Source organism: Cupressus sempervirens, chromosome 5, assembly GCF_028749045.1.
Source record: "Cupressus sempervirens isolate cs-2001-9-10 chromosome 5, ASM2874904v1, whole genome shotgun sequence".
Classification (NCBI taxonomy): Eukaryota; Viridiplantae; Streptophyta; class Pinopsida; order Cupressales; family Cupressaceae; genus Cupressus; species Cupressus sempervirens.
Genome location: NC_143122.1, coordinates 55,896,897 through 55,968,985, shown reverse-complemented (window position 1 = coordinate 55,968,985; position 72,089 = coordinate 55,896,897). Strand labels below are relative to the sequence as shown.

The following is a 72,089-nucleotide window of genomic DNA, read 5'->3' as shown; positions in this document are numbered from 1 at the left end:
GGCGGGCCCGGTGAATCAATGGGAACGGAGGGTTACGGGAGGCCAAGTTCGTGATCATCAGATGAGAAAAGATCAACGGTAGGCGCCATGTCGCCTTAGCGAAGCTGCAAGATTTTTACCATGGCGACATCGCGCCCGATTGACACATGTCGATGGGGTCAGGTCTCGCCGGATGCATCATTGAGGTGGCGCCGATTCGGATGGGGCCCAGTCACAGGAAGGAGAGTCCACGGTGAATCAAAAACAACCAAGTGTGCCGAGTCAGAACACAGATGCATTGAGGGGCCAATTTTCTTGATGCAATCAGTGCATTGAGGGGTCGATTCTCCACCATCAGATCTGCAGGAATCTAGGGTCGGCGATATCTCGCCATGGAGGAACTGCGCGGATTTTACAATAGCGAGTTAGCGCTCGGAAGACACGTGTCCTCGCGTTTCGGTTTTCAATGTGGCAATTAGCTGACGGCCAGCGGTTAGGTGATAAGGTGGCGCGGTTAGTTCGACGAAGGCGGTCAACTGTAGAAGGACTCTCTAGGTGGCAAGACAAAGGATTACGATTGGCCCGCGTGGCCTAGTCGGCTTATAAGGAATCGGGTCGACTGATAAGCTTGGATGATTCATGAACCAAATGCAGGGGCGATCGACGTATCTTGCGATCTGATCTTCGCAATCATTTTTGACCTACCAGGAATGAATGCAGGACATAAGGACACTCCACCCATCCGGTCGATCCATCTACCATGTCAGGGAATGTTGTGGCGCCGTTTTTTATCTTCTCCAGGCTCTTCTCAGAAGAAATGAGATTTCTCGGTATGCAGGCCAGGATTTCAATCCAGATCCCCGATTGGATTCTCAAGACAGGAAGTTAATGCCAGTAGGTAAGAAGTGAATGTAACGCGGAAATATTCAATTGTGCCTGATCTATAAAGGCAGTTTTGTGATCTGTTCTGAAGGTCGATTCTTCCTAATTTTCTCTGCTACTGCTTGCAGACTTGCAGTGTAAAACCCCTTTATCTCTGAGCCATGTAATAGCCTGTATCATCTCTTTCAGCCATCAGTGTGAATGTGCATCACTTTGCCTCCCATTGGTGTATTGTTGAGATCAACGATCTGCATACTGTATCTATCTTTGGCCTATCGAATAATACATAAGTGAAATCTCCTTTTCCTAGTGTCATTCGGTTGGTTTCTCCTGATCTGTATGTGATTACTGATCGATATAAGTCTGGATGTGTATGAATTTTGTGTGTTATTCTGGTTTTGTAGCATATATATGGGCAAGAATGAGTCCGAACACTCTGTTTTGGTGCATCACCGCCTTAGATTAGACTAGGTAGATTTGCTTTGACGCTCTCTTCCTCCCTTTCCCTTCTGAGAATAGATAGGTGCACCCTGACAGTAAGAGGAAGCCGGCCTTCTCCGGAGACTCAACCTCGTAGTTCAAGTCCCACAGCTTGGAGGTTGTTTCCATGTTTCACTAGGTTGTCCTCGCGCATAGGCCTTGGACAAGGGTGCAAACCTAAGTGACAACAATAGCCACCCAGGACCAGGTGTAGGTTTTTTTAATTAGAATAGTTTTAATTCATAGATAATGATTGTCAGATTCCAATAATAGGTAGTAGGCAGTTTCGGATTCTTATCCTTTTCTTGGATAGAAGATGAAAAAAATGTTTTAGATTCTTTTATTAGAAAAAGGAGAATCAATTTTAAAAAGCCAGTCGGCTATGTAAGACAGCATTCGAATTTGAGTAAATTAGAAAGTTTCAGTTTTCGTGATTTGGAGAAATGATTTTGTCTTGTTCTTCTATCCTGTTGCAAATCGATATCTAAAAAAAGAGCAATCGAATGGGAAAAGCTATGAAATAATTTTTTTTATGCAAGTTTCGGTTCATGGTGTTTTTTTGATGTTTCAGCAGTGATATACGATTTTGAGATTGTTGTTTCCTGGACGTTTCACGCATGGCGTTCTGTTAAGAACCATTTTTTTCATTTGTACGATTCAGTTGCACCCGATTGCCATCCATGCGGAGACTGCATGTAAGTTTTAGAGGTGAGCAGCTCGTGTGATATCGAAAATTGGATGGTTCGGCCTTGAGGAATCATCGAATTTGGAGAGAGAGGGAGATCCACGCTATGAAAATCTGCAGATGCACAAAAGATTTGGAGAGGAGTGTCTAGTTTAAAAAAATCCGATACCCATCGATATTTTGTTGAAGTTGTATTTGTTACCATTTTGTTCAGCTCTGTCACGAAGTCCGCAACTGGTTTTGAATGGGAATGGTAACCGGTCTATTTGATATAAGAGGATGCATGATTGAAGTTCAACATTCATTAAAAAAAAATGGCTTTTCATTTGAAGAGAATTAAATATTGATTGTTCCAGTTTTGCTAAAGCTTAATAATTTTATTGAGTCAAGTTGATAGAAAATGAAGCAGAATAGTAAATCTACGAATGAGTCTCAATTCTATTTAGAGGAACCCATGAGCCATTCATTGCAGAGGAGATAGGGAACAGATTCATGAAAATATGTAATGGTTGGCATCATGAAATCAGATTTGTTTGGCAATCATAAAGTTTGGTGTTCTGAGTGATGATGTTCAAGGCTCGGCTCTCTCTCTGAGAAACTTGGCCTCGCCTAACAATTGCAAATATATTTTCTTTAAGGTAATTGGTTTTCTTAATAGATTTTGGGTTATTGTATAAAGGAGTGTGAGAGCCTTTTCAAAAGAATGATTATGGAAGACATGGATTGGCAGCGCTATTCAGTAGAATTTGAAGAGATGAAAAGTTTATAAAAACTAAGTTGAACGTATATTTTGATTTTGAGTTTGGTTCGAGTTCGATCTTGGGTGATGTACGTGCCCCTTGAAGTAACTCAATTGAGTGAGTATTCCTCCTGAGCTTTCCAAGGTGTGGCTCTGCATCATTTTTTGGTATCAGAGCCTAAGAGTTGCAGGTTGTGTAGTTATATGTTGAACGCCCCTGATCAAGATTCCTCAATAGGGTCAAGCAAGATGGTGACCAATGCAGAGTTAGTGAAGAAAGTCAAGGAGCAAGAAGAACTTATCTAGAAAGAGAATAGAGAGTTGAAGGGGATAGTGGCAGAACTAGCCAGTAAATTGGAATATATGCAGAATGTAGTTGAGAAGAAAGAAATGAAAGAAGAAATGGAAGAAGAGGAATACGTACCCGACAGTGAAGAAGATAGGATATTTGAGAACGAGAAGACATTTTTTAAAGCTTTAAAGGCTTTGGGAGTAAAACCTGTGGAGTTACCTATGTTTACAGGAAAGATGGACGCTGAATTAGTGTTGGAATGGATTGAAGCCTTAGAGAATCATTTTGAATGTGAAAAGTTTCAGAATCACAACAAGTTAAGTTGGCTAAGTCCAGAATGAAGGGAGCAGCCCTTACATGGTGGAATTTTGTGCAAGAAGAAAGGGTAAAAGAGGATAAAAGGAAGATTTGGTCGTGGAAGAAGATGGTGTCAATGATAAGAGAGACGTATCTCCCTGAAGACTATGAGGTACAGTTGCATCAGAAAAGGCAGAATCTCAAACAAAGGGATATGGATGTCTGTACTTATACAGAAGAATTTCAGAAGTTAAGTCTAAGGTCAAAATTTGCAGAACCTAAGAGTATCAAGGTAGCAAGATACCTAAATGGTTTGAGGATGAACATACAAGAAGAGTTGCAGTTGCTAAGTCCTAACACCGTAGCTAAGTGCTATCAGCTGGCTTTGAAGGTGGAAGAGAAAATCAAAAGGAGACAAGAAAATAATAACAGAGGTAGAGGAAGACAACCATTCAGAGGAAGAGGTACATTTAGTGGAAGGAGTCCAAATTTTCAACCACAAACGGAGATGCATAATGAAGATAATAAGTTTGATAATTTCAGAGGAAGTTTCACAGGTAGAAGGCCAAATTTCAGAGGAAGATCACCAGGAAGGACAAATGGACCAATAAGATGCTACAACTGTAATCAGGAAGGTCATATGGCACACAAATGTCCAGCAAAAGCAAGCTCTAGTACTCATGGTGAAAGGAGAATACACCTGGCACAAGAAGCAGATTTACAAGAAGATTCAGACAGTTATGGTTATCCAGAAAAGGGAGAAGCACTTATGATGAGAAGAATGCTGTTAAAAATGCCTGTCAAAGAAGAACCACTACAAAGGAAGTCCATTTTCAGAACTACCTGTAAATTTGGGGGAAAAGTTTGTAAGGTACTAGTAGACTCTGGTTCTACGAAAAATTTTGTGTCTCTTGAAATGGTGGAAAAGTTAAAGCTACCAAGAATACAACACCCGTATCCTTACAAAATATCTTGGTTAAATAAAGGGTAGCATACTATAGTGGAAGAGCAAGCTTGGGTGGAATTTCAGATTGGAGCCTATAAGGATAGATTATTGTTTGATATTGTTAATATGGATGCATGCCATTTACTTTTCGACAGACCCTGGCAATATGATCTCAAGGCACATCATGATGGAGTAAAGAATACGTATACCATTACAAAGAATGGAAAGGTCATTGAATTGATACCTCTAGTTGAGCCAAGTCAAGAAGAATCCAAAACCGCAGAAGCCAAAGTTATGGTGATGGGTAAGAAAGAATTCTTGAAAGAGGTGAAAGGAAAGAAGAGCCCACTCTTTGCATTGGTTCCTGTTGTAGACACCTAAATTTGATTACACTATTTTAGTAATCCTATTGAGTTATCTAAAAAGGCATTATTAATTAAATTTCTATTTAATTAATCCTTTGTCATCCCCTAGTTGATTAATTTAATTAATCATCTATAATCCTAATTGATAAATCAAATAATCTATTAATTATCAATTAAATCTTATTCTTCTATCTAATTCCAAAAATCCCCATTTATTAAATAAATCTATTTGATAAATGAAATCCTCAAATTCAAAAACCCCTAACCTATCTCTAATCCTCCATTTAGCCTAATCCACCCCATCCACCCATACTAACCAAGCTTAGCCACTAACTCACCCACCCTCATTAATGCCATCCACTTGCACATCTCTAACATCTCTAATCTAATCCTAAACCCAAGCCTAATCCACCCCCTAATGTTGTCACATTCCTTAAACAAGTTTAAGACTTTCCTAATCCAAACCAAAGTCTCCCCTCAAAAAACCCAACCACTAAGTCATGAGTGCTCTTACAAAACATAAAAGACTCTTACAAGCCCACTCATGACTCTTACACCCATCTTCCACACTCTTCCCTCTTCCACACTCATTCCTCTTACATCCCTCTTACATACTCAACCCCACTCATCATGCCTTTAACCAACCCTTTACCTTACCCTCTCACACTCATCCTCCTTGTGACAAGTGTCACCTTCCCATTGGTGCTAAACAAGCACAATCCATGTGCTCTCTTTTGAGTGCATCCTAGCCCTCCTTAAGCCTTCATCCATCCTTGCATCTAAGCCCTCCATCCCTCTACCCCTTAGCCTATAAATTGAATCCCATTCCAAGCCATTTCATCAACAATCTTTGAGCTAAAGTTACCATTCTATTTTGAGAACCAAAGCCATCAACCACACCCTTATAATGCCAAATTGAGAGCTCACAAAGCTACCAATTTTCCATTACCCATCTCCATTGAAGCAGCTTTTGAGCATCTTGAGCATACATCCACAGAAAAAGGACACATCTACAGAATCAAGAAAGCCTGGAGTGTTTTCTCTTGTAAGGTTTGCACTTCTTGTTTTCTTTCTTAGTCTAAGCATATATGTGAATTTAGTTTTTGGTTTTTGAATGTTTACTTTATTTGTTAATGTTCTTTGCATACTAATTCTTGTTCTACATTTTGGCACGCCTGTTGGGACCCCACTATGGGTCATTTAATCATCTATTTTCATCTATATGTCATTTTTCTAACCATCTAATGTTTGTTGTTGTTTGAGTGTGTTGTGAGGGTGTTTTGCTTGTTTTTGTAGGTTAAAGAACGCACTTAGGAAGAAGAAATACCATCTAAAAAAAAAAATTCGTGTTTTTCAGCTTTTTTGGCGCAGTTTTGGCGTCTACAACCTGTTCTGTTTGCGAAAATCCGCGTCTGCGAAAATCGACGTCTGCGAAAATCTGCGTCTATGCAAATCGACATTTGCGAAAATCCACGTCTGCAAAAATCGACGTCTGCAAAAATCCGCGTCTGCGCAAATCGACATCTGCGAAAATCCGCGTTTGCGAAAATCGTCATCTGCGAAAATCCGCATCTGCGCAAATCGGCGTCTCTACTTGTCACCTGTTTTCTGTGCCGCAAATTTGTTCTGTCGTCTTCGAATACTAGCGTCTCTGTATTTCAGCGTCTTCGTATTGTGGCATCTCCGCTTGATAGACTATCGTGTCTGCTTGCTTATGTTGCATTTTAAGCATTTTTACGCGTAGAAAAAACAACAAAAAAAGTTTAAAAAAATTTTCCCATAGTTAAGCTCTCATTTTTGAAGATTTTGGCTAACTAACTAAATTGCTTTTTTTTTTGTCTCATTGCAGGTTGGAGCACATATGGAACCACTAACCATGTTTCTTGCAGGTTTTCATGTTGCTAAAAAAATGAACTTGAATGTTTAACCATTTGTCTTTGAATGCATGTTGCTAAAAAAATGAACTTGAATGGTTAAACACATTTTCCATTGAATGAATATTGCTCAAAACACACTCTTGAATGTCATGGATTAAAATCAACTTTCCTTGGAATGCATGCTTAAAACAAAAAATCCAATCTTGAATGCCAAGGATCAATTAACCATTACAATATCAAACACTTCATTTGGAGCTTCTAAAATTGAACAAAACAAATCTCTTTTTCACATGCAATCTAGGTAAAGTTTGATTTTTGGACATTTAAGAAACTTTGTTAAGTTAAAATACAAATTTACAAAAATCAATTTGAGTAGTTCCTTGGACTCACCTCTTTTCTAATCACCCATCAAATATTAACCATTGGTTGCAATCTCAGCGCCATTTATGGGGATGGGTCTACTTGAAAAAGGTGTTAAATGTTCCACAATCTAACTCACTCACTTGGTCTTTGAACGTTTGCTTTAACTTTATCAAAATTCTTAAATGGCCAAAACTCTAGATTAAATCGATCACACTTCAAGTTTGGGCACTAAAATTGAACAACAACTTACGTGGAGAGCCTCCGAGCGCGCGCTTGAAATCGAATCTCACACACTTTTGTTTTGGGCTTAAAACAAACTCACACTCAATCTTGAATGCCTTAAAGAAAATTAATCGATACTTGACGTGGAGGGCCTCCGGGCACGCAAGTTTTCTTTTGTTGAACCTAACTCTTCTTATTGTTTGCATTCTTCGATCGATTTACTTTTGTTGGCGCTTCAAGTTGGAATTGAACATTGTCTCTTAAACATGAGTGCTTGCAAAGTCTAGATTAGCACACATAAGAGTCAGTTGGTAAAAGAACAAGTGTGTTTTTTAGCCCAAGGTCATCCGAGTCTTCTCTCCCCTTGTCATCTTTCGAGGCCATCTTGGGTGCATAAGATTAGGATCCAAAACCTTGTTTCTTTTTAGGAGGCCTGCTTGGGGATTTCATCACCCCTTGGACGACCTCAACTCTAGCGCTCCGGCGGAGTATAAGAATCAGGAGGTGAATCGAAAGACACCTCTCTTGGGATCAAGATTTTGTCATTTGGGCTAAGCCTCAAGGAACTTTATATCCTTGAGAAGTGAAAGAGGAGAAGTGGGTTACCGCTCCTCTCGGCTGTGTGACATCCTTTTGGTCTCATCTACGAATTTGGGCCTCACATACCTTGCGTATATCGAGGACTCCCTAGCTAAACCAATTGTCTGCCTTGCAGAAAACCATCAGGGAGGTTAATGTGTTTGGAGTGACTGATTGAAACATTTGTAGAACATACACACTCCCTCACGCAAGTATCACATTCTGAGAACCACAAACTTCTATCTGGGTGTTCCTATCTATTGCTTGTTTTTATTTTACTTGTTGAATGAATGTTTGCCAAACTTGGTCAATCCTAACTTAGGGCACACTTAGCGTAGTCACTGCCTATTTTAGAAGATTGAACAAGTTGAAGCAAAACAACTGAGATTTTTCCCAAAGTCAAGAAAATTCAGGAATTTATGTCGGAACAACCCAAACCCAAACAGAAGTTTCACAAGGTCAAACTCAAGCCATCTCTAGCATACCAAAAACTTTCAGCCAAGAGAAAAGAAATAACACCAAGCCCACGAATTGCCAAACTCTACAAAGCAGAGGACAAAGCTACCGATGAAGCACTTCAAGAGGCCTAGTTAGAGCGCACCATCAAATTTAGCCAACATCTAGGAGTTAATCCTGCTTATGCCTTACCAACTAGGCATGATTTCTATGATTAGACACCCTTGTTTCTCCACATCTTCTTGGATAAGCTTCACTTTAGAGTCATCTTTGTAGAAAAGCCAGCCATCTTAGGTTATCCCCTTAAGCATTATTAGCTCATCCATCTCATTTAGAATCAAACCATCTAGCCAGCAATCGAAAATCTGCACATCTAAGCTTTCAAAATTGTTGTCACCTTGCTAAAAGTTTTCCATTCCTAAAATCTTCCAAATCCACCAATCTCACCAAGGTTATCCCTTTGACAAAGCTTTGTCTAGGGTAATCTAGCTTTGTCACTTGTTATCCCTCATCACCTTGAGCTAAAGGTTGGGATCCACAAGTGGTCAATCTCGTGTTCTTCCTAAAGGATCATCAGTCTATCCTTAAGTTGACACAATCACCACCAAGCTTGCACATAGGAAAGCAGACCTTTTGTGCTTTGACAACATATCTTTGAAGTTAGAATCCCCAACCCAATCCCCCTTAGGTTTTGTCATATAGCTTTTCCTCAAACTAGGAAATCATTTGCATAGAAAAGCCTTCCCCCTTTTGCATCCATCAACATTATTGCATCTCATCCCTAGGAGCATTTTTCATGCCACCCGTCACTCGCTTAGCCAAGAAGAAAGAAATAATGGAGCCCTATCATTTGGATCGAACAGCCTCACCCCCCTTGAGCACTCAGCCATCCTTCAGCCCAGAGCCAGCTATGCCATCACCTACTGACATTGAAGCTTTTATGAACCAACTAGGAAATGCAGTATTGGTAAATGCCATTATAGACAAAAACAAAGAGACAATCATGGATAATTTTTGAAGGGACAATTTAGGAACCTTTGACTTTGGAAGACCCCCTCCATTATCAGATCCATCTCACCCGTTGTTTGGGTAGCTGCCACCACCCATAGGCTCTTATGATCCAAATTATCCTCAATTTATTCCAAAAGAAGAGCCTCCAGCCAATCCATATGACCCAACAGACCCAAACATACCATCATCCACCCAAGTTGAAATCTCCATGCCGCAAGCCAACCCAGCCACCACCACTCCATCCTTGGTTCATACCTCTCGGCTCCAAACCCCCTTTACCCAAAACATCTCACCGTTCATCCCCTTCACTATTGCTGCTGCTCCCCAACCCAGACTTCCAAATCCACCCATCTCCCAAATCAGTGCTAGCATCTTTGGCCAACCTCAACAATATACAACAGGGATGTCACCCATGGGGCCAAGTAATCAACCTTTCATCACCCCCAGCTTGTTCACTGCAGCCCAGAACACAATCCCATCATTTCCATTAGGTCTTGGGAGCTCAATACCATTAGCCACAAATCTACAAGCTACTACCCTCACTCCACAAAGCTATCAAATCCCACAAGCTACTACCAATTTTCTACCAAGCTCCCAAATGGCCCCAGCTCCCACCACCACTCTACCAAGCTTCCAAATCCAGCCACAAAGCTATCAAACCCCATCAGTTCCATTCCCAAATTTTCAATTCCCACCACCTCCACCACCAACTAATCCATTACCTCCAATTACCAACTACTTTTCAATGCCACTTCTAGGAGGTAATCCACCACCCCAACCAACCACCAATTATTTGCAGATACCATCCCAAATGGGGGCACAACCCACGTATATTGGTCAAACCCCACAAGCCCTCCGATCCTTTCCCCAAGCCTCACAACCATCTTATACCTTACCTCCACAAAGCAATCCATTTATCCCACAGCCAGCTTATGTTCCTCAATCCCAACCTCAAATCCCATATCAACAACAAGCCTCGCAGCACATGCAGCAATATGCGCCACCTCCCCCTCAACAACCCGTGATCCACCATGCAACTGCCTAAACAATGTACAATCCCTATCAGCAAATCCCTCACAACCATCTATATTCAGTGGCCCCATCCAGCACATACCTACCTCAAGGCACTCCTACATTGGGGGCACCCCAACCATCACCTATCAATTCAGAGTGGGAGCAAATGAAGACAACTCTGAAAGCCATCCAAGAAGGGAATGATCCAAAGACATTCAAGTTTGAGAATGTGTGTCCTTACCCATTTGACAGAACCATTACCACGACACCATTTCCCAAACACTTTGAGGTACCTAAATTTGACAAATTTAGAGGAAAAGGAAACCCTGTCACACATATCAAAGAATTTTACATGCATTGCCAGGACATGGCATACAATGATGTCTTCCTCTTGCGCCTTTTTCTCAAAAGCTTGGCTGGACCAGCTCTTGAATGGTTTTATAGAATCCCCTATGGCACAATTAAAAACTTTGCTGAATTATCTGAGGCATTTGTAGCCCAATATGCCCATCTTGTTGAAACAGAGCTATCAATAGTTGATCTTGTCCACACCAAGAAAAAAGGTGGAGAAAGCCTTGCCGAATACCTGCAAAGATGGAAAACCCTTACCACCCGCATATCCTGCACCTTGCTAGAACGACATGTGGTGAAAATGTTTATTGATAATGCACATCCCAGCTTGGCTCACCACATGACCATGAACTGTTTGCAGACCTATAAGGATATCAAAGAGAAAGGAATGATTCTTGAGCAAGGACTCATCAAAGATGGTGTGGTAAAGATTTACAAAGAGGCCAATCAAAATCAATCACATTCCAATGACAAGTCTAGGTATTGGAGCAAAAACAAGCATGTTGCAATAGATGGGGTTACTGACACCAGACATGTGAATATTGTTGGTCCTTCTCAAAACCAGTCTAACCCACCATATCAAACAAAAAACCAACAAGCTATCAATTACCAACAACGAAATAACCAAAGCTATCAAAACCACAATACAAGACCCAACTTTGAAGGGTCTAACAATCAAGCTAATGCCATCAATGTAGCTGCAGGGCAAAAGCCCATATTCCAACCTACACCTAGAAACTATACACCCCTTGGTAAGCCATTGGATGTTATTTTTGAAAAATTGGCTAAGGAAAACCTCATCAAATTTCCTCCTACCCAACAAATTGATCCAAGCCAATCCAAAGCTGCATGGTACAAGGACAATGAATATTGCAAGTTCCATAGGGTAAACAGTCACACCACCCTCAGATGCATGAAACTGAAAGACTATGTGCAAGACCTCATTGATCAGAAGGAAATCACTGTTGGTGCCCAAACCTCTCCCAATGCAGGCTTATAGATTTATCAAAATGCTTTTCCTCCACACAACAACCAAAATCCTGGAAAAGCACCTATCCAAAACAACACCAACAATCGCCAGCCAAACCAACAACATGGGAAGAACAATGACCACACTTCATCCTATATAGACTATGGTAGCCTTATAGGTTGTATATCTGAGAAAGAGCCTTCTGTCAATGTTATCAATATCCGAGGACCAGACAATGAGTGTGCGGTCACCACTCGAAGAGTGCGATTTAACATCGCAGGCCCACCAGTTTCGTCAGCACCATCAGCTCCATCAAAAAGCCGGTACAATATCTTGGAACACCTTGGGAACATGCCAGCCCAAATCTCCATTTTAGACCTTCTCTGCACTAGTCCTGTGTACAAAGAAATCCTTGACAGTGCTCTCATAGAATCCTGTGTCCCTTCTGATATCAATGCTACTGATTTTCGTAATCTTGTTGGACACCTTTCATCCTCATGTGCCCTATCTTTCAAACCCACCGACATACCCGCGGTTGAGCCAGATCACACCCTTCCGCTTCGCATAGCCATCATGGTATCCAATTTTGCCATGAAAAGAGTAATGATAGATAATGGATCAGCCTTAAACATTTACACCCTAAAATTCATAAAACAAGCTGGGTATACTGAGGCAGATATGATCAGTGAGGTTATCACCATCAAAGCTTATGACAACTTGGAAAGGACCACAGAAAGGACTATTTTGCTACCAATCAAGGTTGGGCCGGTCATCCAAGAGACAATTTGCCATGTTGTTGATCTAAACCTACCATTTAACATCCTCCTCGGTCACCCATGGATTCATGCTATGAAGGCCGTTCCATCCACCTACCATCAGTACATCAAATTTTTGCATCAAGGCACTGAGGTAACCATCCATGCCGATCCAGAACCCTTTGCTTACTGCAATGCGGTTGAAGCTTCATATACAAACCATTGCCCTGGAATAGACATCGGCACAGCCATCGCCAGCTCATCCCACACTTGTAATGACGCAGAAACCATCCTTGCCTCCACCCTATCTACTATAAAGATCAACAACAAAGGTTGTGGAGAATATAGTCTATCAGATGCATTTGCTGTCGGAGCAATCCCACTTGATCCACATACCCATGGACGACCAACATATCACAAAGCTAAGGAGATTCCACCTCCTCGATACAAACAGTTTGGCCCAACCACCTTTGTGTCCTAAAAAACCCCTCTTCATGAGGAGCTCACTCCAGATATCAACAATTGGTTACATAAGGATGCACCTCCAAGAAATCAAGCACGCCTTGATCACTTCAGCCAGAAGTATCCCCAACAACATAAGCTCATCACTGAAAAATGGAACTATCAAGGAGGTGGACTAGGACCAGAAGAAAGGGGCATGCAATGTCCCATTGAAGCACAAAATTGTGAAATAAAGTCAGGTCTTGGCTTTGGCATACCCACAACTGGGGGCACCAACGAGAACGGTCACGCTTTTTCGAACATCCACCGTGACCTTTTCAAAATCGAAGACATTCCTGAGGAAGTTGAAAAGAGAGCCTACGACGATATCTGAGAACTATCCATCCATCTCATTGACCTACCACTTGCTCATCCACAACTCATAGATTGGGACCAACCAAGTGTCATACATATTGATGAGTTCGCATCAGAGGAAGCGCTTCTAAGATTCATGGGAGCTAAAACTCCTCATAAGAAGACAAAGCCAGATTCTGCCTACATCTACAAGCTAGATCCCAAGGGGTATTTTGGAGAAAATCCCCAACCTAGTTTCGATACACCCAAAACTGGAACTAAGGTAAATCTGGGACTAGCTAAGGCAGCGAAGAGAACCCCTCAGCAAGAAAATCCAGAGCCACAACAGAACATGAGGATTTAGTATTGCCTCCTCAAGATAATCGACCAGAGGTGTCTTCTATTCTAATAGAGGATACTAGAGAAGTCAACATTGGTTCTTCAGAGATCCCTAGAATTGTTCACATTGCTGCATCCCTATCACAAGACCAAGCTGACCTCCTCTTTGAGGTTTTACGAGAGAACATTGGCCGATTTGCATGGTCATATCAGGACATGCCAGGACTTGATCCAAAGCTTGTAGTTCATCATCTTGCAGTTGATCCAAAGATCAAGCCCGTCAGACAAAAGCTTAGAAAAATGCACCCCAAGGTGGCATTACTAGTCAAAGCTGAACTAGAAAGAATGTTAGCTGCTAAGGTTATCCAACCTATCGACTACTCAGAATGGATCTCCAACATGGTCCCTGTCACTAAGTCTTCCGGTGACATCAGAATCTATACTAATTTTAGAGATCTTAACAAAGCTTGTCCAAATGATGATTTTTCCTTGCCCAACATAGATATGATTGTAGATCTTACAGCTGGACATGAAATTTTGTCCCTTATGGATGGATTTTCTGGGTATAATCAGATCAAGATTGCAGAAGAGGACCAGCATAAGACAGCATTCACTACCCCTTGGGGAACCTTTTGCTACACCATGATGCCTTTTGGCCTAAAGAATGCTGGGGCTACCTATCAAAGAGCTATGACAGCCATTTTCCATGATCTTATCCATAGCATTTTGGAGGATTATGTGGACGATATCCTAGTCAAATCTCACACCTTCATGGATCATCTTGCTGACCTAGAGAAAGTCTTTGATAGGTTGGCCCAATATCATCTCATGCTAAATCCCAAGAAGTGTGTCTTTGGGGTCACATCTGGCAAGCTTCTAGGCTTCATAGTTTCTAAACGAGGTATAGAGATCGACCCCAAAAAGGTCAAGGCTATCTTAAACATGCCTCTTCCCTAGACACTGCGACAGCTTCGCTCTCTTCAGGGAAAACTTCAATCTGTCCGGCGCTTCATCTCCCAACTTGCAGATAAGTGTACACCGTTTTCACACTTGCTAAAGAAAAATGAGAACTTCAAGTGGGATCTTTTATGTCAGCGCAGCTTCGATCAGCTCAAGCAGTACCTCACCAATCCCCCTATCTTGGTTCCACCAGTTCCTGGTCATCCCTTGATCTTGTATATATCAGCAACACCTACTGCTCTAGGGGCACTTCTAGCACAACATGATGATTATAGCAGAGAGAGAGCCATCTACTATATCAGTAGAACCCTAGTTGGTTATGAACTCAATTACACTCCTATAGAAAAAGCTTGTTTGGCAATTGTTTTCTCAACTCAAAAGCTTCGCCACTACATGCTAAGTCATACCATCCAACTAGTCTCCAAGATTGACCCTCTCAAGTATATGCTCTCCAGAACAGCACTTACAGGCCGTTTGGCCAAATGGGTTATGCTACTAAGTGAGTTTGACATCCAGTATGTGGACAAAAAGGAAATCAAAGGGCAAGCTATAGCATATCACCTAGCTGATGCACCTCTAATAGATGCATATCCTTTGCTCACAGAATTTCTAGATGAGCATATCTGCCTAATTGAAGAACAACCCCCATGGAAGCTTTATTTTGATGGCTCATACACCTCTCATGGATCAGGGGCAGGAATATTATTAGTTACACCTCAAGGAGATTACATTCCAAAAGCCTTCAAGCTACAATTCCCTAGCACCAACAATATAGTAGAATATGAAGCTCTTGTAGCAGGATTAAAGATAGCTGCAGAATGGAATATCACTGAGTTACAAGTCTTTGGTGATTCCCAACTCATCATCAAACAAGTCTTAAATGAATATCAAACCAAAGATGAAAAGCTATTACCCTACAAAGAGCTAGTTGATCAGCTGACCCAACATTTTACAAAGCTTCAGTTTACACAAGTGCCTCGAATGCAGAACAAGGCAGCAGATGCCATGGCCACTATCGGCTCGCTCTTGGAAATTCCCCAAGAAGCTACGCAGTATGAGTTTTTAGTGGAGCAGCTCCTCACACCCGCTTATGCGAATGAGGATTCAAACCGTGTTTGTATCTTGGTTGGTCCCCAATCCCCTTGGTACCATGAAATTCACGCTTACCTTAACGATGGTATCATATCCCCTCACCTCACACGCACCCAACGCCAGAACCTTATTCGAAAATCATCTCGCTATGTTATCATAGCCAATACCCTATATCGTCGGGGTTATCACGATACTCTCTCTCGATGTTTAGATGAAAATGAGGCCGCGATGGCATTAAAAGAAGTACATTTCAGACTTTGCGGTGCCCACACGAGTGGTATTGTCCTAGCACGACAAATCCTTAGAGAAGGCTACTATTGGCCTACCATTGAAGAAGACTCTTGTGACTTTGTCAAAAAGTGTCTCCCATGTCAGCAGCATGCAAATCTTGTGCACGCTCCAGCACAGGATCTACAACCTATTGCACCACCTTGGCCTTTTTCTTGTTGGGGCCTTGATCTAGTTGGAACTATCACACCTCTCTCATCTGATGGACATAAATGGATAATAACAGCTAGGTGGAAGCAGTCCCCCTAGTCTCAGCTACAGGAGTTCAAGTCTCCAAGTTCATCTTGTACCACATTGTTTGCCGCTTCGGCATCCTATCCACCATCTTCATTGACCACAGAGGTAAGTTTGAAAATCTCAACATGGAAGAATTATGCACTTGCCTCCGCATCCATCACCACTTTTCTAGCCCATATTTCCCACAAGGTAACGGCCAGGCAGAGGTGACTAATAAAACCCTCCTCAAAATCCTAAAGAAAGTTGTCAATGATTTCGGTTGTGATTGGCACCTTCAAATAAATCCGGCTCTATGGGCCTATCGAACTTCCTTTCGTACATCCACAGGCACAACTCCATACTCCCTAGTCTATGGTGCCAAAGCGGTATTACCTATAGAAGTTGAACTTCCCTCACTACGCATATCTTTGCGAGGGCAAATCTCAGATGAAGAATACAGAGTAGCTCGACTCACCCAGCTAGATCTCTTAGACGAGAAGAGACAACAAGCCTATGACCATCTCACAGTCTATCAAACTCATCTCAAAAGGAATTTCAACAAGAAGGTGCTCCCACGACACTTTCAGCCAGGTGACATGGTCCTCAAAGAAAATATGAAAGTCTAAGCAGATCGAGAAAAGAAAGGCAAGTTTGAACCTACATGGCTTGGTCCCTATGTGGTTACTGCCTCCTTTGGCTCCGGAGCCTATCAATTATCTACACCAGAAGGAGAACTCTTGAATGATCCCACTAACATCATTCATCTCAAGAAGTTCTATGCTTGAAGAATACCCAGCTTTTGAAAAATACAAAAAAAAAAAATAGTAAAGAGAAATAAGTGTCCAGTGGTGAAAACTTGGCAATTCAAGCGCTTTGGATAGGTACCTTGGTGAAAACCTGGTAATTCAGGCGCCTTGTGTGCTAAAGACTAATCCATTATCTATCACTATCCTATCCCTCATCCATCCACCCACCATCCCATAAAACACCTGCTTGTTCCCTTGGTGTTCCAATCAAATATCCAAAATCTGATGGAGCTTGTCAATAGCTCCTGTACAGCTTGTAAATCTTGTACCAAAGCTTGTATTATACCTTGTAAATCTTGTACCATACCTTGTATATATCTGAATCTTGTCCAAAGCTTGTACCATATTCCAGCTTGTAAATAATCTTGTATCCTATCACATGCACACACAGAATCCCATTTTCCTTAAGCTTTTCACAAACCATCTATCTATCCACCTATCAACTATTATTGACATCACATCCTTCACAAACATTTCCATCTCACAAAAAACCAAAACATGAACAAACTTGTACATTTGTAACATATCTTGGTCTATCATCTTGTACATCCTCTTTAGCTTAGTATCATTATATCTATCCGGCTTTCGTGTTAGTTCATCCTTGGTCAACATCTTGCACACATCGCACACCTTGGTTAGATATTCCAATGCATCCTTTAGCTAGATCTCTTGTCACCAAAGTGTTATCCTTCTTAGTTCAGCTTGCTAGACACATCATTCATCCAGATCCATCAGCTTAGGTTCTCTCTGATAGATCCTTGTAGGATATAGCTTTCCTCGTGTCTGATCTTGGTCCGTTAGTACCTCGTCCTACCCATCTCATTGGCAAACAGTTCTCTTTTGGATTTTCGCTTTTTTTTGATTTGGGATCTTCCCTTTTGGGTCTTGAAATATCTTTTCCAAGCAATCTCCTTGTTCCCTCCTCAAGGTTGCCATGATCTTCCATATCATGGTATGCTGCGAATGGGGCAATTAGAGCGTAAGGTCTTGATTAGGTCTTTTGCTTGTTTTCTTTTTCTGCTTGTGGGTTACCTAGTGTCGTTTCCACGCTGCTTCCTGTGGGATTCATGTGTGATACTGGGGCAATCCTTGCGTGTTTGTTTCGAGTCAGTTCGTCAGTCCTCTGGACGGTTGGTGAAAAGGCCTAGATGTTCTTGGTAACCTTGGCAATTAACCAACAGTCCTATAGCAAATCTAGTGCTCAACTAAATGGTGGTACTTCTCTTTGAAGTATCCCCCCGCTCAAAAAGCTTCAATGGATTCCCTTCATCTCCATTATCCCCCATCCATATCCTACATCTGTCGCTCCTACCCCAGCTTATCCATCAGTATCTCTTTGAATCACTCCTCACGCTTAGCTTTAGGGATCCACAATCCTAGTCTTAGGGATCCACAAATCCAAATCAATCCACCAAGCCTCATCTTTCGAGATCCATAATCCTAGTCCTAGGGATCTCCGAAACCCATCTTCCGCCAATCTGACTCTTTGAAATCCTATTGCATCAGCTTTATCATCCCATCATCCCTCCCCTCTTCCACAGATTCCTTTTATAGCACTCTGCTCCTCCATCTCCCCCCCCCCCCCCCCCCCAATCTTGGAAAGTCTTAAGCTTGCTTTACTTTTGTGCCTCTGATTTCCCTTTATCATTCTCCCATAGTGAGATTTTGAGCTAATTCAGCCCCTTCTCTTTGCCAACCTGTGTCTTAGCTCATCTCAATTTCTTGTACTTTTCAAGAAGTCGTCGAGCCTCATTTCTCTCCCCGTCGCCTTCTCTAGGGGGCATCATCTAAGTCTAGTCTCTCCTCTTCTTATCCGAGACTGGGGCAACCTTGTTGCTAAAACATCTTCCTCGTGTCATCTTCATTCAAACTTCTTTGAAATAGTGTTGTCTCAACACTATGTCAAAGAGGGGCAAAATGTAGACACCTAAATTTGATTACACTATTTTAGTAATCCTATTTAGTTATCTAAAAAGGCATTATTAATTAAATTTCTATTTAATTAATCCTTTGTCATCCCCTAGTTGATTAATTTAATTAATCATCTATAGTTCTAATTGATAAATCAGATAATCTATTATTTATCAATTAAATCCTATTCTTCTATCTAATTCCAAAAATCCCCATTTATTAAATAAATCTATTTGATAAATGAAATCCTCAAATTCAAAAACCCCTAACCTATCTCTAATCCTCCATTTAGCCTAATCCACCCCATCCACCCATACTAACCAAGCTTAGCCACTAACTCACCCACCCTCATTAATGCCATCCACTTGCACATCTCTAACATCCCTAATCTAATCCTAAACCCAAGCTTAATCCACCCCCTAATGTTGTCACATTCCTTAAACAAGTTTAAGACTTTCCTAATCCAAACCAAAGTCTCCCCTCAAAAAACCCAACCACTAAGTCATGAGTGCTCTTACAAAACATAAAAGACTCTTACAAGCCCACTCATGACTCTTACACCCATCTTCCACACTCTTCCCTCTTCCACACTCATTCCTCTTACATCCCTCTTACATACTCAACCCCACTCATCATGCCTTTAACCAACCCTTTACCCTACCCTCTCACACTCATCCTCCTTGTGACAAGTGTCACCTTCCCATTGGTGCTAAACAAGCACAATCCATGTGCTCTCCTTTGAGTGCATCCTAGCCCTCCTTAAGCCTTCATCCATCCTTGCATCTAAGCCCTCCATCCCTCTACCCCTTAGCCTATAAATTGAATCCCATCCCAAGCCATTTCATCAACAATCTTTGAGCTAAAGTTACCATGCTATTTTGAGAACCAAAGCCATCAACCATACCCTTATAATGCCAAATTGAGAGCTCACAAAGCTACCAATTTGCCATTACCCATCTCCATTGAAGCAGCTTTTGAGCATCTTGAGCATACATCCACAGCAAAAGGACACATCTACAGAATTAAGAAAGCATGGAGTGTTTTCTCTTGTGAGGTTTGCACTTCTTGTTTTCTTTCTTAGTCTAAGCATATATGTGAATTTATTTTTTGGTTTGTGAATGTTTACTTTATTTGTTAATGTTCTTTGCATATTAATTCTTGTTCTACACTTGTACTCAAAGACAAATTATAGAATGATGCTGAAAATCAGACTAAGGAAGAAAATTCAGAGATGGAGTCTTCAAACTTGAAGGTGGAAGTGATAGAAAAGAAGAAAAGAGAGGAAGAAGAAATGAGAAAACAAAAAGAAGAGGTAAGCAAGATAGAAGAGGAAATAAAAAGTTTGAGAAGGAAACGTGAAGAGAATGAAGCTAAGTTGAGAGAAAATAAAATGCAGAAAGAAGGAGTGCAGCAAGTAAATGTTGATGAAAAGAATAAAGAGGAAAGCCCTATGGGATTTGAGTGTGATAAAGTTATGGTTGGAACAATAATGTGTCCTTTGAAAACAGAGAAGAGTACAATGCTAGAAAGTACTCATATGAAAGAAAGTTTGGAGGCAAATGATGAAGCCCTAAAATCACATAGTGTGGTGAAATGTCAAGAGGAATGGCATGAAGATAAAGCTAAAGAATGTGTAACAACAAGTTCTAAAGAAGAATCTGATTTATGGGAAGATTTTGCAGCCATCATGGGAGAATGGAAAAGGAATGGTGGTAGTATGGAGACTCAGAATGACGAAGTTTTTAAAGAGGAGATATCTAATGATGTTATGGAAATAGAAGCTGAGATTGAATGGGTTTATGAGAAGGTAACAAATTCTGATTATGTTTATGACAAGGTTGAAGAAACTCAGATTGAGAAATCTAATTTGGTTCCAAAAGAAGAGACTTTAGAAAAGCTAGTTATGGGTTACGAACGGGATCAATTTTTTGCATATTCTCTATGTACGGAGATGTGGTGTGTTTGTGAGGACAACAAAGAGCAATTTAATTGGAAAGTGTATTTGGTGGAATCACAAATGTATGTAGTAGTAAAAATCTTACATGGGATAAAGTTGTTACTGGAAATGAATGATCAATAGCAAATAGTTTTATGTTACGAAATAGAGACAAACCAAAGATTAAGATGAAGGAAAGACAAATCCAAGGGAGTCAAAGACAAGAAAATGCAGGATTGCAACTGGAAGATGAATATAAGCTTAAACTAAAGATGAAGAAAGGTTTTTCTTTTCTAACATTTATTTTTGCAGGTAGTTCTAAAAAGACTCCAAGGAGACAATATATTCAGTATCCAGTAATATGGAAGAACATCCCTGCAACAAAAGATATTCAGATGGACGAGTAACAAAGCAACAAGAATGGTTTATCACTACACCACCTCATCTCAAGTAGACTTGAGATTCTTTCTACAGGGGAGTATGCTGCAGTAGCAGAGCGAGAAATAGAATAAGAAATGTTTTATGGTTTCAATATTTAAATTTAATTTTTTCAATAAACGTCCTACATGTGGTGGCATACCTAGAGTAGCAGTTCGATGAGCTCTCCAGATATAGCCACCTAGGACCAAGTGTAGGTTTTTTAAATTAGAATAGTTTTAATTTGTAGATAATGATTGTCAGATTCCAATAATAGGTAGTAGGTAGTTTCAGATTCTTATCCTTTTCTTGGATAGAAGATGAAAAAAACGTTTCAGATTCTTTTATTAGAAAAAGGAGAATCAGTTTTAAAAAGCCAGTCGGCAATGTAAGACAGCATTCGAATTTGAGTAAATTAGAAAGTTTCAGTTTTCGTGATTTGGAGAAATGATTTTGTCTTGTTCTTCTATCCTCTTGCAAATCGATATCTAAAAAAAGAGCAATCGAATGGGAAAAGCTATGAATTTTTTTTTTTTCTGCAAGTTTCGGTTCATGGTGTTTTTTTGATGTGTCAGCAGTGATATATGGTTTTGAGATTGTTGTTTCTTAGACGTTTCACGCATGGCATTCTGTTAAGAACCATTTTTTTTATTTGTACGATTCAGTTGCACCCGATTGCCATCCATGCGGAGACTGCATGTAAGTTTTAGAGGTGAGCAGCTCGTGTGATATCGAAAACTGGATGGTTTGGCCTTGAGGAATCATCAAATTTGGAGAGAGAGGGAGATCCACGCTATGAAAATTTGCAGATGCACAAAAGATTTGGAGAGGAGTGTCTAGTTTAAAAAAATCCGATACCCATCGATATTTTGCTGAAGTTGTATTTGTTACCATTTTTTTCAGCTCTGTCATGAAGTCCGCAACTGGTTTTGAATGGGAATGGTAACCGGTCTGTTTGATATAAGAGGATGCATGATTGAAGTTCAACATTCATTAAAAAAAAATGGCTTTTCATTTGAAGAGAATTAAATATTGATTGTTCCAGTTTTGCTGAAGCTTGATAATTTTATTGAGTCAAGTTGATAGAAAATGAAGCGAAATAGTAAATCTGCGAATGAGTCTCAATTCTGTTTAGAGTAACTCGTGAGCCAGTCATTGCAGAGGAGATAGGGAACGGATTCATGAAAATATGTAATGGTTGGCATCATGAAATCAGATTTGTTTGGCAATCATAAAGTTTGGTGTTCTGAGTGATGATGTTCAAGGCTCGACTCTCTCTCTGAGTAACTTGGCCTCGCCTGACAATTGCAAATATATTTTCTTTAAGGTAATTGGTTTTCTTAATAGATTTTAGGTTATTGTATAAAGGAGGGTGAGAGCCTTTTCAAAAGAATGATTATGGAAGACATGGATTGGCAGCGCTATTCAGTAGAATTTGAAGAGATGAAAAGTTTATAAAAACTAAGTTGAACGTATATTTTGATTTTGAGTTTGGTTCGAGTTCGATCTTGGGTGATGTATGTGCCCCTTGAAGTAACTCAGTTGAGTGAGTATTCCTCCTGAGCTTTCCAAGGTGTGGCTCTGCATCAATAAGAAGTTAGACTTCTCCCATTGGAAATATAAAAATCAGTTGACGGGTAAAGTCATCATAAGAGGTTTGCACTCTTAAAAATTTATGACATGTATTATAACACATCATAGACTCCCAAAGCTAGTCATAGATTATGACAAATATATATTAGATGGAAGGAATAAGTATCTTTGACTTTTGAAATCATCTTAGCATTTGGGTGTTGGAGTTTAACTAAGTATATGGGCACCATGTTTTTGGGTGGTTTCACCAAATAGTTCTTGGCAATCATTTGATGGTTTCATGCATTTCTTCTTTTATTTGATAAGTGTTTGAGATGAAGGTTTTGACAAGAAGTGTTGTAGGCATTATTATGTCAAAAATTTTGAAAGTATCATAATGTCTAATTACATAATAATAAATTAAATTTATTTATTCAAAAAAATTACGAATTTGAATAATAATACCTAGCAAGGTGTTGGTGGTATTGTCAACAACAATTAATGTATAAAGTTTCAATATTCAATATATTTTAAATACATACAAATTTGGGAAAACTCCCAAGAGAGATGCATGCCTTTAAATCTATGGAAAGAAATCATAGGAAAGATGTCTAAGGATATAATGAATAGAATGTTCTCGGTCTTTCTATGAACATAATTTGAACATTACTTACAATTTTAAAATATGTATATGATTTAAACTCTTTTAATATTTTATTTACCTTCTAATAAAAAATTATATTATATTATATTATTTTAATTTTAAAATTATTAAATTGTTAATTTCAACTAGGTATTTATTAATCAATCCAAATAAATTATACACATTATATTTGTCGCTATATAAAGAACCTCCTTATTTTGTCAAAAATTAAAATTAGACATGTCCATAATGATAGTTATTGATGTTTTATACATTTTTTTTAATAATTTGAAATGTATTTATTTAATTATTAAAAATAAAACTTAATTTAAGAACTAAATTGATTTTTCTTTGGAAATTAGACTCATGTACTCAATGTATACATACAACTTATAATATGATTAATGTCTCCCCACTATGAAATATTGAGAGATACTCGATGTGTATATTCATTTCCACAACTCTGTCCTGTAAACAATTACATCCGAAAAGACCACTTCCAATTCGTAATTTTATATTTGTCTCTCCTAACAGTAACACCTACTAATGACCTTGGGAAAGAAGATTCAAAGCTTCTCTACGATTTCCTTGTGGAGGATTGGGCCAAAGTTATGCTAGCTATGAAAGGCAAGAAGGATGCCAGTAAGTGGCATTTCCCGTGCTTGTTGTTTTTTTGGTGCTCTGTCAGTTGCTTCTTTTCGTCTAATTTAAATAATTTTGGTTTTTTTGTGGAACTTGGGTTTGGGTTGTGGGTGGTACGATGCACTCACGACCTATATATCTTTTGTTAATTTGTTAAACTATGTTAGTTTTAAGAGCATGAACTCTAGTACTTTTATTTAATGTTATGATGCTACTTCTTTTTTATATAAACCGTTAAGGGATCTATTTGGTTGTCTATTGGTTTTCTGTTGATTTTTTGTTGGTAGCTTTACCACTATTGTATAGGGCCAACCCCCTTGTTTTGGTTGCTTTTATATCAAAAACACCTCCTAACGAATTCCAAGATTTACTGATCATATATATATATATATATATATATATATATATATATATATATATATATATATCCACTTTGGTCATTCTTTCAGAAAGATCTATGTTCAAATTCAACCACATTTTTAATATTATAGAGGTTGTCAAGGCAGTTTCAATTGAAGTGTTCTAAAGGTAATAATAACTATAAAATATAGTATTTTTTTTATAAAAAAAAAATTGTTGGTGTACATTTGTAAATTTAAAATATAAAAAATATAAAATTGAAGCATCATGAATTATATCTTTCATTATGCCAAGAGGCATATACAATGGTAGACAACATTCCCAGCATGGGAATATATTGATGGAATCTTCCGTGTAAACAAAAAAGATTATGTTGCAGTTACAACTCAATTAGAAAAAATAAAAATGTTAGCTACCATTTGTTTCATCCAACTAAAATGGCTATTGGTTTCATGAATCTTTTTCCTTTACACGTGTCATGAATCCTTTGAATCAAATAGAATTTTGAGGCAAATTTTTAGGTGTTACATGTTTCAGACTTTGAAACATAAATCAATAAGAGGAAAATATAACGTAAAAGAGACAAATATCTGCACAACATACAAGTAAGACATGTGTTTTTAGTTTTTTGAAGTTGAACCATCACATCCACATTATATAAGGCAAGAGCTGATTTTGTTTTCTATTGAACATTGGATTGAGCAATAGGATCGACCAATATTAGGGAAAAGTGTGTATGTGTATATATTTTGATTTCTTCCATTGTTTACTTTTAAATATGTTTTTGTTTATGTATTTCTCTCACTATTCCTTCACAGACTCTGCTTCATCTCCATTTTTTAACTATTATTTTTGTTTATACAACTATAATTAACTTTCTAATCATGAGGTTGTTTTGTGCCTTTATATGGATTGGTTTTTTTTTTTTTGTTCTATGTATGATATTAATTGATAACATATTCATTTCATTGTGTAGTTCTTCCTCAAGTTTTCTTTCATTTCATTATGATTCCCTTGTCTCCAACAAATTGGGAAGAGACATTTGATTAATTGTTAATTGTTTCAAACATCTATCTACGTAAGGGAACCATTGAACCGATCAATTTGACAAAATCTGAAGTTTCACCAGATGGTAGTTTTAGAAAAATAAAAAACAAATTGACAAGATACAATGGTAGCAATAATGATTCTGCATGCATGCATGCATATCCTATGAGGGGGAAGCACAAGCAGTTCAAAATGATCATTAGTTCAAAATGATGCAATGGTTTTACTCCCTAGTGAAACCTAGTGTTGGTAGCGCAGGTAGAGGAAGATTAATCTGCACAACCAAGAGCTAGGTCAACAACCATCATTAGATGACCCAACATCAATAGCTTCAACGAAGCAAACATCTTTCTTATGGAAATGCAGGTGAATAAATAAAAGCATATATAGAACAATCATCTTACTCTTATTTTATAAACGATGTTATCATTTGCGATAATCTTTCTTTGAAGGGAAAATGGCTATAATGTAGTGACATAGGTTTTCTTTGTTGACATCTTAACCTTTATAGTAGACAAATGTAGTAGCAACATGCATTGGCAATGAATCCATCTCAAAAGAGATGTGGTAGTGGTATAATGCAAATAAGGGAAACATAAAAAGAATTCTAAATTGGTCCTCCTTTGTGAGAATATTAAAGGCGCGACTCATGGATATCAGTAGATACATTATCATTAATTTTATATTTGAATGTTTAAGATATTTTTGTAAGATGACTTTGTGAATTTAGTTTTTCTGAGACTAAATTCTTAATGCTCGATGAGATGGAATACCATAGGTGTAATTCTTATATAAAAATATCTGATACAATTTTATTAACTTCAAAGAGGATGTCATTGCTGGCATGCCCAAACTATAATTTTTGTTTTGTTCTTATCTTATGTTGTTTCTCAACAAAATGTGATAGTTAGGGCTTATAAAATGCATATATATGTTTTTAGTTTGAATATTTAAGTGCATTTTCTTAAGTTTTAGTGTTGGGTTCGATCTTCACAAAAAGTACTTGTCAAATCCAAAGGATTTCAATCAATTGCTAGGCATAAATCAGATGTGCAAACTGGGAGCAATGAGAAGAAATTTGGTGCTAAGATGTGCTCTGCTTGAAGCATTAGGACACAATTTTTCACACCTAATTTTTCATGTATCTAGTTCAACATAGATGTAGATATCTAAACTTGCATGTAGCTCTACAACAATCTGTACTAAAATTTGAATACATGTTCACCATTTCTTTGAACTCTCTTATGCCAAATGTAAAATCTAGGCAAAAGAAAAAAATAAAAAATATTATACTTGCCCAAAATTATCTTTTTTAAAAAAAATTTAATAGAATTTAGACATGATGTTGATGAAATTATTTTTTCCATCAATACTTTTTTATTAACATATTGATTTTTTTTTAAATTAATAAATTTTAGTTTTTATCATTAATAAAATTTAGTAACTTCTAAGTTAAAAAATCAAATATAATTTATAAACTTATTAAAATATACATGTAGTACTGGAGAAAATAAAAAGATGGACCACAATTGCTTATCTTCTTAGTTTTTAATTTTATTATTTAAGTTTTAAATATAAAGAATAATCTTACAATAAGAGATAGGATCCACAAACAACATATTGATAATTTAATTTTTAATACATGAGGTATCAGTATGAGAGATATATTTTGTAACTAAATCAAATATAAGAGTTGTTTATTTTATTAACTATATATAAGATCACTTAATATTACATAATAGAAGGTTGTTATTTTCATTTCCCAAATGATAGGTATAATCTACCACTAAAATCAAAGATACTATACATTTATTTTGATTTGAATTTTCTTTCACTATATATGATTATATAATATTTTAAAAATGTAATAAATGATCAAATTTTCTTTCATTTTATAACATATTTTTCAAAAAATTATACTAAATCAAATATAAGAGTTTCTAATTTTATTAATGACATATAAGATAATACTTAATATTGCATAATAGAAGGTTGTTATTTTCATTTCCCAAATGATAGGTACAATCTACCTCTAAAATCAAAGATATTATACATTTATTTTTATTTGATTTTTCTTTCACTATATATGCTTATATTATAAGATCACTTAATATTACATAATAAAAGGTTGTTATTTTCATTTCCCAAATGATAGGTACAATCTACCACTAAAATCAAAGATATTATACATTTATCTTGATTTGAATTTGCTTTCACTAACCCTTATCCAAAAAATACATCTTAACTCAACTACAAACCCTAACCCTAACACAACCACTTTGATCTTTATCTCAATACAAAATAGAGAGAGAGAGGGAGGGAGGGAGAGGGAGAGAGGGAGAGTAGTGATCAAAGGCAATCTCTAGAGAGAGTGGGAAGGGATGGGAGAAGGAGCGAGTACATATAAAAATGTATAATAATATGTGTCACAATAGCACTAATCATGGACATTTTAATAGAACTAACCCACATAAAATTAACCTAATAGTTACCATAACACTAACTCACAAACCCTAACTTTGATTCTAATCCTAACCCTAACTCTAACTCAAATTGTAATCCTAACCCTAATGCTACCCCTAACCCTAACCCTAACCCTAACCCTAACTCTAATCCTAATTCTAATTCTATCCCTAACCCTAACCCTATACATAACCCTAACTATAATCCTAATCCTTACCCTAATTCTAACCCTAACCCTAACTCTAATTCTAACCCTAACTCTAACCGTAATTTAACTTTGACTCCAACTCTAACTCTAACTCTAACCCTAACTCTAACTCTAATTCAAATTCTAACCCTATCCCTAATACTAATTATAAGCCTAACTCTAATCCTAACCCTAACCCTAACCCTAATCCTAACACTAATTCTCAACCTAATTCTATCTCTAACTCCAACTCTAACTCTATCTCTAATTCTAACCCTATCCCTAACCCTAACTCTAAATCTAACTCTAACTCTGACTCTAATTGTAACCTTGGCCCTAACCTTAACTCTAACCCTAATTCCACCCCTAACCCTAACCCTATTTCTAACCCTAACTCTAACTATAACTTTAGCTCTAACTCTAACTCTAATTGTAACCCTCACCCTAATGCTAATCCAAACTTTAACCATAGCCCTAATGCATTAACCCTAACTATAACCCTAACCTTGATTGTAATCCTAACTCTGACCCTAACTCCAATTCTTACTCCAACCCTAACTCTAATTCTAAACCTAACTCTAGCACTAATTCTAACTCTAACTCTAACTCTAACCCTAACTCTATCCCTAATAATAACTCTAACCCCAATTTCAACCCTAACTCTAACTCTAACTCTAATTTTAACTCTAATCATAATCCTAACCCAAATCCTAACTATATCTCTAATTCTAACCCTAACCGTAACCTTGACCTTGACTCCAACTTTAACTCTAACTCTAACTCTAACCCTAATCTTAGCCCTAACCCTACTCCTAACTTTAACTATAATCCTAACCCTAACCCTAAAAATAAACAAATAATTCAATACTAACTTTATCAAAAATAGAAAAATAGAAAAATACTTATATATATATATATATATATAGAGAGAGAGAGAGAGAGAGAGAGAGAGAGAGAGAGAGAGAGAGAGATCAAAATTTTAAATAAAGAAAATTATCATCCAAATTTCTTCAAAGTGAAAATAATTTAAAATTAAAATACTATATTGATTGCTCCTAACTATAACCATCTAGATTTCTTATAAAATGTCTTCTATGTGTGCGACGACTATTACTAGCTTATATATAGTGTTATATATATAATATGTTGAGAGTCATCCTTCTCAAGGGACCTATTTTAATTCAAATCCTATGGCTTTTTTGTGTAGGTTGGGATTTAAATAAAATAGGTGCCTCAAGAAGGATGACTCTCAGCATATTATATATATAAAACTATATATAAGCTAGTGGTATTATCAATTTATATGGTAGGTGAGTGTATCTATTGATCTTAGTTAGTACATTGTTTTTTATGATTTTTACATGCAAAGATGAAAAGTAGTTATTTCAAAATGTTCCCAATATCTATTTAAAATAGTAGGTGCATTACATTCCTCTCAGAATTTGACAACTATTAGTTTTCAATTGTATAGCTTTTTAGTTAAACTTATTGACCCATATTATGTGAGTGGGTTCACAAAATCCATCTCTAGTATTACCTTTTATATTCATTAGGCATTTATCAATACTTATATACACGTGTTCAAATATTAGTTCAAAAAATTCTAACATAATATATTTATTATTAATGTATAAAAAAATTGTTAGTAACTAGAGAGTTGGCTATGATGTTTCTTATGGGAAGAGCACCAATAACCAAGTAGTACTAATAGAATCCCCCAATTACTAATTTTAAAAGAATTAGATTAATGATAACTAAAATATCATTAATAAGTTTCACATGCACTTAGAGTCCATTTGGTTGCAAGAATTGTCGAATGCGGCATTGATCTATGTTGGAATAAGCTCTTTCTAGTATTCGTGCATTCTTAAAATAAGTTCTGAAAAATCATTCGAACCTATTTGGTTAACTCGAAGAGGAGTCGAAAGATGTATATTCTATGTTTGGTTGCAACAATTGAAATAGGAAGTCGAATAAGTTTTATTTTAAAATTTTAATAATTAAATTATTATTTTTGGTTTAATAATATTTTAAATAAACAAGACTTTTTATTTAGAAAAATCAACTTTTTTATTAATTTTTTAAAAGCCAAATTATTTAATTAACCTTTATTTTATTTTTTAAATTGACTTTATAAGTGAAATATATACGACAACCTTTCAAATTCATGGAAATTCAAAGAACATATAATATTGTATATTATAAATTTAATCAAATAATTTCAATAATTTTAAGATAAAAGCTAAAATCATTTTATTTTTAAATAAATTTAAGAAAATAAAAAAGAGAAATAAGTTGAGATCATTAATATGATATTTCAATGATCTTTCAACATAGTTTTAATTATAAGACTAAACATAAGATTTATTTGTAAAGATAATTTTATGAAAATTTAGAAAATATATCAAATTTGATATTAGTATTTTTTGTCATTTAAAAAAACACATATTAAATGTTAAATAATGTTGACCTAGTCTATATCTTATGATGAATAGAGAAAATAGTCCAAAAATGTGTTTGAATGGCAAAATACAATCAAACATCAAAGTCACGGGCCCGACAATCCATCAAATTGGGTTTATTAAAAATTGGAATAAGAATAAGCTATTTTTATTCTGCATTTTTTTTGAATTCCGCTATGCTCATTTTGGGATCAAATTAGGATAGGCAAATTCTAATTCCAATTTTGTATTTTGCAAACAAACATCTAATTGACGAATGTCAGTATTTAAATTTTCTTATTCCCACCCAATTCATGCAACCAAACAGAATCTTATGATCATCATTTTATAGCTTTTTTTTATTCATAAGAGAGACATTAAACATTTGTCCAAAAATATAACACTTAAAACACTAAGTATAACACTTAAAACACTTTGAAATTACTTTGTGAATACCTAGAAACCAAAAAAATATTCTATACTTTTAGATATATAATCCGATTGTAGATTTTTAATGTGGTGTTTAGGAATCTTCAGCATGTGCAAATAGCAAAGGCGTGGAATTCCGGATTATTTCATCTAAAAAAGTAAGGAAAAGGAATTCCGTGCTCTGTCCCGCCCACAACAATTTCTGACAGATACTCAATGTGTATATTCATTTCCAATTCCATCGAATCTCTTGGTAACCACTTCCCGATATAAATTTAAAAAGTTGGTGATGTATTCCAAACTAAAATATAATACAAAATCCCCAAACGATTCATTCAGACATACAAGTTACTTCCCTGACTGCGTATACTCACAAGTCAAAGCTGGCGTACTTCCCCAAGTCCACGACTGTATATACCCCATTGCTAACATATACTCACTGTATATATCAATCTGCCCCATTCTTCAATCAACGTTCCGAGTTGCAGTTTCCATTTCTCATCCAACTTGAATGTCTGAAAGTCGTCTAGCTCCACGAGTGCATATATACACACATATACTATGTATCCGTACATACTCATACAAACATATATTCGCTGTATATACTACACCCGTAACGTTTAGTCACTGTATCTGGTCAAGTGTTATAATATACCAGGAGTTGTGGGGTCTGAGAATTTGATTATTATTTTTCTCTTGCTCTTCATTCTGATGATGGATCACTGTGTGTGATCCGAAACGTTGATGCAAAAAACTTACAACACAATCAAATTCCAGAAGTACGACCAGTTTTTAACTATGGATCCACCAAATTATATTTTTACAGCGTTGTACTCCAAAATAGTATTTCTTTATTTACGAATAAGTCAAACTACGTGATATCAGAATATTCATAATATCCACCTCTGCCATCTTTGTTCATGTATTCCCATGTCCTTCACCACACAAATCTTCAACCCTCTTTTCTTCAAAATTCATCTCTGTAACTCTCCGGACTCGAATTTTAGCACTTAAAAACATATACTCATTGTATATATCCACATCTGCAATCCTCGAACCCTGTTTCTTTCAGCTTCGATCTCTCACCCAATCCGTTTTTTTCACCCTTCTCATTCCGCAATAGCCAGAGACTTGATCAGCAGTCACTGTTTCCAGACAACGGACAGAAATGAAAAGCTGGTAGCTTCAACCACCTTCCGTCACCATGACGGACTAGAAAACTTAAAATAATAGACGCCCACTGTTTAGATCCATTCAGCCAATTCTTAAATCTCCAGCTCGCTCTTATATATCTCCCCAGACTTTTCATCTTCAAGCCTTCATCCCCCATTCGCCCATTACTCTTCATTAATTACCCTCAACAGTGTCATTCTTCACACCAGACAGGTCCAAGGTTCGAATCCCGTCCCGCTCCCCCAAAAATTCATCAGTAGCAAAGAAAGTATAGGCTAAATCTTCAAGTTCAGCAGTTAGTTCACCAAAAAAATTCCAGATTCACGCCCACCCCAGCGTACCTTTCTCGAAAAGAAGTGGTTGTAAAGGCTTCAATCCTTTCGCTTTTCATCCTGCAAAGCTAAAACGTTTCGCCCAAAAAGGTCAGAATTCCACCAAATCCACGCAATAGTGATCAATTTCTGTGCAAAGCCTTCATCTACGATCCCCAAATCAGTTCACAAATCGTCAGCCTTTCCGTTACAACTCCATATTCCTCCATCCTTGAATCTTAACAAAGCTCCGAACTCCTGATTCCTTGATTCCATTTCCACCAAATCCCTATAAGAAGAAAAGAAGAATCTTTGCGTGACGCTTTCCTTTTTCCGACCCCGCGGCACAACCAGGGTTCGAATCCCGTCCCCTAACCAACCATGGCGACCAGCTTCGGGTGCAACGCAACGGAGCTGGCCACTCTGGAGAGCCTCCTAGGCTCAGGCTCCAACGCCTCCCTGTTCATCTGCAACAAGCTTTCCTCCATCAACGACCAGCTCACAGCCACATCATACGCCATTAACAACACATACCTCCTCTTCTCGGCCTTCCTGGTCTTCTCAATGCAGCTAGGCTTCGCAATGCTCTGTGCGGGGTCCGTGAGAGCAAAGAACACAATGAACATAATGCTCACGAATGTCCTGGACGCGGCAGCAGGGGGCCTGTTCTACTACCTCTTCGGCTTCGCCTTCGCATTCGGCCGCGGAGACCACGGGAACTCCTTCATCGGCCATTACTCCTTTGCCCTAACAGACGTCCCGAGTTCGAACTACGACTACAGCTATGTCCTCTACCAGTGGGCCTTCGCCATAGCCGCGGCGGGCATAACTTCGGGATCAATCGCAGAGCGCACGCAATTCGTAGCTTACCTGATCTACAGCTCTGTGTTAACCGGATTCATTTACCCCGTCGTCTCTCACTGGGTCTGGTCGCCGGATGGCTGGCTCAGCGCGAGCAACACCGATTCCCTGCTCTTCAATTCCGGCGTCTACGATTTCGCCGGAAGCAGCGTTGTTCATCTGGTCGGCGGAATCGCAGGTCTTTGGGGGGCTCTGATCGAAGGTCCGCGAATTGGGCGGTTTGATCAGGACGGAAAACCGGTCACATTGCGCGGTCACAGCGCGAGTCTTGTTGTTCTTGGAACATTTTTGCTCTGGTTTGGATGGTACGGATTCAATCCTGGATCATTTATCACAATTGTTGTGCCCTACAGCGCGGGAGGATTCGAGGGGCAATGGAGTGCGATTGGGCGTACTGCGGTTACAACAACTCTTGCCGGTTGTTCTGCCGCGCTAACGACTCTTTTCGGGCGAAGATTGCTTTCCGGCCATTGGAACGTTCTCGATGTCTGCAACGGCCTTTTGGGCGGGTTCGCCGCCATTACTGCTGGTTGTTCGGTTGTTGAGCCCTGGGCCGCGGTAATTTGCGGGTTTGTTTCCGCTTGGGTTTTGATCTTTTGCAATTTCTTGGCTGCAAAGTTTAGGTATGATGATCCGCTTGAGGCCGCTCAGCTCCATGGTGGATGTGGAACATGGGGAATCATATTTACGGCTTTGTTTGCGAAGAAAGAGTATGTGTTGCAGGCTTATCCAGGGAAGAGCACGAGGGCTTATGGATTGTTCATGGGGGGCGGGGGCAGGCTTCTTGCGGCGCATCTTGTTGATATTTTGGTAATTGTTGGGTGGGTGAGTGCTACAATGGGGCCTCTGTTCTATGTCTTGCACAAGCTTGGATTGCTGAGGATATCGGTTGAGGATGAAGTTGCTGGAATGGATCTGACCAGGCATGGTGGCACTGCTTACATCTATAGGGAGGATGATCGTGGGCATGAGATGGGGTTCATGATCAAGTCCAGCCCCGCACAAACTCCTCCTCCGGACGCTGGTAATAATTGTTGCCTCTCATGAAGAATTTTGGTTTTGGAAAGAATAGACTTCATGAATTTCATTTTGTAAAGAGTAGATTTTAAAGTTTTGATTTGTTCAACTGGTTTATCTGAAATCATACTAATGCACTGAATGCACTGTTTTATTGTGGAAGTTCCTGTGTTTTCGTATGAATCTGCAACTATCAAGTACTGTTTATTGAAAATTTTAATGTAATTTCAGATGAATCGTCTGAACGAGTACCTGTTATTTTTGAAGAAGTTAATGCTCTTTCCGATTTAAGTAAGGAGCAGATTATAAATTTTGCTTTGTTTGAAAGGTTCATGTCCAATCAGATTTGTTTTGCTGGTCTGTTCTTTAATCGATGAAGATCATAATGTGACTTCAATCAAATGGATCGTTTAAATAAATACCGTTTTGCTGAATGAATCGTCTGTTTAATTACTGTTTTTGTTGTAGAAGTTAATGTGATTTTCAGATGAGTCTTCTGTGTAAGTATTATTTTATTGAAGAAGTTAATGCGATTTCCAATGAATCGCATAAACAAGTAACAGCAGATTCTTAAATTTGCTTTGTTTAAAGATTCATCTGCAATTACATGAGTAGACTGTTGTATTTATTTCAGATGAATCAAAGAAACAAATCAATGCTTAAGATATGCTCCTCGAACCATTCTAACTACTTTTTCTTTTCTTTTCATAATTGAGAACGAACTCGCATTCTAACAAGCATTTTACAGTTTTTAGGATCTTCCAAACCCATGAACTCTGATGAATCAGAGAACTCAATAACTCTCTATGCATTAAAATTATTTTCTTGTTGCAGCAAGTTATCTGTTAAAATGGAACTCGACAGCTCTGTCATTATACATAATTTGAATTTTGTTTTGCTTGATTGTGATGTGCAGGAGGATCTTTTGAGCATGGACGTTAAGAGGCAGGCTTGGGATCGTAAGATAAGATAAGATATATAGTTACTGTTGTGGATAAGATCTCATGGAGGCATATGAAGTTTTCCTTAATGGCAGAAATATGTGGAGCAGAAATGAGGTCGTGGAAGAGGGATTTTCACGATAGAGATAGACAGGATAATGTAATGTTTTGTTTTGTTTTTGTTTGGGGGGGTCTGTATAGATGCCTTCCAATTATGATAGTATACCCGAGATGAAAGGAGGGGTAATTTGGAATGAAGGCTTCATGTAACTTTCATCTCTTTTTTTAAATGAATTTCTTTTCTAGCTGGATCTTCTCACCAAAGTAGGAGCGTATAATGTCCCTTGTTTTTTATAATTTTGAATTCTTTTCTCCTCTCTCCTCCGGCCATCTCAAAACATATTTACATGGATATGTTTATATAAGAGAATAAATTAAATTATAAATATTTCTTAATTTAAATAAAATAATATTTTTTTAAAGTTCTAAATAGATTAAAAATAATGTTTACTTATATTTAATTTATTATATAATGAATAAAGTAATTAATAAAAAAAATTCTTCTAAATAAAAATTAATAAAAAAAAATATAGTTTAAAATATTAATAAAAGTAAACTAAAAATATGGCTATGTAATCCAAAAATAAAGCGAATTGTGAACTCAGTAGTGAAAGCGCAAGGTGGACATCATTTCACATAGGCAAAATATGCACCACCCAAAACCCTATCAATATCAAATACATTTGTAGCTCTGGCTGAGTACTACTAGCAAGGAGAATATTCGGGGAAAGTGGAGTATGAATACTCAAGAATATCGTAGCACACATTGAACCTTACAGAAAACAAAGGTTAAGAAAATCTTTACGAGAAACCCAAACATGCACGTAAGAATGAGGGCAAGCAATGTCGACCGCCATATTGCACGAGAACAAACCTAGCACACCAAAGGGCAAAAATGGGTATTCAACACCAAATGGAAAGTAAAACAAGAAAAAAGGAAAATGAATAAGGATGGGAGATAATAAAAAACAAAAACAATTGCATAAAGGATAGGCCACGGACAAATAATAACATTTCAACAAAGAGCCAACTTCAACAGAACTTCCAACATATGAATAGGGTCTTATGGAGAGTATTACAAAAGAAGATTGTTAACCCTAGATCAAAACAATCCTATCATAGTTCAAATACAATTCAACCAGATTGGAAAAATTAAGCCTCAGTTCACCCCACATCTCACACACAACTATCTACAGTTCCCAAGCCTCTGAATTTATCTGAGGCTAATAGGGTTCCCTTAGGTCCTAGCAAAAAGCTCAATAATCACAATAGCTCCATGAACCCCTCAAATAAGATAGTGGCAACAGGGAACTCAATGCAAGCTTTAGGTTGTAGATTGGATTGGATCGTAAAATTATCCATCAACCCTAGACCTAGATTAACCTTAAACCCAGTCCTTGGGAACAATAAGGAGAACCTGAACACAATCATCATTAGCAACTCCTTTAGTGAGTCACACAAGTTGGAGTGCAAAAATCTAGGAGTCTTTACTTATTGGAATGAGCCTGAAACTAAAAAGGTCAAATTGGCTTCATGAATTTTGTGGGGAACATGTAAGTATACTATCTCTCTTTAATCATTTGGTTTATGTGCATTCCAAATGTATTTGAATTAAAGATAGCTTCCTTTTGGGATCTATTTGTTTCTTTACAAGATATAGTGTAATTTTTTTAAAAGGAAGCCAAATTGTAGTGTAGAAACATTTAAAACACTAACAATGCCAACCTGGATAGAACTCAAAGAAATTCCAGTAGAACTTATTTATTATCATACCATATAAAGGATACACTCCACACTAGGTAATTTTTTAGGCTTCAAGCCTAACTTCTCTAATGGGCTCAAAATGTTAGTGCAAGAGTTGAGAAGGAAACGGGTAAGAAGCTGAAATGTTTGAGATAAGATAGAGGAGGTGAATTCATATCAGATGAGTTCAACATATTCTGCAATGATAAAGGAATTAAGAGACAAATGAGTGTACCTAGGACACCACCACAGAATGGGATAGTTGAATGAAGGAATCAATCAATCATGGACTATGTAAGGGCAATAATGGTGAAGAAAAATGTTTCACAAAGATATTGGAGAGAGGATGTAAACACTATTGTTTAGAAGGTACAGACAAAACACATTTTGAACTTTGGTATGGTTATGCACCTAGTGTTAACTATTTCAAAGTTTTTGGAAGCAAGTGTTACATACTGAAAGATGCTAGGAAAGGAAAACTTGATGCAAAGAGTGATGAAGCCACATTCCTAGGATATTCCACTAAGAGAAAAGCTTATAAGTGTTTGAATTCTAACGCTAACAAAATTATGGAAAGTGCAAATGTTAGAGTTGATGAGTTTGCAAAAAAATAATGAAGTTGAATGCAAGAAAGAATTTGAGGATTGCATATATATATATACATATATATATCTATGAAAGGATGCCTAGTACACTACCTAAATCTAAGAAGGCAGTGTTTGAAGTGCAATAATATAGCACTATTGAGGTTAGCAAAAGAGCTCTTTCAAGCATCAACAGATTGTTGAACATTAAGTTGTACTAGTTGAGCATAAGAATGCAGCTGTCGAGTTACACAAAGAAATTGTCAACCATCAAATAGAGGAACCTGAGATACATCTAGAGATCCATGAAGACGTGGAACATGTAGAACCAGATGAACAACAGAAAGAAGAGAGAAGACCAAAGCCTAACTTAGAAAAATATGTAAGCAGGAAACATACACCTAATCAAATCATTAGAGACAAGATATTAGGAGTCATGACAAGAAGTAAGTTGAACAAAGATACATGTTTGTTGCATGAATTTGAACCAAGAATAATTAAAGATGCTTTGGAAAATGAAGATTAGATTAAAGCTGTGAATGAGGAAATTAAACAAATATAAAAGAATAAGACATGGACACTAGTACCTAGATCTAAGGACAATAATGTGATAGGAACAAATTAGGTTGTTAGAAACAAGCTAAATGAGAGAGGTGAACTCACAAAGAACAAAGCTATAATAGTTTGTAAGGGGTATGCACAAGAGGAAGGTGTTGATTATGGAGAATTTTTTTCCCCAGTTGCAAGGTTGGAAGGAGTGAGAACTTTTCTTGCATATGCTACTTACAAAGGTTTCAAAGTTTATCAAATGGATGTCAAATCTGCATTTCTGAATGGAATACTCGAAGAGGAAGTCTATATTGAACAACCTGAAGAATTTGTTGATCCTAGCAAGAGGAATACGGTATGTAAGTTACACAAAGATTTATATGGTTTGAAACAAGCTCCTAGAGCATGGTATGAAAGGTTACATAGTTATTTGGTAAATATTGGTTTTGCAAGAACTAATGATAATAGAAATTTCCAATCTTAGCAAAGGATGCTTTTGAGTATCTAAGAGGTAAGTTATGGTTCATTCCCCTATCAAATGCAAACTAAGAAGAGTTTTGCACTGCATCACATGTTATGATAAGAATATCTTACAAATTGATGTGGGAGGTCACACTTTAGGATCCACCTAAAGATGTAAAATGATGTGAAGATATGTGTAGAGATGAATTAGAGAATGAACCTAATGAAATAGGCAGAAGATTTACAATGAGATTGGTGATATCTACATGAAGAATATGAATGATAGTGTACCTGATAATGTTGAAAGGTTGATGTATTTGGCATTGTTGTCAAGGAGGGAGAAAATGTTGTATGTAGTTACCATTCACCTAAAGATAGATACAGAGGGAGACATGTATCCAAGAGTGAGAATTTTGTTATGAGATAAGTATATTATTGATTTGATATATGACATATGGTGTCACAATATATAAACAGGAGGAATCTAGTTGAATATCAAAAGTTGATGCTCAGAAGGAGCATATCAGTGGCTGAATGGATGAGAATTAGAATGAAACTAAGAAAGAGAGTACAAACGCAAAGGGGATCTAATAGTACAAGTGTGGAGAGGACAAGATGAAGAATTTTTGGATTGCATGGTAACTTATGAGGTGTTGTCATCAATGCCAAAGAGGGAGATTGTAGGAAACTACAATTGGGACAATTGTTGTGTTGTCATTGATTTCAAACCTTATTGGAGATGTATTTACTAACCAAGTAGAGTGTTATAAGCATTGATGGATGAAGAGGATTTGAAAAGAAGAGATAACATGGATGACCAAGTGGAAAGGTTAAGCTGAGTGAGGGAGTTTGATAGAATTACAATGAGCACTTAATCAATTGGTATTGACAAGATAATGTGTTGTCTAAATCATTATACTAGTTAAGGAAGATAGTTGGATAATGTAAGGAAGTGTAAAAGTTGAAGCAAGTCATAGTCGAGTATTAGTTTCAGTCTGTGATTATAGCAGAAGATTAAGGAACTTAAAAGCATTGTTGAGTTGAACAGTGTTAGCTGAGTGTCAGTAGTAGCCGAGTGCTAGTAAATTCTTAAAGACAGTGTTGATCAAGAAAGATAGTGGAAGCCAAGGGAGGTAGAATAGTGAAGGCTGAGTAATCTAGTGACGATCGAGCAGAAAACATAGTGGTTGTTGAGTGACAACAAATAACAATTTGTGAAGAAATTGAGTTTAGAGGTCGACATAGTTAGAATTTTGAATTGATCAAAACATGTGAAGGATAAGGATTGATGAGCTGGCAAATTTAATGCATGAATTGAGTTTTTGAAGTGATCAAAGGCTAAGATTTGATCATATCATATTTGATTATTCTAGGAGAGTCAAGAAGAGAAAAAGGAAAAGAAATTATGGTTAGATTCATTGAATCTATCAGATTTAACCTAGTCCTAATATTTATGGTTCTGTTTAAGAAGAAAAATATCAAAGCTATCTATTTAAGGAGGTCGAAGGGACGATTATTGTGGATGGTTCAAAGAGAGGCTGGCAATTTTTTGGTAGAACAAAGTTGTAGTAAAAGCAAAGAGTTTGTGAAAGAGTGTGATTTCTTGAAGAGGCACCAAGCATATCAGACATTGAGATAGTTATGGAGATCAACCAATAGACCAGAATGAGTTGAATAGAGATCTGAATTTTGCAAAGTGAGTTGTATGTTATAGATCAAAATTGTTGTTACTTTGATAGTCAAATTTCTTAAATCAAGGTTGACCTAACAATTATTTTGTAAATTCTTTAATCAAGCTAACATTCTAATGGAATGATCCAAAGTCCTCTAATAAGGCCACTCCTAACACAATGATTAAATACTTTAATAGGGTCATACCTAAAAGTGTGTCTTATAACCTTTAACAAGGTTGGCTCCTAATCGAGCTCACTTGAGAAGAGTGAAAAAGTGGAAGCATGTTACTGGTGGTTTTTCATAAATTGGGTTTCCACATTAATTACTGGTATCATTTACTTGTGTGAATGTTATGTTTATGCATTCTATTTTACAACTATTTATATTCTATTAGTTGGCACATACACTGAGACAGAGAGTTAAAGAATAGAATGAATGTGATGTTAAATGATGAGCTGCTATAGAGACCAAGTTGTTTATTAAGTTTTATTAAGTTGGTTGAAGGTGTTAAATTTTTGTTTTTGTACATCTGGACTTGGGGATAATTGATTCACTCCCCCCGCCCCCTTCTCAGTTATTCCAAACATTCTAACACATGACATGGCTAAATTTTCATATCAGTTAGAATGAGTAATCTTTCCTTGGTTGTATTTTTAAATGGGATAAACTAAGGTATCCCTTGTATATTTTATTTGTCTTGTCCATATGTGACGACAAGTTTTTTTTTTTTGTAATTCATCTACTAAGGAAAATGGTTTATTCATCCTTAAGAGGATTATGACACATGTTATGCACACACTCACGAATGTGAGAATCCTTCCCATGGGAGTTACTAGATAACTTATCTTCTTGTCTCTATATAAGAGACACTCCTCTCTCATTCTATACACTACACACTCACTATGTAGTTTTTGTAATGAGCATATGACTATATATCTTGTTTTTTTCTCTTTCATTATCCAGCCTTTTGCCTCATTCATATAATACACAAGGGGTTTTCTTTCCTTTCCCCTTTTAAAATATGTCTCCTTCGTTGCTTCCTATTAGTATGCTCTTAGAACTTGGTTATTTGATGGTAACATCTCTTCTCACTTAATTCACTCAGATTGATTTAGATTCTCTTCTCTTTTAAACTTTTTAGTCGATAGGCTATTATAGGTGGAGATTTCACTTAAAACATGTCCATTCATACCAATACCATCAATTGTTTTAATCATTGTTTAAAACTGCTCAACCAATAATAAATAAATAAATCTGTTTGCAATCTCTTTTTGAAATTTTTGCAATCTTATTAATATCTCAAACGATCTTTTTACGATTCATGAAATTTGTGCTTGGATTATATTTGGGAATAAATTTCTTGAATTAATTCAATGTCAGCTATAACAGTGAATGGATTTTCATTTTCGTCTACCCTCTATAAATGCCCTCTGCCATATCATCTAATTTCTAAGAAGGTGGTGGTCTAATTTCATGGTTTGCTAGTGAAGAATGCAATGTGATAGGGAAGTTGTTCTTGATAGATTTATGTTGTTTCTTTTTCATATTCTTTTCAGATTTGGATAGGCATGGTCATTCTGGAGGTTTAAATGGTGAAGATTTTGGGCAAAATGTTGCGAAGGAAGGTTTGAGTAAGCAAAGGTTTTTCAGGCATGGGAGGATTGAAAGATGGTAGTAGTGGATGTGCTACAAGTATATTGGATTGAGCAGCTAGATATTTATGTGGCTTTTTGTTTATAACTCTTGGTTTACCTTTATTTGGAAGCCTGAGAAAGTTTAAGGATTTAGAGTTATGTGGTTCAAATTCAGGGGTTGGTGTCTAGTGTGGTGGTGGAAGAGAGCTACAGCCCTAGCTGCCTCAACAAAAATGTCTTCTCTGATGTGTCTGGTAGAGGATTTTCTATTTATTGAAATGATTTTCATGTAATCTTTGTATCATTTTTGAAATTCTTATGTTTCTTTTTTTTCAAATTTTTGATTTTCTTTTTTCTAGACTTGTACTTTTTTTCTCAATTTTGTGTTTAATGTTATGGTATTTTGGTGTACGATTTTTGAGCGATGTGAAGATTTATGTGTAACTATACAATCTTCCAACAAAATGTAATGAAGACTAGCTTGTGAATACCCACTGCAATAGCTATTTGTTTGCTACTGAGGTCACCATACATCCCACTCTTTTAGAGAGCTTTGTGTGGGTTTTTTATCCTGAAGAAGTTGATTTCCTCTTTGTCCCAATCTATGTTCTGTACAATTTAAATAGAAATAAGTTAAACATGAGTTAGAGGATGAGATAAAAAAAATATTCTTTGAAGAAGAAAAGAACCATTGTAAATGGGTCATAGTAGGGTCATAGTATCAACTTAGCTGGCTCTGTAACCTCTTTTAATAGGAACTATATTTTACATTCGAAGACATTGAAGCCCAACACATTTGCACAGGTAGAATTTTTGGATGCATTACTTTCTAGTTGTACTTAATTGAAGACTTTACTTATTTGTGTAATGGGTCTCTAGGATTTGGTTATTATTCATGCTCCCTAGTGTCACAACAATAACTACCGAATATTTTATATTTTCCAATTCAATTTGAAGTATTGTTCATTATACATAGCATGTTGGATTGATTTTATAGAAATAGAAATAATCTCTTTTACATAAAGACATGAAGAGAACATTTTTTTGTCCTCCCAACCTCCATGTTTGATCACTCTTCTTTTGAAACTTTCTTCTGTATTTCCTCCTCTTCTTCCAAATGAGTCCATTACTTGAATAATGTTATAATAGAATAATAAGGAACAACAAATACCAAATGAAATAAAAATATGAAATAATTTTATCTATCTAGTCTCTTCTCCTGTCTTTTTTCAATTTGTCCTAGTGCTTCCCTTCCAGCATACTAGAGCTCTTTGTTCAATGGCAATCTGGGTTGGATGTTCAGGACTCAAAGACTTTATGGCTTTGAGCCTTACCCCATGTTTTCTGGGGAGTTTGGAAGGAGAGAAACAACCGCATCTTCAAGGACAAGGAGTCAAATGCGAAGGTGGTTTTCCACAAATGTTTAAATGCTTTGTTGAAAAATTTCACCAATTCTAAGGGTTCCATCCCCACTCTTAATTCTAAGGTCTGAGATAAAAGAGAGGGATGTAGCTGGCCTCTCCTACCTGAGGGCTGGTTCAAGGCCAATTTTGATTGGGTTGTTAAAGGCAACCCGGGAAGAGCTGGGGTGAGAGGCATCATAAGAAATGAGCTTGGAAAGGGTATTGTGGCCTTTACAACCCCCATTGGGAGACAAACCAATCATTATGTTGAAGCCATTGTGGTTCATCAAACTATCAAGTTAGCTAAGGAAATGGGAGTTAATTATCTCTAACTGGAAGGAGACTCTAAAAATATTATTGAATGCCTTAATGGTAGGAATAAGCTAATGTGGATGACGACCAATATCATAGGGGAATGCATCCAAGACCTCTAGACTTTTGAAAAAACCTATGTGGCACATGAGTACTGTGAGGCCAACACTATGGCGGACAGGTTGGCAAATTGGGGTGTTAAGAATAACAAGGTGGCCAAGTGGATGGATGGATATGACATCCCGTCAGAAGTTAATGAAGTCATTGAGAGGGATTGTATCCTGGGAAGATTGGGAATAATTAAATACCATAATGAAAGTTGTCTACGGACCGAGATCAGTACTAACATGTATGAACTTAGTATGGTAATCAATATTTTATGGGGAACATGCAGAGTTAAGGTGTGGAAGTATGATATCTATCGTACTTTCCATATCCAAAAAACCCATCAACCCATGTCAAGTGCCGTGAAAGGGAAGCAAATTCTTAAGGACGATAAAAGTGGCAAGAAAACAAGGGAAGCCTAAAACTTGCAAATTCAGAAGGCTTTTGGTTACAGAGACAAAGGCAAGGACAACACCATGGTGGGGGGACGTCACAGAAGGGAGCTAGAGGATGAGGCTCAGAAGTGGAGGAGAACTTTAAGGTCTAGAACATCTTGAAGAAGGGTGAAATCACAAGCTATATTGAGTGGCTTCATGGATGGAAGCCCTCGATTACCAAAAGAATGTAAAAAATTGGAATGAGGGCATGGTTGAAATTGACAGGGTGGAGTTCTCAGTCACGGAAGAAATCATCTCCCATGTCATCAACATCCCTATTATTGGCAAGAAATTCTAAAGAGACCGAAAGGTTTCTAGGCAGGCGACTGCAGAGTTTATGAAAAATCAAGAGAAATAGGAGTTGGTGAAGAAAAGCACCCACTACCTCTCAAGATCAATCAAGCCTATGTGGAGATTTGTGCTTCAGGCCATCATCAAATACATCACCCTTAACACCAGGTTTGACCGCATTTGCACATACCATTTTGTGTTGCTCAACCATTTTAGGTACGAGGCGAAAGTATATATTCCCTTTTACCTCTATTCTTCCATGAATGAGAATATAAATGAGTATCAAGAAAAGAAAACTAGGAACACAACACTCCATGAGGGGTTGCTGCTATTAATATATGAATATTTCAAAGCTAGGACTATCAATAAACATGTCAAAGATAAGAAAGAGGGCAAGAAAATTAAAGGGGACTCTGATGAGTTTGAGGATATTTACTCACCTTTAGATATAGAGGAAAGTCTTGATTGGTCCTTCGTCAGTGGTCCTAGACTTGTGATGTGGTTCTTGATTGTTCGTGCGAGGTGGCAGGTTGCGATCTGACTTGCAAACAATTTGGTTGTCACAAGGAGCGTGGGAAGGATTTTTTGCAGAGGGTTTACGAAGATCTTGGGAGATGGCTCCAAGAGGATTGGACCCTAAGATGATTGCCAAAATTCATGATATAGTGGAGAGGAATTTTTTTAAGATGATTTCTCGGTTGGATGCTAGATTGGCTGATCAAGCTAAGAAGGTCAAGGTGGAAGAGGGTGGTTTTGCTGATCAGTTTGTGGAGCCTGATGTAGAACCTGCAGAGCAACTAGAGGTTGTTGCTGAAGATATTCTTAACATTGTTGATGTTGGCACAGAGGTTGGTTTTCATGATCAAATGGTTGAGACTAACATGGAGATTGTGGAGCACTCGGTCGTGGATGATCTAGTTGATGTTGGTGGTGACTTGTATGTTGCAGAACACTTAGTCGTGGATGATCCAGTTGTTGGAGGTGAGTTATGTATTGCAGAGCATCTTGTTGTGAGCAATGAGGTTGCTGGTGTTGAGAGTTTGGCATGTGTTGATGGAAATCTACATGTGGCTGCTGATGTGGAGCTTGTTATTGCTGGTATGGATTCACTAGTTGTTGATGTGAATGGGAGTTCAGTAATGAAGAATTATGTTCAGTTTGTTCTTGGGAGTGAGCATGTTAATTGGATGGTTGAGATTCTGGTGTTTGATAGAGTAATGCAGACGTGGAAGATTTGCATGGTGGTTTTGTTGTCCTTGTTGAGGTTGAAGCCTTTGGTGAAGATGAAGATGGTGGTAGATCTTTCTTTTGGCGTTAAAGTGTGGGACACACTTTTCTATCTACTAGGGGAGTCTGATGCAGGAGCATCTTGCATGGAAAAATTATTGAAAAAAAAAAAAATTTGAAAAAAAAAAAAAAAAATTGTGGAGGAGAGAGAAAGTGACGAAAATTAGAGAAGAAATAATTTAAAAAAATAAAAAAGGGGAAAAAGGAGAAAAGAAAGGAAAAGAGGATTTTTATTTTCGAGGTGCATAGGTGGCATAATAGAAAAAATAAAAAAATAAATGGTTGTCATTCCATTTATCGAGGTGTGTGGGAAGAATTCTAGAAAGTTATGAATATTGTAGAAAGTTTTGGAAGTTGTAGAAGGTTGTGGAAGATGTAGAAAGTTGTGGAAGTTGTAGAAGGTTGTGGAGGAATTCTAGAAGGTTGTGGATAAGTCATGCATGGGGTGGTAAGTGCCTATTTAAGCAAGGCATATGAGCATTTCTAAATCAAGCTCAAGGAGTAGCTTGAGAAGTGGAAGCTCAAGGAGAAGCTTGAGAAGGAGAAGCTCGAGAAGTAGAAGCTTGGAAAGGTGAAAGCTTTGGAAGAAAAAATTGGAAAGGTGAAAGTTGTGGAAGGTGAAGCTTGGAAAGCTTGGAAGTTGTAAGAGAGAAGGAGGAAGTGAAGAGTGAGTTTTCCTGAGTCTGTGGATAGAGCGTCGAATGTGAGGTAGTTCACAGCAAGATTGTGATGGAGTTGTGAGTGTAGACAGAGCGCCGAATGTGAGGTAGTTTACACTTGGATCTTGGATAAAGTTGGAGAAGAGCTAGTGGCTGTGGTTTAGAAACAAGGAGGTTGCTTGGTGGCTTGCGAGCACAAGACAAAGAATGCAACAAGATCTCTCAAGATCCAATCCAAACCCAAGCTAGTCCAGATCCACACTCTGGTAGAAACCTTCGAGATCTCAACTTGTGCTCGCAAGCCACCAAGCAACCTCCTTGTTTCTAAACCACAGTCACTAGCTCTTCTCACAAACCTTATCCAAGATCCAACTGTAAACTACCTCACATTCGACGCTCTATCTACACACTCACAACTACCTCACATTCAACGCTCTGTCCACAGACTCAGGAAAAATCACTCTTCACTTCCTCCTTCTCTTTCACACCTTGAAACTTTCCAAGCTTTCCAAGCTTCACCTTCCAAAACTTTTACCTTTCCAAGCTTTCCTTCCAAAGCTTCTACTTCCCAAGCTTCTCCTCCTCAAGCTTCCACTTCTCAAGCTTCTCCCCAAGCTTCTACTCCTCGAGATTCCACTTCTCAAGCTTCTCTACACGCTCAAGAACTCCTACTCTAATAAACTTCACCCAACCAAGGTCCTGGTACAAACTGCCTCACACTTCGACAATCTGCTTGTACACTTAGGATCTCCTGCTCTGATAAACTTTGCATGATAAACTTTGCATGATCAAGCTTGAAGAGTAGAAGCTCAAGGAGAAGCTTGAGAAGTAGAAGCTCAAGGGGAAGCTTGAGGAGTAGAATCTCAAGGAGAAGCTTGAGGAGTGGAAGCTCAAGGAGAAGCTTAAGAAGGAGAAGCTTGGGAAGTAGAAGCTTTGGAAAGAAAGCTTGAATGTGTGAAAGTTGGAAGGTAAGAAATTTGGAAGGTGTGAAAGAGAAAGAGGAAGTGAAGAGTGAGTTCTTCCTAAGTCTGTAGACAGAGCACCGAATGTGAGGTAGTTTATAGCAAGATTGTGATAGAGTTGTGAGTGTGTAGACAGAGCGCCGAATGTGAGGCAGTTTACACTTGGATCTGTACCAACTCACAACAAAAAATGCAACAATATGGAGATAGAGAGATGATAAAAATGCTTCATAAAGCATCCATTAATACTTGAAAATTCATTATAATATCCTCCAAATGAAAGGACTCCAAATTCTTACAATATAAGAGATATTTCTCTCTAAGAGCTTCTACAAGAAATTACATCCGAAGAGCTTCTACTTGAAGAGCTTCTATTTCTCCCGCTCTAATACCACTAATGTAGATACGACTTTGCTACCACTAACAAAGGTATGCTCTGATACCACTTTGATGAAGGTACGCTCTGATGCCACTAACGAAGGCCCACACCACCCTTACCAACTCACAACCAAGAATGCAACAATATGGAGATAAAGAGAGAATAAATGCTTCCCAAGAAATTTTATTAAATTTTAAAATCCTTAGCAATTACAATAACATTTCTACAAGATCTCTCAAGATCCAATCCAAACCCAAGCTAGCCCAGATCCACACTCTGGTAGAAACCTCCAAGATCTCAATTTGTGCTCGCAAGCCACCAAGCAAATCTTCCACATCTGCATCACTCTATCAAACACCAAAATCTCAACCATCCAATCAACATGCTCACTCCCAAGAACAAACTGAACATAATGCTTCATTACCAAACTCCTATTCACATCAGCAACTAGTGAATTCACACCCATAGCAACAAACCCCACATCAACAACCACATGTAGATCTCCATCAACACATGCCAAACTCTCAACACCAACAACCTCATTTCTCACAACAAGATGCTCTACAATACATAACTCACCTCCAACAACCGGATCATCCATGACCAGGTGTTCTGCAACATACAAGTCACCACCAACATCAACTAGATCATCCACGATCGAGTGCTTCACAATCTCCATGTCAATCTCAACCATTTGAAATGTCCCTTTTCTGATTTTACATGATATTTCAAGCCTCAAATCAGATTTTTAAAACCAAACAACCAATATTACAAAGATCCGCCAATTTCTCAAATAAACCCAAATCGGGTATGTCCGAAATAGTGCCAAAAAAACTTCACAACTTCACAAATTATTAATAAATCTGAAAATGGACATTTTTACAAAAATTTCAGCAGCATAACGACCTACAAAATGACATTTCTAGATCTGTATAGCCTTTACACAACAGCTCACAAATGTAGGACAAAAACTATGCTCATTGGGCTCCCGAAATTAACACAAAAATGCCCAGAAACACCACAAAAATACTAATAAAATATCTCAAAAATTTAATCACTTCCCAATACATATATTCAGCTCTATTTTAACATCTTAAAGTCTAAAATATAGCAGCAACCCAAACTGATATGAAATACTCAACTGAAACACCAAATTCATACCAAAAAATAACCCCGAAAACCCACAAATCTGCACTATTCAGCACAAAGGCAAACTCTGTATGAGCATGCACATGGAATGGCTTCAAACTCCCATCCTTAGCCTTCCTAGAAACCTGCAAACTCCCATTCTTGGGTCTCCTTCTCCACAGGTTTGGCAGTCTTTGAAGAACAACAAAGAAAATGAGCAAAAATAAGTTCTGGAATGAGCCCAAAATGCCTCCAAACCCCTTAAAAGAGGACATAACCCTAACTCACGTCCAAGAGGGGTTAATAAAATATAATTTAATAATATTTTTTATTTATTAGTCCATTGGTTTCCAAAGATTAGCCCCTTTTGCCGAAACTTCACCCTTTTGGAGCCTGCCTGCCTTAGCAAAGTTTATTATTTTTAATTATTTTGAAAAGGGGACATGACAAGTCCTCCCCTCCCAAATATTGCTTTTCCTCAAGCAATGAAGGTTGGAATTCTCAAGAATATGTGCTCCTTCCCAAGTTGCATCCTCTAGTGGTAATCCTTTCCATTTGACCAAATGCTCTATGGCGCTCCTATTTCTCAATCTTTTCTCTCTTGTATCCAAAATCTCTTCTGGTATCAAAACTAATTTCCCTTCATCATCAAGAGGTGGTAATTCTGTAGATACCATGGTTTTCTGGCCTAGAACCTTCTTTAGGCAAGATACATGGAAAATATTATGTATTTTTCTATTTGGTGGGAGCTCCAATTCATAAGCTACCTCTCCTACCTTCTTGATGATCTTATAAGGCCCATAGAACCTTGGCTTGAGTTTCTCTGCCCCATTCCTCTTCAAGGTGCTTTGCTTATATGGCTGCAACCTAACAAATACCAAATCTCCCACCTCAAAAGATCTTTCAATCCTTTTCCTATCAGCATATAACTTTTGTTGGTTCTGTGCATGTTGTAGATTATCCTTGAGGGACCTTATTATGTCTTGGCTTTGCTTGACGAAATCACTTGCTGCAGGTACTCTGCTATCAGAAAGTATTAGATCAACAAAGGAAAGGGCATCATTACCATAAAGAGCATGAAAATGAGGCATACCAATAGACATGTGATGAGATGTATTGTAACAATACTCCCCTCGGTGTAACCATTTCACCAAAGCATGTTGTTGATTTGAAACATAGTTCCTCAAATATCTCTCTATCCATTTATTAACTATCTCTGTTTAACTATCCCTGTTTGTCCATCTGTTTGAGGGTGATAGCTAGTACTAGGAGTGAGTTCAGTTCCTGCCAAATGAAAGAGCTCATTCCAAAAAGAGCTGAGGAATCTACTATCCCGGTCACTAACAATGTTTCTAGGCAAGCCATGTAATCAAAAAATTTCCTTGAAGAACAATTCGACCACTTGTGATGCCTTGAAATCAGATGTGATAGGAAAGAAATGTGCATACTTAGTTAGTCTATCTACCACCACATATATGCAATCCTTACCTTAAACCTTGGGCAACCCAGTGATGAAGTCCATGGATATACTTTCCCATTTTTGTTCAGGAATAGGAAGTGGCTGCAACAACCCTGCAGGAAAATTTTGCTCACTCTTGCTTTGTTGGCATACCATACATTCTTTAATGTGTTTAAGGACATCCTCTTTCATACCCTTCCATGAAAACCGCTCTCGAATTTTCATGTATGTCTTGAAGTATCCTTGATGACCAGCCAAAGGTGTGTCATGAAAGGCCCTCAATATCCTCTCTTTAGTTTTTGATCCTGGCACTAAGAAGATCATGTTCTTGTAATAAATACATTCATCAAAAACCTTGTACCTATTATCATCCACTAACTTATCCAAAATCTTGGTGGCAAAGGAATCTTTAGCATACTCTAAAATTATGGAGACTTTCCAATCAGTAGAGATAGATGATAAGGAACACAAAGTGGGCTTTCTTGAGAGAGCATCAGCAACCACATTATTCTTTCCTTTCATGTATTCAATATCAAAATCATAAGCTTGCAATTTGCTTACCCTTTTTTGTTGACGATCATTCAAATCCCTTTGGTTCAAGAAGAACCTGAGGCTATTATGGTCTGTCTTTACAATGAATCTCTCACATACCAAATATTGTCTAAACTTATGAAGTGCATGCATGATTGCCAACATTTCCTTATCATAGATGGAGTAACCTTTCTCTGATTGATTTAATTTTCTACTCTCAAATACTATTGGATGTCCCCTTTGAGTTAGGACATCCCCTATACCTTCTCCAGAAGCATCACATTCAACAACAAAAAGTAAAGAGAAATTTGGAATTGCAAGCACAGGGCATGAACTCATTACCTCCTTAAGCTTATCAAATATTTTTTGTGCCTCTTCTGTCCAAACAAAAGCTCCTTTCTTTGTCAAATCAGTCAAGGGGGCAGCAAGCTGAGAAAATCCCTTGGCAAATCTCCTATAGTAGCTACACAACCCGAAGAAACCTCTCAACTATGTAAGATTAGTGGGTGGAGGCCAATCCAAAATTGCCTAGATTTTTTGTTGATCAACCTGTACTCCTTTAGAACTTATAATATGTCCCAAATATAGGATCTCTGTCAAACCAAACTCACATTTAGATAGCTTAGCATAGAAGGATTGCTGCTCCAAGATTCCCAAAATAGTGTCTATGTTCTTTAGATGCTCTTCCCATGTTTTACTGTAAATCAAGATATCATCAAAAAATACCAAAATAAATTTTCAAAGATGCTGGCTGAATACCTTATTCATATAAGATTGGAATGTTGCAAGTGCATTAGTGAGGCCAAATGGCATAACAAGAAATTCAAAGTGCCCAAAGTGATATCTGAAAGCAGTCTTTTCCACATCTTCACTCCTCATTCGGATTTGATGGTACCCTGATCTTAAGTCAATTTTTGAGAAGTATACAACACCATGTAACTCATTAATGAGTTCATCTATACATGGTATGGGATACCTATTTTTTATGGTCTTCTTGTTTAGAGCCCTGTAGTCTATACACATTCTCATTGTACCATCCTTTTTCTTGACAAGTACCATAGATGATGCAAATGGACTAGAGCTAGGCGTTATGAATCCCATGTCCAGGAGTTCTTGAATAGTTTTTTCAATTTCTTCCTTATAACCTCTTGGATGACGGTATGGGGTTGTTATAACTGGTTTGGCACCCTGTTCTAACTCTATAACATGCTCAAAACCTCTATCTGGTGGTAATCCTGGAGGCAAGTCATTGAAAACTATACTATGCTTATCAAGAATATTTTGAATTTTAAAATAAAAATTATCTTGATTCTTTGGAGAGCTTGTTGGATGGATTATGACTCCTGCTGCCCATGCTACTTGTTATCTTCGAAAAGTCCTCTCCAACCTCTTTGCAGAGACCGCCTTAGGTGCTCCATTCGATAAACCTCTCAATATGACTTCTTTCCCATTGGAATGAAATTTAAACTCCATATTTTGATAGTTCATGTAATAGCCTCCAATAGAGTGCAACCATTGAACACCCAATACAAGATCTGTCTCCCCAATACCAACCACATAGAAGTCATCACATAACTCATAATCTCCTAAGGTCATCTTGAGTTGTTTCACCACCTGTGTGCAAGGCATAGCGAATCCATCAGCTACAGTAACATTGAATCCCTCAAAATCTTCTGCTTTAAGCCCTCTTTTCATGACAAATCCCTCATCAATAAAATTGTGAATTGCCCCACTATCAAGAAGAACTGTCAACCTTTGCCCTGCTAGTACCCCTCGAATTCAGAAGGGATGGTATCTTGGGACTCCTGATAATGCTCCTAAAGTGTCATCCTTGCTGATTTCTTTTTCTTTCTCTTCTTCTACCTCCTCCTTAGTATCATGACATTTCTCATGCTCATCTGAATCAGATTCTGAAGCAACTTCAATATAGTGCACTTGACCTTTCCCCAAACATCTGTGTCATGGAACCCATGGTTCTCTACAAGTAAAACAAAGCTTTTTCCTTTGTAATTCACTCCTAGTCTCTTCATCTACCTTCTTTTTTGTCACATTCTTCACATCTTTTGGTGGTAGTGTTGGGAAAGTCTTTTTTTGAAAATTTCCCTTATGTTGCCAAAGATTTGGGGGTTTTTGATTAGTGACTGATTTTATAGGCATGCAAGTTTCAAGTTGCAAGCTTCTTTTGATAGCTTCCTGTAAAGTTGAGGGTGAGAAAGCCTTAACCAAACCCTTAACAGAATCTTCTAAACCATCAAGAAAAAGATAAACAATCCTCTTTTCACTCATATCAGGTACCATAATAGCCACCTTTTGAGATTCTTCTATATATTCATTAACTGATTTGGTTTGCTTCAACTTTGACAATTCTTTAAAGTACTCTTCATCATCCTTAAGGTCAAATCTATCTATCACTCTTTGACAGAAATCATCAAATGTAGTTACCTGATCGTGACCTTCAGTAGTCATTCCATGATACCACCAATCATAGGCTACATCTTCCAAGTGTAGACTTGCAAATTGAACAGCATCACTCTCCTTCATGGGGTTAAGTGTGAAGAAAGTCTGTAATTTTTGTAGCCATGCTCTAGCTAAAATTTTATTTGTTCCATCAAAAGTTGGTGCTGTAAACTTGCTTATTTTATTTTTGAGCTCTTTTCCACTTATGTCATGCTCCCTCCTATTCTCTTTCTTGCGCATCAAAGTGTTCATCATATCCACATATTCTCTAAAAAGAATCGAACTATGAAAGTCATCATCTAAGCCATTGTAAGTAGCTCTTAATGTAATCAAGTTACTTGTAACCTCTTTCACACGATTAATGGCTAGATTTGGTACTGGTGGCTCATCTGCAGGCAAGAAAATAGTTTTGGTTGATTTAGATGGTGTGGATCTCAGATTTCTTGGCTCCTCTGAAGTGCTCCCTTTCTTATTAATAGATGCAACTCCTTGTAGTTTTTCTGTCAATATTCGCAAAGCCTCTCTAGTTTCTGCCAAACTATCCACTATTTGCTTCTAAGTATTTTGGATGTCTTGGAAGAATTTCTTTGCCATCTCATCTGGATTAGCCATACTTTTCTCTTCCTTAGATTTTGTACTTTTACTTTCAACTGGAGGTTTGATCAAAATTTCTTTATTCTTTTCTCGCTGCAAATATTTTTTTTCTCTTTCACTTAGTTGCATGGGACCATAAATTTTGACATGCAACTAATTAGAAGCAACATGCAACCATAAATTATGACATGCAAGATCTGGGTAGTTGTCCAAACTGACATGCAAGCTTCTACAAACCCTCAGGCTGGCAAGATCATGGCTCTGATACCACTTAAATGTCCCTTTTCTGATTTTACATGATATTTCAAACCTCAAATCAGATTTTTAAAACCAAACAACCAATATTACAAAGATCCACCAATTTCTCAAATAAACCCAAATCGGGTATGTCCAAAATAGTGCCAAAAAAATTTCACAACTTTACAAATTATTAATAAATCTGAAAATAGAAATTTTTACAGAAATTTCAGCAGCATAATGGCCTACAAAATGATATTTCCAAATCTATATAGCCTTTACACAACATCTCACAAATGTAGGACAAAAACTATGCTCATCGAGCTCCCGAAATTAATACAAAAATGCCTAGAAAACACCACAAAAACACTAATAAACTATCTAAAAAGTTTAATCACGTCTTAATACATATATTTAGCTCTATTTTAACATCTTAAAGTCTGAAATACAATAGCAACCCAAACTGATATGAAATACTCAACTGAAACACCAAACTCATACCAAAAAACAACCCCGAAAACCCACAAATCTGCACTATTCAGCAGAAAGGCAAACTCTGTATGAGCATGCACATGGAATGGTTTCAAACTCTTGTCCTTAGCCTTCCTGAAAACCTGCAAACTCCCGTTCTTGGGTCTCCTTCTCCACAGGTTTGGCAGCCTTTGAAGAACAACAAAGAAAATGAGGAAAAATCAAGTTCTGGAATGAGCCCAAAATGCCTCCAAACCCCTTAAAAGAGGGAATAACCCTAACTCATGTCTAAGAGGGGTTAATAAAATATAATTTAATAATATTTTTTATTTATTAGTCCATTAGTTTCCAAATATTAGCCCCTTTTTCCGAAACTTCACCCTTTTGGAGCCTGCCCGCCTTAGCAAAGTTTATTATTTTTAATTATTTTGAAAAGGGGACACGACACCATTTGATCATGGAAACCAACCTCTGTGCCAACATCAACAACGTTAAGAATATCTTCAGCAACAACCTCTAGTTGCTCTGTAGGTTCTACATCAGGCTCCACAAACTGATTAGCAAAACGACCCTCTTCCACCTTGACCTTCTTAGCTTGATCAGCCAATCTAGCATCCAACCGAGAAATCATCTTAGAAAAATTCCTCTCCACTATATCATGGATTTTTGCAATCATCTTAGGGTCCAATCCTCTTGGAGCCATCTCCCAAGATCTTCGTAAACCCTCTGCAACAAATCCTTCCCACGCTCCTTGTGACAACCATATTGTTTGCAAGTTAGATCACAACTTGCCACCTCGCACGAACAATTAGGAACCACATCACAAGTCTAGGACCACAGATCTGTAATCCATCAGCTCTTTATGATTATGCATCAACAAGTCCAGTCTTCCATCTCTGCATCCATCGATCAATCTGCATGTCCTCCCAAGGTCCTAGTGTAAACTGCCTCAACTTCGGCGATCTGTTTACACGCTCAGGAACTCCCACTCTAATAAACTTAACCCAACCAAGGTCCTGATACAAATTGCCTCATAATTCGATGATCTGCTTGTACACTCAGGAACCAAGTGTAAACTGCCTCACATTCGGCGCTTTGTCTACACACTCACAAGTCCATCACAATCCTGTTGTAAACTGCCTCACATTCGGCGCTATGTCCACAGACTCAAGAAAACTCACTCTTCACTTCCTCCTTCTCTTTCACACCTTGAAGCCTTCCAAGCTTTCCAAGCTTCACCTTTCACAACTTTCACCTTTCCAAGCTTTCCTTCCAAAGCTTCTACTTCCCAAGCTACTCCTTCTTGAGCTTCTCCTTCTCAAGCTTCTCCTTGAGCTTCTACTCCTCGAGCTTCCACTTCTCAAGCTTCTCCTTGAGCTTTCACCTTCTTCTTGAGCTTCTTCTCCTCGAGCTTCCACTTCTCAAGCTTCTCCAAGCTTCTCAAGCTTCTCCTTGAGTGGTATCAGTGGTTGGGAAAAGTTTATCAGAGCAGGAGATCCTGAGTGTACAAGAAGATCACCGAAGTGTGAGGTAGTTTGTACCAGAATCTTGGTTAGGTGAAGTTTATTAGAGTGGGAGTTCCTGAGCGTGTAAACAGATCGCCGAAGCTGAGGCAGTTGCACCAAAACCTTGGAAGGACATGAAGATTGATGGATTGATGCAAAGATGAGAGTTTGAACTTGTTGAGGCATGATTGTGGAGAGTTGGTGGATTGCAGATTCGTTGTCCTAGACTTGTGATGTGGTTCCTGATTGTTCGTGCAAGGTGGCAGGTTGCGATCTGACTTGCAAACAATTTAGTTGTCACAAGGAGCGTGGGAAGGATTTGTAGCAGAGGGTTTATGAAGATCTTGGGAGATGGCTCCAAGAGGATTGGACCCTAAGATACCACTAACGAAGGGCCACACCACCCTTACCAACTCACAACCAAGAATGCAACAATATGGAGATAAAGAGAGAATAAATGCTTCCCAAGAAATTTAATTAAATTTGAAAAGCCTTAGCAATTACAATAACATTTCTACAAGATCTCTCAAGATCCAACCCAAACCCAAGCTAGTCCAGATCCACACTCTGGTAGAAAAATTTAATTAAATTTGAAAATCCTTAGCAATTACAATAACATTTCTACAAGATCTCTCAAGATCCAACCCAAACCCAAGCTAGTCCAGATCCACACTCTGGTAGAAACCTCTGAGATCTCAACTTGTGCTCACAAGCCACCAAGCAACCTCCTTGTTTCTAAACCGCAGTCACTAGCTCTTCTCACAAACCTAATCCAAGATCCAAGATCCCAGTGTAAATTGCCTCACATTTGGTGCTCTTTCTACACACTCACAAGTCCATCACAATCCTACTGTAAACTGCCTCACATTCAGCGCTCTGTCCACAGACTCAAGAAAACTCACTCTTCACTTCCTCCTCCTCTTTCACACCTTGAAGCCTTCCAAGCTTTCCAAGCTTCACCTTCTTGAGCTTTTCCTTCTCAAGCTTCCACTTCTCAAGCTTCTACTCCTCGAGCTTCTCCTTGAGCTTTCACCTTCTCAAGCTTCTCCTTGAGCTTCTCCTTGCTCTGATACCACTGATGAAGGTACACTCTGATACCACTGATGGAGATACGCTCTAATACCACTTGATAGAGGGCCACACCACCCTTACCCACTCACAATCAAGAAAACAACAATATGGAGACAAAGAGAGATAAAATGTTTCCCAAGAATTTTTATTAAATTTGAAAATCCTTAGCAATTACAATAACATTTCTACAAGATCTCTCAAGATCCAATCCAAACCCAAGCTAGCCTAGATCCACACTCTGGTAGAAACCTCCAAGATCTCAACTTGTGCTCGCAAGCCACCAAGAAACCTCCTTGTTTCTAAATCATAGTAACTAGCTCTTCTCACAACCTCTATCCAAGATTCAAGTGTAAACTGCCTCACATTCGCCGCTCTGTCTACACACTCACAACTCTACTACAATCCTGCTGTAAACTGCCTCACATTCGGTGCTCTGTCCACAGACTCAGGAAAACTCACTCTTCACTTCCTCCTTCTCTTTCACACCTTCCAAGCCTTCCAAGCTTTCCAAGCTTCACCTTCCACAACTTTCACCTTTCCAAGCTTTCCTTCCAAAGCTTCTACTTCCCAAGCTACTCCTTCTTAAGCTTCTCCTTGAGCTTCCACTTCTCAAGCTACTCCTTGAACTTTTACTCCTCAAGCTTGATTAGAAATGCTCATATGCCTTGCTTAAATAGGCACTTACCACCCAATACATGACTTATCCACAACCTTCTAGAATTCCTCCACAGCCTTCTACAACTTCCATAACCTTCTACAATATCCACAACTTTCTATAGTATTCATAACTTTCTAGAATTCTACCCACACACCTCGATAAATGGAATGACAACCATTTATTTTTTATTTTTTCTATTATTTCTCCTCTAATTTGCATCACTTTCTCTCTCCATAATTTTTACTGATGAAGGACCACTCTGATACCACTGATGAAGAAATGCTCTGATACCACTGACGAAGGTACATGCCACCCTACCAACTCATAACCAAAAATGAAGACAAGAGATGACAAAACGCTTCAAACAATTTTATTAAAAATTCAAAAGCAATTATAATAACATTTCTACAAGATCTCTCAAGATCCAGTCCAAGCCCAAGCTAGTCCAGATCCACACTCTAGTAGAAACCTCTAAGTTCTCAACTTGTGCTCACAAGCCACCAAGAAACCTCCTTGTTTCTAAATAGCAGTCACTACCTCTTCTCCAACATTATCCAAGATCCAAGTGTAAACTACCTCACATTCGGCGCTCTGTCTACACACTCACAAGTCCATCACAATCTTGCTATAAACTGCCTCACATTCGGCACTCTGTCCACAGACTTAGAAAAACTCACTCTTCACTTCCTCCTTCTCTTTCACACCTTGAAGCCTTCCAAGCTTTCCAAGCTTCACCTTCCACAACTTTCACCTTTCCAAGCTTTCCTTCCAAAGTTTCTACTTCCCAAGCTACTCCTTCTTAAGCTTCTCCTTGAGCTTCTCCTTGAGCTTTTACTCCTCGAGCTTGATTTAGAAATGCTGATATGCCTTGCTTAAATAGGCACTTAACACCCAATGCATGACTTATCCACAACCTTCTAGAATTCCTCCACAACCTTCTACAACTTCCACAACCTTCTACAATAATCATAACTTTCTAGAATTCTACCCACACACCTCGATAAATTGAATGACAACCATTTATTTTTTCTATTATGCCACCTCTGCACCTCGAAAATAGAAATCCTCTTTTTCTCTCTTTTCTCCTTTTTTCCTTTTTTTATTTTTTTATTATTTCTCTTTTAATTTTTGTCACTTTCTCTCTCCTCCAGATTTTCTTTTTTCTTTTTTTTTTCAACTTTTTTTTTTTCCAATAATTTTTCATGCAAGATGCTCCTGCATCAGACTCCCCCAGTAGATAGAAAAGTGTGTCCCACACTTTGACACCAAAAAGAAAGATCTACAACCATCTTTATTTTCACCAAATGTTTCCACCTCAACAGGGACAATAAAACCACCATGCAAATCTTCCACACCAGCATCTCAACCATCCAATCAACATGCTCATTCCTAAGAACAAACTGAACATAATGCCTCATTACCGAACTCCCATTCACATCAACAACTAGTGAATCCATACCAACAATAACAAGCTCCACATCAGCATCAACATGTAGATCTCCATCAACACATTCCACACTCACAACATCAGCAACCTCATTGCTCACAAAAAGATGCTCTGCAACATACAAGTCACCACCAACAACAATTGGATCATCCACAACCGAGTGCTCCACAATCTCCATGTCAGACTCAACCAACTAATCATGAAAGACCTCTTGTGATCTCAATTTGGATTACTTGTGTGTGTGATAGAAATCCCTAACACCTACTCTACAATTCTAATATTTTATCACTTACAATATAGGTTGTGTCTCATAACAACATTGATTCATTAGTGGTTGTACCTCCTGCTAGCACGAGATATCTAGCTCAAGTTGCAGTATGTTTTTTGTTTTTTTACTCTATTTGGAATCCCTAATGTCACTCTATAATGGTAACATTTTATCACTTACCATACAGGTTGTGCCTCATACCAACACTACTTCATCAGTGGTTGTGTCTTCTGCTAGCACAGGCTATCCAGCTTAGGCTGCAGTATGTTTTTTATTTTACACTCTATTTGGAATCCCTAATGCCACTCTATAATGCTAACATTTTATCATTTACCATACATTTTTTAGGTATTTGACTTTTGTATTGTATATAGTCCAAGTTTGTATTGTGCACATTCGACATTTCTATTGTACACATTCAACATTTGTTGGGTATTCAACTTTTGTATTGTACCAATGAGACATGATATATTTTTTAACTATATGATTGATATGACATAATATATAGTTCTTTTTGGTATACATTAAACTTGGATTTCCATCCAACTTGTTCAATGTGTGCATACAAACTTGTATCTTAGCTTACTTTCTTGCAATTAACCAAACACATGAACGTTCATTATTTTTTACAAAAAATGTAACATGTTTATCAAATTCATTATAACATGTAATCATATGTCACTTATTTTGATGTAATAAGACATGAAAAGTAAAAATATGTCATGATTTTTGTATTTGTGTCAAAGATTGAGGACACTTCCATTCAGTGTGGTCGATACCATTAGAGGCACATTGTGGCTGAAATGAGGTTGGTCCTAGGCTAAAACCAACCAACTAGAGCTAATAGAGTAGACAATTCAATCCTAGGACCAACGGTTTGAAATATGCACAACCCTGTTCATTTTAACTGATGAACATTGTAACTTTTGGCAATAAGCGAGATATGGATGCCAAATCCAAACAAAGTTGAATCTCTAAAAATTGAGATAGGTATTTGTAGGACTAGATAACACAATCCTATAACACCTAGCAGATTGTCAATACCTTGCACGAGGTCAGAGAAATGCCCAATCAAATATCATAGCCTGATGGTGCTTAGAGACCCTTAGAGACACTTTTGTTCAGTTTGGTCAATACTGTTAGAGGGATGTTGTGGCTAAAATGAGGTTGGTCCTAGGCTAAACCCAACAAAGAAGACAATTCGATCCTGGGACCAATGGTTTGAAATATACGCAACCTTGCTCATTTTAACTCAACAACATTGCAACTTTTGGCAATAGGCAAGATACGAATGCCAAATCCAAACGAAGTCGAATCTTTAAAAATTGAGATAGGTTTATGCAGGCCTAGATAACATAATCTTGTAGCACCTAACAAATCATCAATTCATCACACAAGGTCAGAGAAATGACTGATCAAATATCACTACCCAATAGTGCTTAGAGAATCTTATGGATGCTTCCGTTTAGTGTGGCTGATACCGTCAAAGGGACATTGTGGATAAAAAGAGGTTGTTCCTAGGCTAAGCTTGACCAACTAGAGCTAACAAAGAAGATGATTCGATTTGAGGACCAACATTTTGAAATATACACAACCTTGCTCATTTTAACTCAGCAACATTGCAACTTTTGGCAATAGTCAAGATGCGATGCCAAATCCAAACAAAGTTGAATCTCTAAAAAATGAGATGGATTTTTGTAGGCCTAGATAACATGATCCTATAGCACCTAAAAGATCATCAATATGTCATATGAGCTTAGAGAAATGCACGATCAAATATCTCAATTTGATGTGCTTAGAGACCCTTAGGGACGCTTCCATTCAGTGTGGTCAATACCGTCGGAGGGACATTATGGCTGAAAAGAATTTGGTTCTAGCCTAAACCCAACCAACTAGAGCTAACAAAGCAACCATGGAATGCTAGAAAAAACTAAAATTTCTCATTAGGTCCTAAGTTGGTCAAAAGTTGCTCAATGCGCCAAAAGTTTCTCAATGGGTTAAAATTTTTTAGAGATGGGAAACTAAGGTATAAGGTTACTTAATAGGTCCTAAGAATCTTAACCAGGGTCCTAGAATATTCCTAGATGGACCCATTTGACTAAAAGATGTCAAGAGCAAAAATTGCTCAAAAAGTTGCTTAAGCAACTTTTGCAATTTTTGCAAAAAGTTGCAAACGGAGGTTTGGGAAGTTGTAACTACTCATGCCTGGGTATATGAGCATGGAGAACATATTTTGGAAATTTAGAAGGTTTCTAGTCAGATTCCACACCTACTGGAGAGATTGAGGGGTGTTGGGTTGGTTGGTTTGAAGGCAACCGTAGAGCATGGGGCATGGTTGAATGCATAGATATGGAGACGAGGAAGAGGATTTAGGTTGTGGAGTCTAGTCAAGGTTATTTGGTTGTTGCCCAACCAAATTTTGCACTTGGTTGTGCATTCTTGACAACTTTTGCAAGAAATTGCAAAAATTGCACTTTTGCAACATTTGCACTTTGCAACATTTTAACAACTTTTTGCACTATTATGCATTTTTTCTCTTCTCATACTTTATATGGTGGTTGGGTGGCTAGTCACCCTTTAGGAATCCTCTTCAATGCTTTGCAAATTTCTTGCCAAAAGTTGCTCAAGCAATTTTTGAAAGTTGCAAAGTTGCATGATGCAACTTTTATATTTTTTTGCAATTTTTCACCAATTTGGTCAAATCAATTGAAGATAATTGAATATTTTGAAGATAATCCATATTCAAGAGACAAATGTGAAGAACCTCCTTATAGCATTCCCGTGAGTATATTTTATTATCCCACATGCATAGGTAGTATTACTTTTCTAGATCGTACTCAGTATATAAGAATAGGTTGAGGCCCTTGATGGGCACGGACGAATTTATTGTATTGAGCTTGCTCAAAGGAGGTTACCCCCTCGAAGTGGCCTGCGATCAGTAGATTCATTCTGAGTTCTGCTATCACTTTGTATTCTGTTATTTCGAGCATTCTCACGATATTGCTATAAGGAGGTTCTTCACATCTGGTATCAGAGCACTCTCTTGGGCTCGCTGGGTGGAAATTACATCAAATTTTTTTTCTCTGTCGTGGCCTTCAGGTTCCTCTCACTTCTAATATCTCTTGTTATTGCAATAACTCTTTTCAGTTGTTCTGTCTGTGAGTGAATTTTTCTAAGTCGACTGTTCAAAAAAAAAAAAAAAAAAAAAAGAGTAAAAATTTTTCTGTTTTTTAGTCGTAGCTTCCTTGTTTGCTTTCTGTTTCTGCTCATACTTCCGCAGAACGTCTGCAATATCATTTCGCATACTTCCTTCCTTGGCGACCCAACCCCAAATTTTACATATCAAAGCCCTAAATCCCTCATTTATCTAAAAAAAAAAAAAAACCTTGCTTTATGGTTGTTACGCGTACAGGAGCAAAAATCATGGAAGAGGAAATTGCATCCCTCAAAACCAAACTTCAAGATCTGGATGACAAAATTCTGGGTCTTAACTTTCAGCAGTCAGCCATGAGCCGAAACCATTCAGGAGATACTGGGTCCTCTTCTGGCAATTTTCGTGGACCAAAGCTTGATTTTCCACGCTTCGATGGTTCTGATCCGACTGGATGGATCTATAGGGCAGAGCAGTATTTCAACTTGCATAATACTTTGGATAACCACAAAGTCCCCCTTGCATCTTTTCATTTGGAACATGAAGCTCTTCAATGGTTCCGTTGGTACATCAAGGCTAATGTAGGCCCAACGTGGAGAGAATTGTGCACCCTCATTTTGGAGCGCTTTGGCCCTAGTTCCTTTGATGATTTCACAGGAGCACTCACTAAACTACGTCAAATAGGCACTGTAAGAGAATACCAAACAGAGTTTGAAAAATTAGCTAATTACACAGAGGGCTTGTCTGATGAATTCTTCCGTAGTTGTTTTGTCAGTGGTCTGAAGGATGCACTTCGCTCAGAAGTCAAAATGTTTCGACCTACTACAATGATGGAAGCCCTTGGGTTGGCTAAGTTAGCGGAAGACAAGATTAGTGCTCTACAACGCTCCAGATCTAATTTTGTTCCATTCAGAAATACAGGTTCTCACAACCCTCCAGTCATACTAGCTCCCAGAACTACTCTGATCAAGCACTTGTCTGAAACAGAGATGCGAGTCAGGCGAGACAAAGGGCTTTGTTATAATTGTGATGAGAAATGGTCTCGGGGCCATAGATGTGTTCAGCAAAAGCTCTATCTCTTGGATGTGGATTCTCCACCGGAACCTTATAAGGCCCATAAAATTTTGGGGCCAGCTTATGACGCCCTTTCAGCTTTAGGGAGGATTGTTTGTATGGCTGTAGACGAAGAAAAACCATATCCCCAACTTGAAATGAGCGCTCAGAACGGTGTTGATCTGCTTGCTGTTTCATCCGATTACGGGCCATGTGAAGATTATCCTGTAAGGTACGAAGAATCTGATCCCTGCTGCGGAGAACTATGTCAACTGCCTGGACTGGTGAGCTGTTGGGAGTGTAGGGAAGGAGCACTGGAGGTGCCTGACCATAGACTGCTTCATATGGAGTCATTTTAGAGGCAGTGTGGTAAGAGGTATTGTACCACCATTCAGCTAAAGGGAGCCACTTGGCCCACTGATGTTGCTGTTCGGAAGTGAAGCAACGAAGATAAGTTTCCAAGCATTTATTGACAATTTCAGTTTGACCATCAGTTTGTGGGTGATAGCCCGAACTCATCTTCAGTTTGGTGCCAGTTTTCTGAAACAGTGCAGTCCAAAAATGACTGGTAAAAGTTGCATCACGATCAGAGACAATGGAAGAAGGGAGTCCATGAAGACGAAATATCTGGTCCATGAAGATTTGTGCAACAGAGGAGGCAGTATAGGGGTGGCTGAGGGCACAAAAATGACTATATTTCGAGAGACGATCAACCACAACCAAGATCACTGTCTTGCCATCGGATTTAGGAAGCCCTTCAATGAAATCCATAGAAATATCAGTCCAAATCCGTGTAGGGATGGGCAATGGTTCGAGCAAGCCAAGAAGGAGGGTCGTTTCACCCTTGTGGCGTTGGCAAGTATCACATTCAGCCACCATCTGTTGAATCGTCTGTTTCATCCCTTTCCAAAAGAAGTTTCTCCTTGCTCGCTCATAAGTTTTGAGGAAGCCTGAGTGCCCTGCTGAAGGAGAAGCATGGAGTTCATAAAAAATAGCCTGATGTAGAGCTGGGTTCTGAGGAAGCACTAGCCGACCCTTGTATCGAAGAGAAGCACCATCCCAAGAGTAATGTGGTATAGCAGAAGGATTATTGGCTAGCTGGTGAATGATTTGAGATAAAGAAGAGTCACTGTCATAGCCCTGCTGAACAGACGCTAACCAATTGGGAATGGGCATAGAAATAACGGAAAGGGAAGCTTGATTATCAAATGTGCGAGAAAGAGCATCTGCCACAATATTCTCCTTACCCTTCTTGTAGGTGATCTCATAATCATACCCCATGAGTTTGCTGACCCATTTCTGTTGTGTAGGAGAGGATACCCGTTGTTCCAGGAAGTATTTCAGACTTTGGTGATCGGTTCTGATGCAAAAATGACTCCCTAAGAGGTATGGCCGCCACTTCTGTACAGCATGCAAAATAGCCATCATTTCTTTTTCATAAGTAGAGAGGGCTAGATTCTTACCAGAGAGGGCTTTGCTAGTGAACGCAATAGGATGGTCATCTTGCAAGAGAACAACACCCAATCCATTGCCGCAAGCATCACTCTCAATAGTGAAGGGTTTGGAAAAATCTGGCATCGCGAGAACAGGTGTACTGCACATAGCCTGTTTCAGTTGTTCAAATGCAGTCTCAGCAACAGGGGTCCAGGAGAAGGCATCCTTTTTTAACAGAGCTGTCAATGGTGCTGCAATTTTCCCGTAATCTTTGACAAACTTGCGGTAGTAGCCAGTCAACCCCAAAAAACCCCGAAGGCTCTTGAGAGTTTTAGGATGCGGCCAAGTTTTCATGGCATCTATTTTTGTAGGATCCACCCGCACTCCATGGTGTGCAACAATATGCCCGAGATACTCCACTTCCTCCTGGCCAAACACACATTTAGATAGTTTTGCACAGAGTTGATGATCAGAGAGAAGTTGCAAGACAAGCTCCAGATGATGGAGATGCTCAGCCCAAGTTGTGTTATATATGAGGATATCATCAAAGAAGACCAGAATGAGTTTCCGGAGGTATGGTCGAAATATGTTATTCATCACTGCCTGAAATGTTGAAGGAGCATTCGTGAGGCCAAAGGGCATGACTAAAAATTGATAGTGACCATCATGTGTGCGGAAGGTAGTTTTAGGTATATCCTCCTCATTAACCCGAATTTGATGATACCCAGAACGAAGATCTAACTTGGAGAAAAAATGAGCCCCATGAAGTTCATCAAGAAGTTCATCAACAACTGGAATGGGAAACTTGTCCTTTATAGTGAGATGATTAAGTGCTCGGAAATCAATGCAGAGTCGCCATGACCCATCTTTTTTGCGAACAAGCAGAACTGGAGAAGAAAAGGAACTGGTACTAGGGCGAATAATACCTTGCTTCAGTAAGTCACGGACAAGTATCTCGATTTCGGTCTTCTGATGAAATGGGTAGCGGTAGGGCCTGATGTTGGGCGGAACACTGCCAGGAAGGAGCTGAATACGGTGGTCCTCTGGACGAGAAGGAGGTAATCCCACAGGTTCAGCAAATACACCAGAATACTTGTCCAAAATGTGTTGGAGATCGGCAGGAGTGCTAGAGACTGCTGATGGCTGCATCTGAATGGAATGGAGCTGAGCGATGACACCATGTGAATTCTTCTTAAGAAGTTTTTCCATACGGTGTGAACTGATGATGCTGAGAGACCCTGGTTGTAAGCCTTTCAAAGTGTGTTGGTGCCCCTCGGCTGAAAACTGCATCCAAAGTTCAGCAAAATCCCAGAGAATGGGGCCAAGAGTGCGTAACCATTGGGCACCCAAAACCACATCACAGCCACCGAAGGGTAAGGCAAACATGTCAGAGCGCATGTTATAATCTCCAATAGAGAGACGCACATTGCGACATTTCCCTTTACAAGGTAAAGTGCCCCCATTGGCAATCATGACTTCAAAGCTAGAGCAGGGATGGATAAAGCAATCAGCCTGTTTGGCTATTCGTGGATCAATGAAGTTATGAGTGCTACCAGAATCAATGAGTATAGTAAGAGGGATCTTCTTGAAGAAACCCTGGACCCGCATGGTTTGTGGAGTAGTGACTCCTGCCAAAGCATGGACAGATATCTCTGGTGGAGCTTCTGGTGAAGGAGGTTCAGGCTGGTGAGGCTCAACCTCATCATCCACTGTTTCCTGAGCATCTACATATTCTTCCAGTTCCGGTGGAGAATCCACATCCAAGAGATAGAGCTTTTGCTGAACACATCTATGGCCCCGAGACCATTTCTCATCACAATTATAACAAAGCCCTTTGTCTCGCCTGACTCGCATCTCTGTTTCAGACAAGTGCTTGATCGGAGTAGTTCTGGGAGCTGGTATGACTGGAGGGTTGTGAGAACCTGTATTTCTGAATGGAACAAAATTAGATCTGGAGCGTTGTAGAGCACTAATCTTGTCTTCCGCTAACTTAGCCAACCCAAGGGCTTCCATCATTGTAGTAGGTCGAAACATTTTGACTTCTGAGCGAAGTGCATCCTTCAGACCACTGACAAAACAACTACGGAAGAATTCATCAGACAAGCCCTCTGTGTAATTAGCTAATTTTTCAAACTCTGTCTGGTATTCTCTTACAGTGCCTGTTTGACGCAGTTTAGTGAGTGCTCCTGTGAAATCATCAAAGGAACTAGGGCCAAAGCGCTCCAAAATGAGGGTGCACAATTCTCTCCACGTTGGGCCTACATTAGCCTTGATGTACCAACGGAACCATTGAAGAGCTTCATGTTCCAAATGAAAAGATGCAAGGGGGACTTTGTGGTTATCCAAAGTATTATGCAAGCTGAAATACTGCTCTGCCCTATAGATCCATCCAGTCGGATCAAAACCATCGAAGCGTGGAAAATCAAGCTTTGGTCCACGGAAATTGCCAGAAGAGGACCCAGTATCTCCTGAATGGTTTCGGCTCATGGCTGACTGCTGAAAGTTAAGACCCAGAATTTTGTCATCCAGATCTTGAAGTTTGGTTTTGAGGGATGCAATTTCCTCTTCCATGATTTTTGCTCCTGAAGGCCACGACAGAAAAAAATTTGATGTAATTTCCACCCAGCGAGCCCAAGAGAGTGCTCTGATACCAGATGTGAAGAACCTCCTTATAGCAATATCGTGAGAATGCTCGAAATAACAGAATACAAAGTGATAGCAGAACTCAGAATGAATCTACTGATCGCAGGCCACTTCGAGGGGGTAACCTCCTTTGAGCAAGCTCAATACAATAAATTCGTCCGTGCCCATCAAGGGCCTCAACCTATTCTTATATACTGAGTACGATCTAGAAAAGTAATACTACCTATGCATGTGGGATAATAAAATATACTCACGGGATGACTTACAAAGCATATGCGTCCAACAACACTACTCTAACAAAATAAACAGAAGGAACACACAGGTTCCTAACAACAAATCCATATAAGTTGAAGATAATTGAATATTTTTTTAAGGATATCATCAAACCCACAAAAAAGAGTTCAAGAGACAAATTTATAACAATAATGCACAATATTTACATCTCTTATTGGTTTTATATACCAAAGTTGGCATCTAAATATGCACATGTTTGACATCTCTTATCGAATTTTTATGCAAAATATGGCATCTAAATATGCACATGTGACATCTCTTATTGGATTTTTATACAAAATATGGCATCTAAATATTCACATGTTACATCTCTTATTGGATTTATATACAAAATTTGGCATCTACATATGCACATTTGTCATGTCCCCTCTTTCGTGCTAGTTTTTTTGGCACCTGGTTAATCTATCTCCACATCCAAATATATTAACAATATTAATATTAAGGATGCCTACCAGTCACAAGGGAATATTTGTGTTAAGTTTGTCATTTAATGTCTTAAAGTACTTTAATAAAGTTACTTTAAGTTTTATTAATACATTCAATTTATAAAGTGACATAAGTGACTAGAAGATAAAATTGGTGTCTTATCCTACATCTCTTATTCCAACACTCTTCCCTCACTTCGAGGCTATAAATAAGAGGCTTAGTTTTGGGAAAGACACAACGAGTATATGATAATATAAAATTTTGAATGGTTATTTGTGACTAGATTGCCAAAGGACAAAATCCTTAAGGCATTGAGTAGTGGGACGTAGCCCCTAGCTGCTATTAAGTTCGACCTTGCAAAGAAGAAAAGATTCAAAAGTAAATTTGAATCTTTCTATATCCTATCAGAAAGTTCTATCCACCTATAGGCACATGAGGAGAGGAAGTAAGCGCAGGGCATAGTATCTTAGTTGTTGTTGCAGAGGAGAATACTCAGCAAAACACAGAGAGAGAAAGGTTCTCCATACTAAGTAGAGGTAAGGCACACGTGAGCAACATCCTTTGAGTCAAAATTCATACTATATACTATTTAGCATGGGGATAGAGTTATGGGAATACGATAGAATTGGTTGTTAGCTAGTTACTCCTTTTATTGGTAACTACATATGTACACAATGTTAGAGAATCCGCAGCATACCAGAACAATAAGCATGGGAGTTGGAAGTGTTGGCATTGCATTAACAGGAGTCAAGAATTGTTGCCAGTAGATAGGATATTTTCACAAGTATCCTTGGGTCGTTAGTATAACCTATGTGCAGCCAAAGATTGGAAGGTCACGAGAGGCACAGTCAGAACCAGTTATAGTGAAGGTTGACCAAGTATTCATTGCACCAATTGTACGAGCATAACACAGGACTTATAGACCATAGTTAAGTTCCTTCAAGGGCATCATCATAGCATTATTAGGATCAAACTCACCTTGATTTTTGCTAGTTGACTTTTTGTATGTTGATGCATAGTTATTTGTAATGTAAACATTATTAGTTCACACAGGGATACTATATCAGTTTACTGTTATAAATACCAAGTGTTATTGCACTCCTTTGGAGTCAAGTTCTCATTGATTAATATCTTTAATTCATATCTATATGGTGAGACAATATAGTGGTAACTTGGTGGTAATTTTTAAGAAATTGTTTTCTTGCCAACTATTCAACAAAATTCCTTTGGGTCCAAACCCATAGTTTTTACCAAATCTAGCCAAGAATATTACAGTGGTATCAAAGCCACAAGACTTGTCATCTTGTGGGAAAAATGGAATTTTGTAGACTGATTTTTATCCAAAAATGACAGCTGAGAATGAGTAAAAGACATTATAAATTCAGTCATCTATAGTCGGAACAAGCAGATTCTTCAGAGCATATTGAGATTGAAGATAGTTCATGGACGAGGAATTAATTTTTGGAATAGGTTAACAAACTAAACAAACTAAATAGGTTGATCATTTTGGATAGGCAGAACAGGTAAACAACATTCAAATGACACATAATGAAACTAAATAGGATAGGGAAGTATGAGAAACATTGTAGGCTATTAGAGATGGGCATAACAACATAGTTGATGCACTTCAACAACTTGCAATTAATATACAACAATTAGCTCTTGTTAATAGGAGAGCCCTGAGCCATCGTAGTGGAGGAAATAGTGTAGCTGGATCACCCCGAGCTATAAGGGCTCTCACACATAACACTGATAGACCTTTAATGCTAGTGTTTAATGCAGATGAAGAGCCAACACCACTAACAACATCAAATTTACTACCAAACAATGTATGATGAATGGGATTTGTTTCTTGGTCCTATTAAACAAATTATGTCATTTATCGAATATCTAAATCAGAAAAGGGAGTCAGATAGACAACAGTAGGATAGGAGGCCTAGAGCACTAAATAGGGACCTAAAGCATGCTATGAACAAATTAACTCTCCCTACTTTTGATTGCAACAATAAGACATCTGCTAGATCTTGGATTCACAAGCTTGATACCTACTTGACACTCAAACCCATGGCAGAGACAAAAGCCATTAGATTTTCCAAGAAGCACCTTGAGGGAGAAATGTATGATTGGTGGCATCATGGTTTAGTCACCTAGGATCATGGCCTCATAACTTTATACAAGATTTTCAGCTCCAATCTGATTACTCATTTTGACAAATAGGATATTGAAGTTTATTATAGGGATTTGGCTCAGTTGTGAGAGAGTGGGTCTTTAGATAACTTCATTGATGAGTTCCAATGAATATCAATGATGGTATCAAATATGACAGAATAATGTAAGGTGATGTTGTTCACAGAAGGGTTACAAGACAGATTTAGGGTTTTGGTTAAGGTGCTTAAACTAAACACCTTGGATGATGTGATTAACATTGCCCATGATTTGGATTCACCTTCTTCGCTACTGCAGCCTCTGAAGAAACCCTATAAAAGGTCTACATCATCCTAGGGGAACAAAAATCAGCAAAAACCAAATCCTCCTAGATTGGATTTTGAGACTTGTAATGAACTTAGGAAGAAGAAATTGTGCTTCACTTGTAGGGAACTTTGGACTCCTAATCATCGATGCCTTGGTAAAGGAAAGATTCACTATGTTGAGGTTCTTTCAGAGGATGAAGGAGAGTAGTAGGAAGGTAGTGATGTTGAGGTCAACGAGGAGGAAAAGGTTGAGTAGTAGCCCCTCAAAGATAAAAAGAAGAAAACCACCACTGAACAACCTCCTATTGTAGCCCCCCTTTCTAGTGATCCAACATGTCATCCTTTCAAGGTGAAGGGTGTTGTTGGAGGACAGCACATTGTTTGCCTTTTAGATACAGGAGCATCCCATAATTTTATCAGCACACAGATGGTATCTAAGAGAGGATTGCAGACAATCAACATACTCAAGTTCGAAGTGAAGATAGCAGGTGGGGAAGTTTCAAGTTGCACAGAGAAAGTACCCAGTCTTCAAATACAGTTTGATGATTATCTTTTAGAGACTTATTTTTATGTTGTTAATTTGGATGGGTTGGACACCATTCTAGGTAGACAATGGTTAAGGACTCTCTACAAGTACACATTTGATCATGAAATAATGCAGGGTGATCGGTTGATAGTCCTAAAGGCCCTACCAAATAGTGGACCTAGTTGGATAATAGCTGACAGAATAGAAGCCATTTCGAGGCACAATGATATCAAGTGGGCAACACAGTGTTTCATATGTTCTAAGGAGACACAGGATACAAGATATCAGTACCATTGTGACATCCAAATGGTCCTTGACAAGCATAGGAGGGTATTTGAGGATTTACCCCTAGGTATTCCATTAGATAGAGGGTTTGAGCATATCATTGAGCTAGAAGAGGGTGCCAGACTTGTCATTACCACTCTGTATCATCACCCCAAGCATTACAAGGAAGAGATAGAGAAGATAATTAAGGAACTACTATATATGGGACATATCAGGCCCAGTTCTAGCCCTTTTGCCTCTTCAGTAGTGTTGGTAAAGAAGAAGGATGGCACCCTTCATATGTGTATTGATTATCATGCCCTTAATAAGAGAACCATAAACAACGAGTT

General features: G+C 38.1%; 1 protein-coding gene and 1 long non-coding RNA gene across 2 annotated transcripts; both read left to right on the top strand.

Annotated features, from left to right (window-relative positions):
• The first annotated feature begins 31,761 nt into the window (after positions 1–31,761).
• Positions 31,762–35,434, top strand: LOC149554529 (ammonium transporter 1 member 1-like). Its single transcript, XM_089828571.1, has 2 exons — positions 31,762–34,176; positions 35,086–35,434. Exons 1-2 carry the CDS (start codon positions 32,673–32,675, stop codon positions 35,109–35,111), a joined length of 1,530 nt encoding a protein of 509 aa, XP_089684697.1. The 5' UTR covers positions 31,762–32,672; the 3' UTR covers positions 35,112–35,434.
• Positions 35,435–62,329: 26,895 nt separating this feature from the next.
• LOC149554528 (uncharacterized) lies at positions 62,330–62,832 on the top strand. The gene is made up of 2 exons (XR_016365238.1): positions 62,330–62,639; positions 62,690–62,832. It is a non-coding gene; the product is annotated as an uncharacterized LOC149554528 (long non-coding RNA).
• Positions 62,833–72,089: the final 9,257 nt, after the last annotated feature.

What these genes read in the sequence shown, in the direction of transcription:
- LOC149554529 (XM_089828571.1), top strand. Translation starts at nt 32,673, where the DNA reads ATGGCGACCAGCTTCGGGTGCAACGCAACGGAGCTGGCCACTCTGGAG. An exon ending in AACTCCTCCTCCGGACGCTG is followed by an intron (nt 34,177 to 35,085) that starts GTAATAATTGTT and finishes TGTGATGTGCAG; the next exon opens with GAGGATCTTTTGAGCATGGA.